This window comes from Carica papaya, chromosome 5 (genome assembly GCF_054855325.1).
Source record: "Carica papaya isolate Zhongbai chromosome 5, ASM5485532v1, whole genome shotgun sequence".
Classification (NCBI taxonomy): domain Eukaryota; kingdom Viridiplantae; phylum Streptophyta; class Magnoliopsida; order Brassicales; family Caricaceae; genus Carica; species Carica papaya.
This window is the reverse complement of record NC_142313.1, coordinates 12,520,765-12,592,853: the sequence shown is the minus strand read 5'-3', so window position 1 is coordinate 12,592,853 and position 72,089 is coordinate 12,520,765. Positions and strand designations below refer to the sequence as shown.

Here is a 72,089-nt window from a genome sequence, read left to right as displayed (position 1 = left end):
CTAATCCTCGAGATTGCGGATGTGGTGACTAAGAGTTAGAGTGGGAAGAAAGTAGATATTGTTATCCGCATAAATTAGTGTGGGCAATCACTAGATGAGTGGGGTGTTTCACAAGCAAGTAATTTCAACTTAAGGATGAGCAAACTGTATAACAAAATCATGACTACCAGGAAGTAGGGGTCTAGCAAGGAACAGGAACAACTACCAAACCTTATTAGGGAGTATGCACAGTTCTTTGAGTAGGAGGATGCATTCTGAAAATAAAAAGCTAAAAAATTTTGGCTTCAGAATGAGGATAGGAATTCTAAGTACTTCCATAGATATACTAACATTCGTAAACGTAAAAAAAAAATCACTTAACCGCCCTAAAGAATGGGGGTGATGTATTCGTGAATAGGAGCCCTTGCACGACCATATTTTATATTACTTTTTTAAGCTCTTCAAGGTGTTTGATAGGGACTGTAAGGTGGTACTCTAGAATGTGTCAAATAGGGTGACAAAAACATCCAACAATGCATTTGTAACTCCCCTCAGCCTGGATGAGATTAAGTTGGTGGTATTATAAATATACTTGGACAAGGTGTAAAGACCCAGAACTTAAAATGAAATAAAATCATAAATTAAATGTGAAAGTAAAATAATAGATTTTAGGGTTTATATTCATTACACAATAATTTAGAATGCCTAATAGAGCTACGGGAATGTCCCTTCTAAAAAAATAAACAAAAATCAAAGAAATAAATAAAAGACAAATAACTGAGCATTCTAGGACGACCTTCACTGGAGTTTGAAGGGAGTCCGGGTGGTGAACTATTCACATCTCTCTTGTTGATCGGGATCTGGATCTTGATACTCTTAATCTGAAACAGTTACTGAAAGGGTGAGCTCTACTAGTCTAGGAAGAATATCACACTACTCATCGATACATAAACTGAAGGTTGGTAAAAATCATAAAAACAACCAATGGAGCTCTTGATTTAAGTAAATTCATTTATCATAAGGAAAACTATTTATTGCATATATTTACCATTGCGAGATTTTTAAAATCGACCTATAGAGACAATAACTCAAATAACATTATAATATCATATTCAAGTGAGCAAGAACAACAACTTTCTATTTTTATTTATCTACTGGTATTCATGGGGGTCCATAGGGATGTCCCACTACGCATGAACCAATAACCAAAATTGTCAACCAACCACCCCGTCTAATATGAGCACCAAAAATATCATCTCTCAATATCTCATCCGGTATGAGGATGAATTAGATTGTCCTCATACCCCGTCCAGTATGAGCGCTAAAAATATCATTCCTCGATAACCCGTCTGGTATGAGGCAACGTTCATGGTAGGGTTCCCTATGTACCCGATCCGTCCATCATCTCTCAAGATATCCAGTAAGACAACTATTTATTAATTCACATAACCAAACAATTTTTTATTTGCATATTAATTTTCAATTTCATAAATTAATTGTAAATCACGCAGGACAATAAAAAAATATACATCAAGAAAGCACAACTGAATCATTTAATAATTTCAGTATATTCTCATATATTTAAAGCTGTAAAAGTAAACAATCAGTTACATAGGATAAATAAATAAATAACTAACTTGTTACATCTCCATTAGTAACCTGTAATTATTCTCAAAATTTTCTAAATTACACAAAATATTATATTAGCGATTATTAAGCTTCAATTCCATAACAGATAATAAGGTGATGGATTCTTACCCGAATCCGTATCCGAAATACTGAACTTTTTACTGTGCTTGCTGGCGGTCTCCGAGTTTTCTAAGTTTTTATGCAAAGATTAAAACATATTTCACGTCCCTAAAAATACCTTACGAATCCAAAATCAGTAAAAAAAGTCATTTTTGGCCAATTTCAGGGTTCCAGCATGGCGACACCGCTGTACTCCACCGCCCGCAATGGTGGTTTGCCTCAGCCTAGCCATTTTCGGCTGGTTTCGACCAGTTTTATACATGTTCCTGCGAAAAAACACGTTAGAGGAACTCGGTTGGTCGAAAAAACCAAAAAGCGAAAACCTATCGGCGGTGGAGTTTTTCTTCGGTCAACCTATAGAAAATAGAACGGTGAACACAACAGTAAAAAAATCATACGAAACGGAGAATGGAAAGGGGCCCATCAAAGGAGGTTGTAAGTTTTGCCCGTCGCGGCGGTGTTGGGTTTTGCTCGCGGTTTCTGGCTCTCCCGCTATTCGTTTTGCTCTAATTTGGCCATGGGGGTGCTCAGAATCAAATTCCGAGCGGATAGGAGAATTTTTACTTTTTTTGACAGTCGGAGGTAGCTCTAATGCAGCGACGGTCAGCGATTGGCTCTCTTCTTCGGTGACTGATTCTTCTTCTCCGATGGGAGGCTGGTGACTAGGGTTTGGGTTCAGTATGATGCAAAATATTTATACTCGTCTTGTGTTAATCTGGACTGTTCATCGCGTTTGATCTCGACCATCCGATCGCATTTAAAGAAGAAATGAATCTGAACCGTTTATCACGATTTAATCTCGACCTTCCAATCACATTTAAAGAGGGAACGAATTTGAACCGTTCATCGCATTTGATCGCGACCGTCCGATCACGCCTGAGAAGGGAACAGATCCAGACCATCCACACGTGCGGGAGCGCTTTTGGTTCGTCCGATCGCGGGGCACACAGATCACCAGCATGGCCTCCTGCGTGGCACCGAGTCAGCGTGCCTTGTCACGTGGCGCGCTCCGATTCGTCGAGACTACTGATTGGGCAGTCCTACGTAGTAAAGTTTTTTTTAATTGCATTCTGACCCCCAATTTCTAATTTTTCTTTTAAAAATATTATCCGAACCCAAACTTTCAACGCTTTTTTTCAAAATTATTTTTAATTTCATCATCAACCTATTTTTTTTCCATAATTCTACATTAAATTAAAATTTATTAATTTTAAAAATAGATTATTATATATTTTTAAAATGTTAAAATTAATTTCGGGCTAAATTTTGGGTCCAGGTATTACACAAGGCACTGGGGCTCGATAGCATGAACCTAGCCTTCTTCCAAAAGTTATGGGGTATTGTAGTACGAGATGTAATTAGTTGCTACCAAGATTGTTTTATGCAAGGTAGCTTACCTGATCGTGTTAATGATACGATGATCATGTTAATTTCGAAAAAAAAATTATGAATCTCTAAAGGACCTGAGATCGATATCTTTATGCAGTGTATTATACAAAATATTATTAAAGGTATTGGTCAACCAATTGTAGAAAATCCTGCCAAGCATTATCATCAAGACCCAATCTGCATTCGTGCCTAGTCCACTGATGATAAATAATGTACTGCTTGCTTTCAAGATCATACACAAAATAAAAATGACGAGTAAAAGAGAGGGGTGATATGGAAATGAAGGTCGACATAAGTAAAGCATACGACCGAATTCGTTGGGAATTCTTAGATTTTATTCTCATCCAATTGGGCTTCGACAGCAGATGGGTGCACCTGATGATGGCTTGTGTGTTCTCTGTTAAGGACATGGTGAATGTCAACGGTAAGAAAATCGGCCCCATCACTCCACAATGTGGACTTAATTCATATACTTGAATTTAAATAATTTTTCACATGCAGCAAAAGTACATTGCAGAATTTAATTAGACGAGAAAATTTTCTTCCCACAAGATTTACTTGTTAATTATGAGATTTTTTAAAATAAAAAATTAGATTAAATAGCCTAGTATAAATTTTGAAAGTGATGATTATCATAAATTAATTCTTTAAAGTTCTGACTATTCCAATATAAAATGAATTATATAAGTAGATTCCAGTAAATCTAATTTTATGATATTAATTCATAATAATTAATATGTTATTTTTTTTATAAGATATTGTTGATTCAAATGGAATTATATTTTTATTAAAAAAAATTATTTATATAGTTATATGATAATTAATGTACATATGTCAATTACTTATGAATATAAAAAAAAATTAAAAAAAAATTATGATGCTAGAAACAAACAATAAAAAATAATAAGTTTATAGCAAAAAATTAAAAAAAAAAAAAAAAAGAAATAGAGAGAGATAAAGGAACTGTTTAACATGCCATACAAAATCACAAAAATTATATGCAATTAAGGTTTACTGATGCCACGTGGCATTTTTATAAAAGTACCTCATTGGAAGGCGCTTGATGTTTGACATGCATTGTCGGCTATCATAGGCTGTGCGTGCAACGTGGCAATTCAAGACTGTGCCACGTATTCGCAAGCACATGACATTCGCACATGGATTTATTCATCTTTCCATAATTTATTTGGAATTTCCTCAAACTCTTTTTTTTTTTTTTGACAAAATACAATTTATAGTTTTTAAAATAAATCTTTATATTAATTTTGTGTCTATTTTAAATTCCTACTTTTAATTTGTTTTTTAAAGTAAATTGTCACTATAAACATTTGTTTAAAGTCCACTAAATTTATGCATATATGGCTAGTGATGTTATCACGTTTTACATAATCAATTATAAAATATTAATGCCTCAAGGTTTCTATATAATAAATTATTGTATTAAATTTTATTTAAATAAAATATATTTGTTTGAAATTACACACATAACTGTCAACATGATCGATCAAGTGGTATTTGTGTATAATAGATATTTTTAAATTTTTAATACATATTTTTTTGAGAGTTAAAACCTCTTCTCCAAAAATTATTATTTAAAAAAATAAAAAAACATTAATATATATTGACTTAAAAAAAATTTTATCCATATAAAAAAACAAATATAAAGAGATAAGTAGCAAAGTAGAACATAAATTTATGTTTAAGCCATCCCAATTACAAGTAGATAGAGAATGTTTTAAGTACTAAAAATAATGGGTAGAGATTGAGTAGAAAGAGTTGAAGGCGTCAATATGCATGACATTGATGCTTCGTCAACATGGACGAAGCATGCGAAGATGATCACTATGAGAAAATTAGTTACTATTAACAATAGTTTATATTTTCGTTATTAAATCTCTCTTTTTTTATTTATTTTTATTAAGAGAAATTTATATTAAAAAATAAATTTAAGATTTAAGATATTTATATTTATAATGATTTATTAAAAAATAATTTAGAAAAACTTTAATATTTTAATAATTAATTAATTTTTATTTACTATTTTATTTATATATTATATATATCTTTCTTTTTTGTTTCCGTTCGTCAAACTTTAAAAAATAATAATAATTTAAACAACAATCTAGGAAGTCGTTTTTCTCATTGTATTAATTAAAATCATGTCTTCTCACTTTTTTTTTTTTTTTCAAAAAAAGAGAAATTATTATTACGTTTACTTTTTTTTTAAAGAAAGAAATGAATTATTTTTGTATATTTGTCTTATAGGTTTTGATAAATGATGCAAGTCAATTGCTTGGCACCGACAATGCAAGACGCGGTTGCTTTTTTTTTCGCACCCCCATTAATTTTTTCATGAATTTTATTTTATTCTTCTTTCTTTTCTTTTCTCTTACACTATAAATATTAAAAAAATATTTATATATTCTCTCATAATTTATTCTCAATGGATTCCATATTTTTTATATATAAAAAAAAAAAAGTGGTTTATTCTAAATTGATATTTTCTTTTAAAATAAAATTATTCGAAATGGAGTTGACTAAATTAAGTTAGGCAACATATGTGTTTGATACTTTAAGAAGATATGGTGATCAATTTGATTAAAGAACGGCAAAACGAGTATTATCTTTTCCTCCTCCACGATCTTTACATATTACGCAATGTCAAAAGGCAAAGATTTAAATTATTTTATATTTATTATTATTATTCAATTGAGCATAAACAAAAAAATAGTTCTCTAAATTGAGAAATTCACTCCTTTAGGGAAAATTATCTTGGTAGGTCTACTTTCATTTTAAATTTTTGTTTTCAACATCAAAAAATCATGTCACTTCATTCATAAAGAGATTCTAAAAAAAATTTGAAAAATCCTTAGAATGGGTGAGAGAGCACTTTATTCATTTTGTAAAAATTTGAAACCTTAAAAAAAATAAATTTATAATTTAAATGTAGAAACGATTAATAGAGTTAATGTTTACATTCCTTACACAATAATTTAAAATGTTCAATAGAGATAATATGAGAATGTCTCTAGTAAAAGACAAATGGTAATTAAGAAATAAAAAGAAAAAAATAAATAAATAAGTATTATAGGACAACCTTCACTAACACTTGAAGGGAATCTAAGTGAACTACTCATAATTCTTTTACTGATTGAGATTTAGATTTTGGTCTTTTTGATATAAAATAGTTAATGAAATGGTGAGCTATACTAACCCAACAAGAATATCACACTAATCACATATACAAAAAACTGAAGATTGATAAAAATCATAAAATAATTAATGGAGACCTTAATTTGAGTAAATTTATTCAATACAAAGAAAATCGTTTACTCTGTACTTACCATAATGAGTTTTCTAAAAATAATCTATGAAGACTCATATTCATACTACCTTTTATTTTCATATATAAGAAAACAAGAGATGATAACTTTCTTTTCTTACCTGTTTACTAGTATCCCTGAGGGTCCATAGGGATGTCCCCCTACTCATAAATCTAATATTCAATTTAAACAATTAATTGGTCGTTCTCATATCCCGTCCGGTAATGGACGCCAAATATTCTATTGCCTCGATACCCTGTCTGGTATGAGGGTGAATCATATCTTCCAAACCTTCCCGATAAGGGATTTCATAGTTTTGTTCGGCTGAGATAATGTTCATGGTAGGATTCCCCATATACCAAGGCAATTTGCCATTTTCTTGGGTACCCAATAAGTCTTTCACATAAAGATTCTCATCAACAAAACAACCAACCACGTACACCAATATCTCATATTATATTTACAGATCAATTAAACTATATTCATGCTGACGATATATAACCGAATAAACCAGATAAATTGATAAGAATATATAAAATATAATTTAAGAACATGTACCATATAATAACGAACAAATAGAGTAGTACGGAAAATAAACAGAAAATTGGGACAATCGTGAACTAACTGGTTTTGGCTTCACTAGTGACCTGTAATTATTTTTAGGGTTTTTTAATTTTTTTATAAAAATACAAAATTATATATCATTGATCCTCAATTTACCATATCGGAGAATAGGGTGAGATATTCTTACCCAGTTCAATGTTTCGAGACGTCGCGCTGTCTACTACGTCTCCCAATGGGTACTGAGTTTCCTGAATTTTTCCTGTAAAAATTCAAAACACTCGTCACATACCTAAAAATACATAAAAAATTCAAAATCAGTGTCCAAAACTCTTTCTGGCCAATTTTGCTGGTTCGGAACAGCTGCGGCGCCGTGCTCCGATGCCAGCATCGCTGCCCACGGTGGTGGTTCACCTCACCTAGCCGATTTTGACCAATTTTGACTGATTTTACATGTATTCATGTATAAAAACACATTAGAGGGCCTCGGTTGGTTGGAAAATAAAAAAAAATCAAACCTACCAGCATGGGGGACCTTTGGGTGCTCCGGCTCTGCCGGTCCTCCTTTGCGGCTAAAATTATTTCTTCGGTTAACCAGCACAAAAAAAAAAACGATGAACACAATGACCGAAAAATTGCATAAAATGGGAAGCGGAAAGGGGTTTATCGAAGGAATTTTTGAGTTTTGGCCGTGACAGCTTCGTCGGGCTTTGCCCATGGTTTCTGGCTCATCCGTCGTCTCTCTTATTTCGATTTGACCATAGAGATGCTCGAACTGAATTTCGAGCAAGTAAGAGAAATTTTTACCTTTTTTAACGACCGACGGTGGCTCTGGTCTGGTGGCGGTTGACTTTTTTATCCGGCGCCTGGTTCTTCTTTTCTGGCGGTGGCTAGCGACTAGTGTTTGGGTTCCCATGCGATGCGAAGTATTCATCGTTATTGATCTCATTTGTCTGATCGGGACTAAAGAGAAAATTAATCTAAACCGTTTATCCCGATTGATCTCATCGGTCCGATCGCACCTAAAAAGGGAACGAATCTGAGCTGTCCATGCGCGCGGGATCGATCTTAAATCGTCTGATACTAGGCACGCGGATCGCCAGCGTGGCCTCCTGTGTGGCACTGATGTCAGCGTGTCTTGCCACGCGACGTGCTCTGATTCGTTGAGACTACTGACTCGGCTGTCCTGCGTGGCCAATTTTTTTTTTTGTACATTGACCACTTGTTTCCAATTTTTTTTTTTAAAAAAAAACACCTCTCGACCTCAAATTTTTACTCATTTTTTTCCAAAAATATTTTTGATTAAATCACCAACCTATTTTTTTCAATAATTTAACAAATTTAAATTAAATTAGTTTATAAATAATATTTTATTTATTTTTAAAATACCAAAATTGTTTATGAGCCAATTTTTGGTTCTGGATATTACAACTCTCCCCCCCTTAAGAAGAAATTTGGTCTTTCAAATTTGTTACCCTCTCACTTAGTCAAACAGTTGGAGATACTAGGCTCTAAAGTTCGATTCTAGCTCTCATGTAGCCTCTTTCTGTATGTAATTCTGCAATAGAACCTTAACGAAGAAAATTTTTCTGTTGTGGACTACTCTGCTTTTTCGATTTACAATGCCCATTAGTACTTTCTTATAGGATAAATCCTCTTAAAATGAAGGGGGCTTGTGGGGCAGTATGTGTGGAGGATCCAGGTTGTATTTACATAGCGTGGATATGTGGAATACATTATGAACCCTAGATAGCTCTGAAGATAGTGCTAGTCTATAAGCGGTCGTACCAATCCAGTCTAAGATCTCAAATGGCATGATGAACCGGATATTTAATTTTTTCTTCTTACCAAACCTACTGATCTCCTTGAAATGAGTAACTTTAAGAAACACTCGATCACATTTTTCAAATTCTAAATCCTTCATTCAGGTGTCTGTATTACTTTTATGCCTGCTCTGAGCTATTTGGATATTTTTCCTGATCTTAATTATCTCGGCTGTAGTCTCCTCTATAAGATTTGGGCCGAATAATTTTCTATCACCCACCTCTTCCCAACAGATCGATGATCTACATGGGTGATCATATAATGCCTCATATGGAGCCATGCCGATACTTGCTTGGTAGCTGTTATTATAGGTGAACTCTATCAAAGGTAGATGATCATCGCAATTGACCCTCGAAATCTATAACACAAGCTCGGAGCATATCCTCCAGTGTGCGAATCGTCCTCTTTGATTGTCCATCTGTTTGAGAGTGAAATGCAGTACTAATAGACAATTTCATTCTCATGGTTTGTTGAAAACTAGATCAAAACTGAGAAGTCAACCTGGGGTCTCTGTCGGATACTACTGACACTGAAACTCTATGTAACCTGTCTATATCCTGAATGTACATTCTTACTAACTTGTCTAAAGGACCGGTCATTTTGATAGCCAATAAGTGAAACGGTCGATAATTACCCAAATGACATCATGTTCTGAGTGTACCTTAGGCAACTTTGTCACAAAATCTATTGTGATATGTTTCCATTTCCACTCTGGGATCGGTAATGGTTGAAGTAGCCCGTTTGGACGTTAGTACTCTGTCTTAACCTATTGACATACTAGACACTTAGAAACAAAGTTGGCTATCTCTCTTTTCATCGCACTCTACCAAAACTGGTGTCACATGCTTAGATACATTTTAATACTTTCGGTATGCATGATGAACCTTGAGCTATGAGTCTCTGTCATGATGTTATTTTTCAATTCACTGTCACTTGGAACACACATCCTGTCCTGAAATCTTAACAACCTATCAGCCGAGACTCAGAATTCTGAATTTACTCCCTGTTTTACATCCTTCCTAAGAGTCGCTAGGGTGGAATTGATGGATTGAGCTTCTTTTTATTCTCTGAATCAAGTCGGGTTAGACAGTTAGGTGGACCAAACATGCAGCTCTCTTTAAGTTTTGAAGTTATATATGTTGTGTGGCTCCTATTACCCTACATTCAGAAACTATTATGTGAGCTAACGTACTTGTACTTTTTCTACTGAGCGCGTCGGCTACCACATTGCCCTTACTCGGCTGATACAAAATATTACAATTGTAGTCCTTAAGAAGCTTCATCCAACACCTTTGATACATGTTGAGATCCTTCTGAGTGAATATGTGCTTCAAGCTTTTATGGTCAGTATAAATCTCAAAAGTCTCCCCATACAGGTAGTAACGTCAGGACTTCAAGGCGTGAATAATGGCAGCAAGTTTTAAGTGAATACTACCCATGCAGTAGTCAACCGCTTTTTGAGTTCTGTAAATCTCCTTTCGCAGTTCTCGTTCCATTCAAACTTAATGTTCTTCTTTGTGAGCCGGGTCAAAGGAGCGGGTAGGCTAGAAAATTCTTCTACAAACCTGCAGTAATAACCTACCATTTTTAAAAAGTTACAAATCTCCTTGACCGAGGTCAATTTTTGCCAACCAAGCACTGCTTTAACTTTTTTAGGGTTCAATGATACTTCATCCCTTGATATGATGTATCCTAAGAAGGTATTTTGCTCGAGTCATAACCCACACTTGCTCAATTTGACATACAATTTCTTCTCCCTAAGAAACTCTAAAACTTGAGTCAGGTGGTGAGGGTATTCTTATCTGCTCTTTAAATAGATCAAGATATCATTGATAAATACAATGATGAACTGATCTAGAAATTTTTTGAAAACTCTGTTTATCAAGTCCATAAAAATGGCTGGTGCATTGGTTAGTCAAAATGGCATGATTAGGAACTCATAATGTCTGTACCTAGTTCTGAATGCTGTCTTAAGAATGTCATCTGCCTTGATTTTTACCTGATGATAACCCGAACTTAAGTCGATTTTGGAGAAGATTTGGGCACTCTGTAACTTGTCAAAAATACCATCAATTCTGGAAAGGGGGTACTTATTCTTGATCGTGGCCCTATTCAATCCCCTATAGTCAATACATAATTTTAACGTTCTATCCCCTTTCCTTACAAATATGACTCCAACACCCTAAGGAGATACACTATGTTAGATGAACCCACTGTCCTGCAATTCATTGATCTATTTTCTCAGTTCTTCCATCTCAACACGGCTTATGCGGTAAGGGACAACTGAAATAGGTTGTGTGTCAGGCTAAAGATCGAAGGTGAACTCAACTTTTCTGTTTACTGGTAGTCTGAGTAGTTCATTAAAAAATACACTCGAAAAGTCTCATACTACTGTGATATCTTGAATGCAAACTTCTTTCTTAGGTTTGCCTAATGTAGAGAAGAAAATCGAGTTAAAGTATTATGTAATAAGGAAATTGCTATGAGGAAATAACATTTAAAATTTTCATTAACTTGTAAATGGCTCTTCGTTAGGAGGGTTGAATACAAGTTTCTTATGAAAACAATCTACGGTAGCGTGGTACACCACTAACTAGTTCATTCCTAGAATTATATCAAAGTCCTCCGTGTCAATTTCTATCAAGTCCACACTCAATTTTCTATGTGCTATATTTATGATACAAGCTTTGTATATAACCTCCCTTAGTAGTATCCTACTTCCAGGAGTAAACACGAATAACACATAATCAAGTTTTTTTAGTAATACATTTAAGTTTTGTGTAAAAGTATGTGAGACAAACAAATGTGAAGTACCAGTATCAATTAAAACATTTGCAAGGTGATTACAAATAGTGTACGTACCCTGTATCACGTTCGCGTTAGCTTCAGCATCCTACTGAGTGAGGTTATAAACTCTACCCTAGATAAGAGGTTTGACCTGATTCCAATTTTGTGGGTACTCTCTCGCTTAATGTTGGACACTCCCACATATGCGGCATGTATTATTGAGCCGATAGTAGGGTCGGTCTTCATGCTCCTTACCACAGTGCTAGTAAGTCCTACCACGTCTTGTTACCAGAACTTGAGGAGGAGCTTGAGTCACTGGTCTAGGTCTCTTGTTCTGCTGGACTGGTGCAATGGGTGCTAGTATGCGGTGTGAAACCGGGGGTCTAGAATTCTCCACTACTAGAGGAAAAATGTGAAGGTTTCTTTCCACTAACTGTGTTTTAACTAGAACGGCTGAATAGGTACTGAGCTCAAATATGTACAGCTGCTGTATGATATCAGAACATATGCCCCATTCGAACTTCTTTGCCTTCCTACCTTCATCTATCATGCTTTTAGGGGAATACCAGTCCTACTCCAGAAACCTTCGGACATACTCCGACATAGTCATATCACTCTAGACTAGGTGTGCAAACTTTATTTTCTTCAAATGTCGGAGGTGCTCTAGGAGATACTCTGTATTGACGGCCATCAGGAACTGTTCCTAAGTGACTGAAACGGGCAAGGTATCTTGCTTGAGCTGCCACCAGCGACTTGCCTCTCCCATAAGCATGTAGGTGACAAGTACAACTTTCTGTTCGAGAACCACCCCAAGAGTCGCGAAACCCTTCTCTGTCTTAACTAACCAATACTCTACCTCTTCAAAAGAGGATGCCCCTGTAAAAGTAGATGAGTTTAGTCTTTTGTACATTTCAATGTAGTCTAGGTTCATTGTGGGTGGAATTGAATTCTATAGAAGAGGAACTGAATTGTGCTGGGGATGGACCAGGTAGCCCTGTGGTGATGCTGGATGATACGATTGAAGCACTGGATTAAATTGTGGCGGTACCGCATGATGCGGTGGGCACTGGATTATATTATGGTGGTACTGGATGATTCGGTGGAGGCACCAGATTCTACTGGTGCTAGATGGTACGGTGGAGGAGCAGGGTTGTACCGGGTGGCTCTGAATCTTCCCGCTGCAAGGGTGGCTTAAACTGTGGCAGTGGGGGAGGGTCAGGCAGCTCCATCCTTTCTTCCCAGGCCTACTGGGCAGAGATGAGTCTTTTTAGTATCTCAAAGAGTCGATCAACATCCTCTTGAAGTGAACCATCCCGAGTTGCTTGATTTAATGGCCTTCTTCTCCTCATATTCTTGTACTTGCATTGCACAAAGAAGGGTTGAGCGATAATTTATTTTTTTGGTGTTTTTTAAGTCTGTGTAAAGAATGGTTCCGAGGAACGTAACTCTGATACTAACTATAAAGATCTAGAACCTTAAAAGAAATGAATTTATAATTTAAATGCGAAAGCAATTAATAGAGTTAGGGTTTACATTCCTTACACAATAATTTAGAATGCCCAATAAGGTTACGAAAATGTCTCTACTAAAAAACAAACAGTAATTAAGAAAATAAAAAGAAGAGCGAATAAATAAGCCTCCTAGGACAATCTTCATTAGTACTTGAAGCAAGTTTGAGTGGTGAACTACTCATAACTCTCTTGCTAATCGAGATCTCGATCTTGATTTTCTTGATCTGAAATAGTTAATGAAAACATTGAGTTATACTAGTGTAGTAAGAATATCACATTAATCACAGATACGGAAAACTGAAGATTGGTAAAAATTATAAAATAATTAATAGAGCCCTTAATTTAAGTAAATTCATTCAATACAAAGAAAATCGTTTATTCTGTACTTACCGTAACAAGTTTTTCAAAAACAAACTATGAAGATTCATATTCATACCACTTTTTATTTTCATACATAAGAGAATAAGAGACGATAACTTTCTTTTCTTACCTGTTTACTGGTACCCCTGGGGGTCCATAGAGATTCCTCCTACTCGTGAATCTAATATTCAATTTAAACAATTAACCGGCCGTTCCTATACCCTGTTCGGTAATGGGTGCCAAATATTCTATTGCCTCGATACCCTGTTCGGTATGAGGGTGAACCATATCTTCTAAATATTCCCGGTAAGGGACCTTCTAGCCCCATTCGACTGAGGTAACATTCACGGTAGGGTTCCCTATGTACCAAGCACGTCTGCCATTTTCCTAGGTACCCAATAAGTCTTTCACGTAAAGATTCTCATCAACAAAACAACTAACTACGCACACTAATAACTCATATTACATTTACAAATCAATTAAATTATATTTATACTGATGGTATATAACCGAATAAATTAGATAAATTGATAAAGTTATAGAAAATATAATTTAAGAAGATGCACCATATAATAATGAGCAAATAGGGCAGTACAGAAAAATAAATAAGAAATTGGGATAATTGTGAACTAACTGGTTTCGACTTCACTAATGACCTGTAATTATTTTTAGGATTCTCTAATTTTTCATAAAAATATGAAATTATACATCGTTTAGCTTCAATTTATTGTAACGAAGAATAAGGTGAGGGATCCTTACCCGGATCGGTGTTTCAAGATGTCGCATTGTCTACTACGCCTCCAAACAGGTATTGGGTTTTCTGAATTTTTTTATGAAAATTCAAAACACTCGTTCCATACTTAAAAATGCCCCAAAAATTCAAAAGTAGTGTTCAAAACTCTTTTCGGCCAATTTTGAGGTTCCGACATGGCGGCGGCACCATGTTCCAGCGTCGACTCTGTCGCCCATGATGACTATTCACCTCGACATGGCCGGTTTTGACCAGTTTTGCACGTATCTCTACAGAAAAACACATTATGGGTTCTCGGTTGGCCCAAAAATTATAAAAACTAAACCTACCAGCGAGGGAACCTCCGGGTACGGCGGCTCCACCGGTCTTCCTTCGTGGTTGAGATTCTTTCTTTGACTAATATGCACAGAAAAGAATAATGAACACAATGACAAAAAATTTGCGTGAAATGGAAGTGAGAAGGGGCTCATCAGAGGGATTTTTGGGTTTTGGTCGCAACGGCTCCATCAGGCTTTGCTCGCAGTTTCAGCTCAACTGCCATCGCTCTTGCTCCGATTTGGCCACATGGATGCTCGGAATCGAATTCTGAGTGGGTAGGAGAAAGTCTACCTTTTTTAGCAGCCGACAGTGGCTCTAGTGCGGTGGTGGTCGGCAGTCGGCCTCCTTCGGTGCCTAATTCTTCTTCTCTGGTAGGGGCTGGCGGTTATGTTTGAGTTCCTATGCGATGCGAAGTATTTATACCCATCTCGCGTCAATTTGAATCGCTCATCGCGATTGATCTCATCCGTCCGATCGGGTCTAAGGAGGGAACGAATCCGAACCGTCCACTCACGCAGGATCAATCCTGAGCTGTCCGATCGCTGGGCACGCGAATCGCCCGCGTGGCATCGACGTTAGCGTATTTTGCCATGCGGCGTGCTCTGATGAGTCGGGGCTACTGACTGGACCATCATATGTGGCCGATTTATTTTTTGCACTTTGACCATCTGTTTTTAATTTTTTTAAAAAAAAAATACCACCCGAACTCAAATTTTTACATTTTTTTTTCTAAAATTATTTTCGATTACATCTCTAATCTATTTGTTTTAATAATTTAATAAAATTAAATTAAATTAATTTATAAATAATATTTTATTTATTTTTAAATTGTAAAAATTGATCTCGGACTAATTTTCGTACCCGGTATTACACTTTTTGTAAAGATATCTCGTAGATAAAGTAGAATTGTTAAAAACTATTTAAATATTTTTATTTTAATAAAAAATATCAAATTACCTAAATTTAAGATTGATTAAAGTAAGAATATTGTGTTTAAGTATTTGAATAAAGTTAATATTATTCTTTTTATTGTTCACTTGCGATACTATTTAGGAATTTCTCTAATTTATTATAGAACTATCTAAAATATTTATCAAGTGATAGTTCAGTGAATATAAAAAAAGAAAAAAAAAACTTTCTGGTTGGCAAATCCATTATTTATTCATAGCAAAAAGAAAAATAAAATAAAACATATTTCCGTTAAGATTATTACCTTTAAAATATATTCTTATATTATGCAGACTACCATTCTAATTATTTATTTATCACTAATCATATTGTTCGGCTCAATAGAAATTATTTGAAATATTTTTATTAAATAGAATAAAATTTTTCATATCAAGAAAACGGATGGCTTTGAAATTAGCAATATAAAAGAGATTAACATGGAGCTGGGTTAAAGATTGATTAAAGAATTCACAAGCATATTGACTGGTATCTTAGAAGCTAAATACTTTATGAATTGCACAATATCTTTGATACCACCTTTCCCCATGTTTTAGATTTTCAAAATTGGAGAGGCTTTTTCAATCATGATTAACTTCTTAAGACATAAATCCAACATAGAGTTTTTTTTTTTATTAGGGACATGATCAACAATTTGTTATATACCAAAGTAGCACGTATTCATGTTCAAAAAGTAAATTATAGAGAAAGGACTCCCTTCATATGATTAGTCCATACTTAGCATGAGTCTAATGAAGTGATTAGCGAATGACGGCAATATAAAGTCGTACAGTGAGAGACTGACAGCCCACAGGACAGACCCCAGCTAGCTGTATCGTGGAGAAAAAAATAATATGACTGACCTGTCACCGTCGTTTATTATTATTTTTTATTTTTAATTCAATTATCACAGACCACAAACACAATCCCAAACCAGAGAAGTATCAATCATTTCAACTTCTCTCTTTCGTTTGTATAAATACACTCTTTTCAACCAGATGGAAAACAAACAAAAAACCTATTCATTCATCTCCTTCCCCAAGATCACAACCAGGCCTTGTTTCCAATTCTCCACAACCTTCCTCCTCTTCACTCTCTCTGCACCTCCCCTCTCTTCCTCCCTCTCAAGATTCACTTCGTCGTCTTCATCCTCAACAAGAACTACTACTACTACCTTCGACGCTGAAATGGTATTTGGATCCTTTACCCGATTCCTTCTTTAATATAGACGTGTATGTATGTGGGTATCTTTGCTTTGTTCTTTTGTTCGCAAGGTGATTGAAGGGATTGAGTTTAAAACAGGTGATGGGATCCAGTAATTCTGATTTGGCAAATCTTAACTCAAGCGGAGCGATGGGAGAGCCTTCTATATCTTGCACTACTTTCAATATCTTAGCTCCTATTTACAAGCGACTGGATCAACAGGTGATTTACCTTTGGTTTCATCCCGAAGGTTGTCGTTATCTTTTTCTTTTTTTTAGAAAAAAAAAAAAAAATTAAATGGGCATGGCTTTAAGTTGTTAATTTCGCATCGGTAAATGGAACAGAAGAATCAAAACACTCGTGAAAGTGATTTCAGGGCATTCTGGTTTTCGAGGAACCAGAGGATTTTGGATTGGTTGCTTTACGAGAGATCGTCTATTATCTGTCTCCAGGTGGTCTTTGTGTATCCTTATCTTCTTTTCCCATTTAATCTACTTTTGTTTGTTTTTCCTTGAGTCAATTTGACTTTTTAGTAGATCATAAACTATATAAAACAATTTGACTTTCGATTTGTGAACGTTGCTGACTTAGTTCCGGTTTTATCTTATGATGTCTATTTCCAATAATAGGAGTTTTGGGTTGGCAATGAAGAACTGGTTCATATGTACCAGGAGAGGCTTGGTGATGCAGGCTACATCACCTTCAAGCTTGCAAGAACCAATAACCGGGGAGATGGTAAGTCTTCTTGACGTGATTTCTGATACTTACTGGACTTGGTTAGCAACATATACTTCACGCAAATTTTGACCCAATTGATTTGATTGACACTTGGCACTTTTCACATCTATCCTTTGGAAATAAAACGCACCAATTCCTGGGTTTATAACGAAACGTCTATACGTTTCTGATTTCTTAAAATAATACTTGTACAAGGACTTTCTGATTGGTTCTTCTGGTGGCTATAAATAGACGGAAGAAATTAAAAATACAAATGCAATTTCACAACTTTTGGGGGTTGAATTAGTTGTTATGCAACTTTCAGTCATTTTCAGTAGTCATATATAAGTGCAGCCTACTGCTTCTGACATGTCTAATGATCAATTATTGGGTGAAAGGGAAGATTATTTCCCTGTAGTCATATAACTCAGTTCTAATATTCTGGTATTCTTCTTTATGCTACTGCTTAGCTATTTCTAACAGTTATCACTATCTTACTTGAGGACTTGTATCACGTATTTCCTTCAGGTCTCCTAACTGCAGTAAGGAAGGACTACTTCGAAGTCCTAAATCATCGCGAGCTGCTCTTTAATGATTTTGGAGACCGTGTTGCTCAGCTGTTGCACGTCCAATCAGCTGTTCCCCTTTCTATGAACGGGAAAGACAATATTCAACAAGAGATCCTTATAGTGAATACCCATTTATTGTTTCCTCATGACTCAAGTTTATCTATTGTAAGATTGCATCAGGTAAATAATACCTCCTTTAGATTTTCATCTCGTAAACAATACCTCCTTTAGATTATCGTTGAGTACACCTTTCAAGCGACTCCATGATTTGTTTCCCTGGGCCAAGCCAGTGGTCATTGCTTACCTGTTGCATCCAAATTCTTCTCACAGGTTTATGAAATTCTAAAATATGTGGAAACATATCAGAAAGATAATAAACTCAACAACATGCCCATTATACTCTGTGGGTGAGTATTCTATCTTGCCTTTTCTGAATTTGATGGTCTCCATCACATCCTTACTATTGCATTTTATTCTTACATGTTATTCTCTCTACAGTGACTGGAATGGAAGCAAGCGTGGGCATGTTTACAAATTCCTTAGGTCCCAGGGATTTGTATCATCCTATGATATCGCTCATCAGTATACTGATAGTGATGCTGATGCTCATAAGGTTAGTGTCTTCCAGGTCCACTTGTGGTGTCTGTATGGAGCAAACCTATTAATGTTTAGATGCTGGTTGCTTATGACATGTTTGTTGTCCACTTTCTTCTGTCTTGTACAGTGGGTTAGCCACCGAAATCATAGGGGGAACATCTGTGGTGTTGATTTTATATGGCTTCGCAACCCTAGTAAGTCAAGAAAACCACTCAAGACAAGTTGGGCTGAAGCAGTTTTTGGTATAATAAAGGTGAGTTCATCAATTTCTGCATTAAATCACTTTAATTTTGCGACATGTTTAAGTGTCTCAAGAGACAATTTCAAACTCCTAGCTTATGTCATTTAATATTGAAAAGGTACAATACAAATAAATATGCACCGACTCTCTGGATCATACCAATTAATATTTGCAACATGAACTCTAAGAAACTCAAGTTACCAGATGGTTTAAGCTTGAGAAACAACATAGGTACCAGGAAGAACCTGTTAATGTTTTCAATTGTAGGGGAGGATGTAAAATTTATTATTCGACAAGCCCCAGTGCATGTTATGATTCTTGCCATAATGCATTTTGCATGCTAATTTTCTCTGAGCCATCCTTAGTTATAATTTCTGTGAGTGTGTGCTCTTTATTCTGGTGACAGGGCCGCATATGTGTGTCCAGATTTTTGCAATAAAAAATTTGAATCTTTTTTTTAAATAATATAAAAAACTTGAATATTTTGTAATTCAACTTATATCAAATGCATGTTTAGCATCTGTCTGCTCTTAGTAAATTCTTAAGATAGAAAGCATAATTTACTACCGACAACTAGTTGTCATCGGTGACGCAACACGTGCATGTAGATGTTAATGATTGTCGTGTAAGTAACATGTCAACAACTGAATGACAGATATTTGGACCGTTTTTTTTGTTTCTGATGGAAATGGCAAATTACTGATTTAGGTTCTACATCAAAATTGAGGTTGATAAAAATCGAGTTTGATTAAAAATAGGAATTAGAATAGAATACAAATAGAATAAAAATCTGAATGAAAATATTATTCTAATTTCTAGTCAATTTTATATCCTATTCAAATAAAGTGTTTTTATAGTTCTTTTCTCGACATATAAGAATACAAACATGTAGTTGTGGAATTGATATATAAGTGAAGTTAATTCAATTATGTGTCATTTGTGTAAATTATGATTAACTTTTATGTATCAAATAACTATAATGTAAGAATTGAATGAAAAATAGAAGAACAAAATGCAATTAAATACTTATCTATTCCTTAGTTTTTTTTCCTTTTTGTTCACAAGTTTGCAGATTAGGCATGATGTAAAAAAGCATCATTTTAGTTCTGGAAGAACTATGTGCTGAATGTATTTGTTAATTTTTTCTTGATGATGATCCTAAAGTGATGCTTGAATTTTTTTTTCTTGGTTCCAGTATCAACTTCGAAAAGCTTCCTCGGCAGAAAGTGATGCCTTTCAATTTCTTAGGGCTGACAACCATGCCAATGTTATAACTTACTCAGATTTCTGTGAAGCACTTCAGCAGGTACTGTCTATTTGCTTTTCTAGCCCATATAGAATGGTTGTGATGGAACTATGCCAACTGTGTTTTTAACTTTTGCAGGTAAATCTAACTGGCCTTTCTTATGGATTAAGTTTCCAAGAGATAAAGGATCTCTGGACTCAAGCCGACACTGATGGAAATGGTGTTCTTGACTATGAAGAATTTAAGGTTTGCTACATCCCTAATTCATGAAACTTTCCCTTCCCCATTTCTCGTGTCCATGTTTTCTTTGCTTTGCTATGTTATTTGGTCATGCCAGTCAAGAATGTGATCGGTCTTGTACTGTAGTCTTACACGATACATGGTAATACTATCAAGAAGAGGCTTTTTCCATTAAAAAAAAAAGGAGCTTTTTGAACTCTCGCAAAGGTTTTAACAACTTCCCTTTAACTTGACCTAGGTATAGATTGTAATATCATCAAGAAGAGGCTTTTTCCCTTTTAAGAAAAAAAAGGGGGCTTTTTGAACTCTTGAAAGTGTTTTAACAACTTCCCCACTCCAGACTATTTTTTAGAAAATCCTTCAATGCTCCATCTCTTCCCTACTAATCCACCCTAAGAGACAACTGAAGCCCTTGACTGTTTCATTATAGACCTCTGATCGGTAAACATGACAAAAAGATTACTAAGTTTTGATATTCCTGCAGAGGATTTGGAACTCCACATGCTCAGAGCAAACAGAGGAAAATTATGATGAAAGTGTAGATGAGTATAAACAGAGCACAGAAGAAGCCATTGGTTTCAGGGTGAAAAGTGCAGTTCTCTTGCCCCATGAAGTGGAGAGAGGAATGTGGCCTGAGAACTATACGCTTTCAGATCATGCCCGACTTACTGTGGAATTTTCGCCAGTGAGGATGCAGTGTTCTTCATGAAGACATGACTAGCCCCAAAAAGTGTTGGTACATAAATCGAAGGGGAACTAAATTTTGCAAAAAGCTGTTTGAAATCTTGCTGTATAGATCATAAAAGTCTGATTTTGGGTTGCGTCACCTGCAGTTGTGTTGGGCTGATAGATAGTAGTATATAGGGGCATGTTTTGTAGCCATTACACTTAATGGTAGGCACTTTTTTTGCAGGCAAAGGTAACATTGTATATCTGGTGTTCAGTTGTAAAGTGAAATGCTAATGGAGAACAGAGCCCTATAAATTCACATAAAAATGTAAGCCGTGTTGTGTTATATTCTCTTTTCTAACGAGAATAAACACTTTGTAAAACCAATATTTATAACCCAACAAACAATTTAAGATGATCTTTTTAGTATTGAAGTTGACAAAGTAATATTAAGATATATAATCATACATTGAAATTACTGTTTATTGTAACTGCAGTGAGTTAATTTTTATTAATTTAAGTGTAAACAAATTCTCAATTTAGATGAAGTCGTAACAGAGAATTTAGCCCTGTAAGAGATTTTTCAATAAAGTAGGGTGAGGAAGACTAACCAATGATTTTTTTTCTGTATTTGCTATTCCCCTTTTCTTAAAAGTAGAAAAGGTAAATTAGAATGAAAGAAAAATGGTACACTCAAATGTCAATCTTTGTTTCAGAAATACATACATACATACATATATATATATATATATATATGCACGTATATGTATAAATTGACCTCAGGCTTATTTAGTTGAAAGAAGTGAAGTAAACAAGCATTTGCTAAATATGGAAACACATCTTTAAATTATAACGAGATAGAATTGAGCAATTTACATAAGTAAGAGTTGGCAGAGGTTAATTAAAATTTTAACCCAAAAAAACACAGTTTAGTTAATAAAATTAGAATTTCCTATTTTATTTTACTCTACAGTAAAACATTTTGTTTCTTTCTATTTGATTTTTAGTTAATTTTATATTTTTAATCTTTTTATTAGTTTAATAAGTTAAGATTAAAATTCAAATTTAAATGGAAACAAGAAAGTGAAGCATTGAAATCTTTTAATTTTTTTTTTAACAAAAAATTTATATATTTTATTTATTAATTAAATAATACTTTTTAACTCATATTTTTATAAAAAAATAAAAGTATAAGTTATATAGGAAATAAATATTTAGTATGGAATCTCTCAAATTATGGAATTCAGTTTAAATTTTAACTTTAGAATTAAAATATATATATATATATACATGTATTTGATCATACTTTATAGAAATCTGAAATGTGACAAGCCCAGTAGAAGAAAAGAAAATATAGAAAATCACAGAGTTTATAGGAAAAAATACAAAAATGAAGAACAAAAAAAGAAAATGTAAAGCGTCGCGGGAACGCAGTCCAGGGCCATGTAATTTGCCGACGCGGTTTTGCTGGTGGTAGGATCCACTTGTATCCATGAGACAAAAAAATGTCCGTACACCATGAAAATTCCATTTCCAACCTCCATTATCATTCTGTTTTTACCTTCTTGACTAAGAGAGAGGGGGAGAGAGAGAGAGAGAGAGACTCAAGTCAATCTTTTTAGTCTTCACTAAAAGTTCCATTCTCTTTTTTCTGCCTCTGCAATCATAATACAGTCCGCCACTGCCTTGTTATATTTCTTGCTTTTAGATTTAATCTTTCCCAATTCCTTCCGTTTCTGTTTGTTCTTACGAGACTGATCAGTGATGGGGGAGCAAGAGATAGTTGGATACCGATTCTCTCCAAGCGATGCTGAACTGGTAGGTCACTATCTGATGAACAAGATAAAGGGCAATGAGTCCAAGGTTTTCCCAGTTGTCGAGGTTGATCTTTGCAAGAACGAGCCTTGGGATTTGCCTAGTAAGTATTTAACTATATACCCACTAACACATTCCCTTTGGATTTCACGGGAAGTAAGTGTCTATCTATTCTACTTTTCTTTTTTTTTTTTTTTCTGGGCAGATAATTTTTAGAACGATTTCTTACAAAACCAAAAATGGATTGTGAATGCAGAAATAACAGAGCGACTGGGAATAAGGTCAAAGAGTCAAGTGTGGTATTTCTTTTGCGCCCGAGTTTCCAAGTATAACAACAGTAAACGCGCCAACAGAACCACCGCCGCCGGTTACTGGAAAGCTACCGGCAAGGATCGTAACGTCAATGACCCAGATACCAACCGGGAAATTGGTGCAAAGAAGACTTTGGTCTTCTACAGGGGCCGTGTCCCTAATGGTGTCAGGACCCCCTGGGTGATTCACGAGTATCGCCTTTCAGATCCTAAGCAGGTTTACTATTTGCTATTCAATTTTCTTATGGATTTCTTTTTTCAGTTGGGACAAGCCTTGAGGTGATTGTTTCTTTGGAATTGTTTAAGATTATATCATAATCTACAAGGTCATCCTTATTGTTTAAGATGGAATAGTGCATCTATGTATATGCAATGGGCCTTCTTTTCTTTTTTTGGAAAGAAAAACTATTTGTCTTTCTAAGCAGTGAAATATAGATGAGATATGCATGTGCCTAAGTAATTTCAGTTCAGGGCTTGTTTACACTTTCTTCATGAGAGATTTGATAGTAGTTATATAGGTAGGTTACAGCATGTATATTTCATGCTGTGAATCATGTTAATGGTTTGTGATAGTCTATCCTATAAGCTCTAGTTCATTTGTCTTTCAATTTGTGTAGGATGCTTATGTTATATGTAAAATGAAGAAAAAGGGAAGTGAAAAGACAGTGGATTCATATGGTGATCGAGGGGAACCAAGTCGACCTCCTGTTTCTGATAATGAAAATTATGCACCCAGAAATACAATTTTAGAGGTGAACCAACATGCCTGCTCGATAGGTTTTTCTTATTGACATTTCATATGACCTGTGAGAAGCATATCTGGCACTGATACTGGTGATCTTTAATTTCTCTAGGAGATTCTTCAATCTCAAGTAAATGCAGATGACTACTTGGCATCACTCAATGACCATGATGTTTTAGATCATGACTGGCACGTTAAATTGCCGGATGAGGGGATCTCGCTAAATGACTTAGATTGTTCCATTGACTTGAGCATTGATCAGAATGGGCCACAACAGCAATTTTATTTTCCTGATGAAGAAGAAGAGTTGGATCCGGAGTTCGTGAATGCATTGTTTGCTGATGAAGACGAATCTCCTCATGGAGAAACTGTCCACACGTTTCGTCATGGCTACAGCCAACCAATGTCTGTTACAGGAGTTTATTTTGAGAATAGCAGTGACACAGATACTGAAATTCTCCATGGAAGGGTAAAACATACTCTAGTAACTGCTGCTGAGAATATTCCAATAGCTTGTAGAGTAATTCTGTAGTAGAATATCATTGTATAGATTGTAATAATGTTGTCTCTTGCATTATTATAACCGTTGTAATTATATTCTACTATAGGTGTAGGAAGTTCTTTAGGGGAATATTTGAGCTTTTATTGGTGTCTTGTCTGGGTCAAAACTCATGCTTTGGTCCACTACAGACAATCTACTTTCTGGGAATAGCTTACAGCTTCCTGAACCTTCCTGTTTGGAAGACTTAAAAACTAACAAGTCTGTCTAATATCTTCATCTTAACAGAGTGGCAGAATTCTGGAAGCAACTGGCTCATCAGTTGGCTCTTCAAGTTCAAATCAACACAAGCAGATGCATGTAGAAGATGTTTTCCATGGTGATGAGATCTTGAAAAGAGACTCTCTTTCTGAGCTGTTGCATACAGATACACCCGCCAGTGTAGAACCTTTTGTCACTACCAACACTTGTAAAGCTCAATATCGATCAGTCCGTGGCTTTTTGACACAGGAAAGTCCCAAAAGATTCCAGCTGCGGGAACATGAGCCTGCACTCAAAAATCAGGTGGGATAAAAGTTGTAAAACATACAAAATTAACACTATTGAAGTCTACTAGACATACAGGTTAACTCCTTAACGATTCTGTTCACAGGCCAAAGAGGTCTCAAAGCAAGTTACTTCTGTTGATCTGAGAAAGAAGAAAATTTCCATGAAGAATTCTGAAAAGCAGCAAAAAATAGTTAAGGTTTCTGATGGCCAAAACCAAACAATTGCAAAGGGTATGTCTTCTGGACCAGTTAGCAATGATAGGAAGGGTCCTTTCATTTTCTTTGAGAAAAGTCAGTCAAGACATGAACCAAGTCCCCCATCGTTGTATTTTGGTAATGTACTTCTAGGCTTATTTTTATTTATAATTGTTGTTAGAGAAGTAGTATATTGTCATTGAACGATGAAAGTTTCTGTTAGGCATGTGGTTTATCACAACAAGACACCAACGAAGGGGCAAGACGAGAGCCGAACATTGAGAGCCATGTGTATATTTTGCCTGCAACTTAGTGGTAGTGAGATTGAGATATAAATGTGTTGAAGTTTGTCGGTAATGCAAAGTACATAATTACTTAAATGTTCTCTTAGCTAGTTCAATTTGGTTGATGACAAACATGAAATTAGACAAGAGTCCAATTAGGTGTGTAAAACGATTACTCTCTCAACCTTCAGGATAACTCAACAATGGCAGTTTAAATTGAGATATAAATATGACAGAGAACTTTTTGTTAATGTGAAATTTATATTTGTTCTTGCTTAAGTGTTTTATAGCTCTTCATGATAGACATGAAATTGAATAATAATCCAGTTTTAGGTACATTTTTAAGCTGTATAGTGTCTGTAAATTGTTTTAAAGTTATTCTAAATCAAGAGTTTTAAAAAATAAATCAGATTGGAGTGACAGAGCTACCAGTCCATAACGCAGTATGTCTCATATATATATATATATATATATATATATATGTATACTGTTATATTGTGTTCTACCTCGTATATTTTTCTACGTATAGTTCTTGTCTTTTGGTGTCGGCCCATTGGGTCTAATTCCATGTCCTGCTAATGATGTTTTCCAACATCTTCTATTCTTACAAATTTTGCATTTTTTGTCCACAATAATAAACTATTGAGTAAATTTCAGTTTTAATTTAAAATCTTATGGTTTTCTTTTTGACAATTTTTTTACTTGATGATTCTATTTTTTTTTTATCAACTCCTCCAATAGATACAGTATTTAATTTTCTTTCATTTTTCTAAGTAACGAATTTAACTAATATGTAACTCACAAGATAATAAGTTACCCAAAAATTATAATTCTAGATTAAAGTATGAAGAATTTAGATATAAGAAAAATAGAATAGAGAGAATTTGAGTTTTGAAATGGGAATTTGGATTAATAAGGGGGAATTCTTGGGCCAGAATTTGCACCAAAATCTTGATAGAAATGGGATTGTAATAAAAACTAAAGTAACCTCAACGGCAACCAAAAGAAAAAATGGGATTATAATAAGTTGGAGAGTTGACAAGAGAAAGTTCAGTCGTCACAAATTTAGCAGGTAAATTACCATGCCATGACAGTAACTAGGTTTTACAACATTGGCTGCTCCAGCTCTGACTGATGAACACATTTGCAATTTGGTATGTACGTAAAACTTTGACTGCCCAAGAACTGTCACTGCAGCTCAAAACTCACATAACATAAACATCAGAATGATTTCTATGCAAAAAAAATTAGGTATCAATAGATTTCAGTAACTTGACGACATTAAACTCTGGTGCCTGAGTGATCAAAAACTTTATAGCATGAGCACTGAAGCAGACCCCTAAGCATATATTCATGGCTAACTCTGTCATCACTGGTTCACATGGAAAAAAAAAAAAAAAAAAAAAATGAGAGAAAGAAGCTCATTAGGGAGTATGAGAAAAAAGCATCGTAGTTTAAATTGCTGGTTTAGCATTGAATCAGCCATGTTGGTTATTGGCTGCATAATTATCAACTACCTTTTAGTGCCACTGCATTTGATGATAGGACAAATAAGTCAACTATAAAAATTACAGACGTTGGAAATTCCCACACCTGCAAGATAGGTAAGGTACTTCAGATTATGTATGCTTCTCTGCTTCATGTTAATGATATAGACTATCAAAGAAGATAACAAGAATGAAGAAAACATACCATCATGGCGATTAGAAAGATCTTGAAGTAACTTGATATTAAGATTCCTAGCACGAGGTCCCTGAACCTGTAAAATCCCAAAAGACATGACTCAAAGTAAGCTCAATTGTTAGACTATGGGTTCAAGCCACATGCAAAGAATGTTAGACATGGAAAATCAACGGTGGGATCATTTTCAAGAACTGATTATGGCTGCAAATGTCTTAACTTATCCAACTTGTTATTAAAAGACTTTTGGACAAATCTCCAGAATCATTTCTCAGCCGCCCCCATTCTTCTTTTCAAATACAATCAACTATACAAAGAACAAGTTTAGTGGGGAGAACATTTTACATCATAAATAATAGTTTACTGTGCAAAATTTCACGCACTCTACGTCATGCCATAACAATTTATTTAGGTTACACTTTCACTAAACTGGAACACATAGTATGTTGCTTTTTTTTTCCCACTTGTGCTGAGACTAGAGGGCAACTGTATGGTATGAATATGGATCTAGTGTCTAATGTGATAATTTCTACAGTCGAAGATATGAGGATTTTGTCAACAGAAGTCCAAAAGTTGGGTTGAGCTACTTAGATTTTTTTTTGAAATAAAAGAAGATAGTGTTATTAACAAAAGTACCAAGTAAGTACACCCATATACAAAGTGGTTACAAATCTATCAAAATATCAAAAACAGCTCCAACATCCTCGTGCCCTTTAATATCATGACCCAAAAGCATAAAGGCAAAAGAGTAAATCCAATTATCTCTAATAACATTAAACTCTTTCTCAATACCCTCAAAAGCTCTCAAGTTTTTTTCTTTCCACACCACCAAAAATATAGAAAGTGGAATTAGCTCAACAATTTGTTCTTTATACACACCCCATCCCAATCCCACAATTCCTCCCTCACACTCCCAGCCACTACCCAATTTAACCCCAAGAGATTGTAGACCATAGACCAAATGTTATAGGCAGCAGGGCACCATAGCAGGATGTGGTTACAAAACTCCTCTTTCTTGCACAAAAAACATCTATTAATCAGAATGTCCCCCCTCCTTCTGAGCATAAAATAATAAAACTAATATAAGCTCACTGAGAGCTAAGATGATGTCAAAGACAGAACAAAATACAATAATTACCATGAAAAAGGTAGCAATTTTACATTAGTAACAAAGATGAAGAAAAAATTTGATATTAATTAACAATATATATTTTATTAAGTATTTATCATACAATTTCAAATTTTAGATATCCAAAATCCAAAATTACCATGTAGAATACATGTTCTTTTCAACTTCTAACCTAAGAGTCTCTATCATTGTTTTTGCATTATCTTATACCATAATCTCTAATTCTAGATTAAGTTTCTGACGTAGAAATCCAGTGTCGGACACAGATTCCACAACCACATCAGTGGCCTATTGTCTGACATAGACAAAGGACTAAATCTAGAGGATGCGCAATGTACCTCTCATTTATAAATCAATTTTAGGCTATTCTAGCCCTCAAATGCTTGAAAGCAGACAAGATAATTCAATCCAAAAACTAAAGCAAATTTTAACCTGGAAACTCCATTGGATTTCTTTAGCAAAATCCTCATTGCAAGAACAAGAATGCAAAAAAATATAAAGTTTCCAAAAAAGACATCCATCAAAACCTGTTACAAGTACATTGCAAAAACCCATCTGTTAGATATCATATAAATCCAAATCCATCAAACTCCAAAAGCAAGAATTTATTTTCTTTGAGTTATATGTACAAACCTTTCTACATGCTGAAACAAAGAAAAAAAATCCCACAGATGAACATGATTCTTCCTCGCTTCTCAAAAGCAGACTTCTGTCTTAGATAGCTAAGGCACTTTGTTGAGTAGTTTTCATTGGATAGTAAAACTATGATTGAACTATCCGAACTTTTAAACATGAATATCATTGCAACATAAATGGATACAAGAATCCAGAAGTAGGAAACCAGCTATTGATTTCCACAATAATTGCTGCAAAGTTGTCAATCACCAATCCTGTGTCAGATTCAGCAAGTATGCCAAAGGCATCTATTTTCATGGATCACCAAGTTCATCACAGCAATTAAATTATAATTTAACTTCAAATACCCAAGAAAAACACTGAATTGCATTTTCTGTGGAAGATAGGATCTAACAATAATATTAAAGCATTCTAGACAGATTCATAAATCATAACCCACATGGGTTGGCATTTCAAACATGCCAAACTTCTTATACCCATTAGCCATTGCATAGAGATCTAAATGAAATAAGGGTGCATGTTAGACTTAATAACAAAACCTGCAATTATTCATCAAAACTAATTTCTCTACTATATATATTTTTTTAAATAAATTTCTCCATTATATTTTCACCCTGGAAAATTTAATTAGAAAAGAAAAAAGGAAAAAAGTCTTTTTTTTTTGTGTAAAGTTACCTTCGAAGTTTCTTGATTGAGTACATTGTAAAGTAAATGCCTATAAGCTTTTGGCTTGTGCAGAATCAAGTCAATCAAGAGAATCTGCAAAACATTTTACCAGAAATAATAAATATTACCAAAAAAACAGTTCATAAAATAAAGATGTAATAACTACAACGAAAGTAATAACTTCATAGCAACAAGGGGCATTGAAAATAGAGGAAATGAAGAAAAAGATTTGGGTAGAAACCATCAGTTCACATTCAATATACTCGTCTGCAACTGCTTTGCAATTTTCCTATCAAACAGAGGAAAAATTTCTTTTTGTTATAAATCAACTAAGTTAAAAACAAGAAGAAATTAAATGAAAATTCTCAGAGAAAAAAAAAGCACACACACTTACACATTTCATAAGTCTAATGTTTCCAGGGGAGTATTGCACGAAGAGGGTGTTGACCCGAAACCCGCACTCCACACACCTGCAGACCATTTTCTCTAAAAACTTTCCTCACTTTTCAACTAGAGAACCCCAGAAGTGAAGTCAGTCACAACTGATACTCAGTTATGCATTACTGGCAAACTCTTGCAAAATGGTTGCCAAATCCAGTTTGTCCTTATCGAAACTGAAATTAAGATAAAACCATAATTATTGGTTAAGTTTTCAAATTTTACTGAAATTCCTTATTCATATGTCCTACGCCCTTCATTCACATGCAAATTACCAAAATATGGAATAGGTTACACGATCTGTGTAAATATGATGTAAGAGGATAGTTAGCTAGGTTCTCTACAAGCTCATGCTATTAAAGGGGAATGAACCATTTCATAAATGAGCATGTATTGATGAATAAAATCAGAACAATTTCATCTCTGTTCCTCGGCTCTCTCTCTCTCTCTACCCTCTGGTTCTTCTCTACCCATCTCTGTGCTTCTCTTCTTTCTGTATTTCCCCGTCAGATCTCTATGACACAATATTGTTTCTCTTATATGTCGAATTCATCTTCAAACCCTACTCTGGATTGTCAAAGGCTCTTAATACCATACATGTTTTCTGCAATTAAGCTTCTATCTCTAGTAAGAACTTTCATTTTGATAGATACCCATTTGGGATTTCCATTGTATAGCTTGAGGACAAGATGATAGTAAGCTTAGTTACAACCTAGGGCTGTAGAAGGAGAATGAACCATCTTGCAAATGTGTCTGCTGATGAATGAAATCAACCCATAACTTCTCTCTATTTCCCTCTCTCTATCATAATTCTTCTCTGCTTCTCTGTTTTTCCCCATAACATTACACCATTTTTGTGACTCATCATGCTAGTATACTTAAAGAGGCTGATTGATGGGGCAAATGCAAAACTTTCAAAGTAGTACTGGAATTTGGAAATGGAATGCTTTATATATATAAACCAACCTATGTGAAATTACGAACAGAAAATCTGAGGAACTATGAACAAGAAACATGCACATTCATGTACACTTCAAAGTTCTAATTTTTTTAATTAGAAGTAAACTCATTGTGTCTTCAATTTACATTTGAAACAGATTCTAGCTAGGAAAATTGCATTGACAATATTGATCATCAGTGAAGACATAAAATCCAGTTGGGAACTTACTAGCTATGCTGCTATGGAGTATGTACACCCCATAAAAGCGTAGGTGGCGCTAGTTGGCAGTAAAATGGAGAAAGCTCTCGCAAGCAGGGACGCCGGGTAGCGACGGAGAGTCGCCGCAAGCGGCACGGCGGCGTCGGCAGGAGAGTGGAAGTATGGTGAGGGATTTTGGAAAACTTGAAACGACAAATAAAAATGGAGTGGCTGTATCTTAATAGATCTTAAAATTCTTAAATTTAATTTTTTAAGAATTGTAAATAAGTTTCTTAAATTTTAAAGTTAAAGAGATGCGTTAAGAGAAATAATTTTTTAAACTTCCATCTTTTTTAAAATAATTAAAATCGATTTTAAATATATAATTTAAAATAAATAAACTTCGTCTTTTAAATTGTATATGGAATAATTTAAATAAAAAATTTTAAAATTTTAATATATGCTCAAATTTTAGAAATAAAAAGAAAGTATGTAAAATTTATAATTTTATAAATTTATATAAAGTTTAGGAAATGTTTCTAAATGTTTTTTTTTTTTTTGAAATTTCTTAAATGATTCAAATTGACATAATTAAAGTTTAAATAAATTAAAATTTATATGTTGCAATTAAAATTCTAATGATTATTTAACTAAAAATTTGACCAAAATTTAATTAAAAATAAAAGTAATTATCGAACTAAATAATTTATTTTATTTAAAAATGATGCAATGAAAGATAAAAATTTTGCAAAATGTATAAAATAAACTTTTATACAAGAACTAAAAGTGTCTAATTAAAGGTTATATTATAGTAACAGTTTAACTAAAACTTGTATAATTAAAAATTATATTAATTATTTATAAAAATTTTACTAGAAATACTAAAAAATCTATGCTTTGTAATCGTGATTCTTGAACTAAAATGAAAAATAAAATTACTAAAGTAAACTAAAGATTCTATTAAAATTAAAATATTTAAATAAAATTTTACTAGATCGTAAATTATAAAATTAATTATCTAATTGAAAATTTCCTTGTAAGAAAAAATTATAATTGACGATAACTAGCTTCATGATTATTAATAAATGAAAACTTTTGTTTTAGGCTTTTCAAATCCTAATTAGATAACTATTATATTAATTAATTTGACTAATGAAAACTTTTATTTATATATATGTAGTTATATATGTAGACAGCATTTATAAAAATATGTAGAATTCGATCCCAATATTTATAGAATAACTAAAACATAAATATTAAATAGGTTTGTAAAAAAAACAAATTACTAAAACCACAAATTATATAGTTTAATATAAAAATTAAGATGAATGGTAAAAAACTTTGACTATAATTTCCACATTTTTAACTATATATATAACAATAAAGTACATACAAATTCTTAAACCGGAAAATTAAAAAAAAAAAAAACGTGTTCAGATAGGAAAGTGAATTTAAAATTTACCTTTTCTCTATTTTTTATTTATTCTTCGGACACATATAAAACCTCCAAACTAACGGAGCCGTGAATCATAACTGAGTTCTGATTTTCTGATTTCTTGCATACTCACATATATCTATATATATATATATATATATATATACATGTGGGTGTGTAGGGGGATATTGGAGAGAAAAGCAAAATGAGGGACTGAGTTGCATTAAATGCATATATATACGTATAGAGACAAGAACAACGTGGTCCATGCAAAATCCGGCTCAGCTTACTGTGTGGCACGCCTTTCCTGTACTCTGGTTTTCTTATAAATATAAAAAAATTTGTGGGAAGAAGAATTAAGAAGAGGAAGAAGAAGCAGACGATGAAGGAGAAGAATGAAAAGAATATATATATACATATATATATATATATATATAAACAAAGACCTAACAATGAAAAAGAAGACTGATCTCTTTAATTCTCTCTTTTTTGTACCTTTTACCATCCACATGTAGTTTCTTTATCATCATCAATTATGCCTATTAACCCTAGTCATCCCCTATATTTCTCTTTTATATACATATATATAACATACGTACACGATATATATATATATATATATCTATATGTGTATTACTTTCTTTTTCTTTTTAGGTTGCAGGAGAGAATCCAGTGGTGAATCTACTCAATCAATTAATTCTCTATTATCAATAATTTCAGCATGTTGCCATTCTCGTTCAATAATAAACATCTATGGACTGTCCCTTTTAACTTTGATATTCCACCCTCTAAACAACATTATTATTTAAATTAGTATGTTTAATAAACACACACAATTAACTTCACCTATCACCATATTATATAACTTCCAAAACCCTAATTACTTTATGCCTTTTAGAATAATATTACTTTTTTTTTTTTTTTTTTTTTGGTTTTCCATTATTAATTTGTTTATCGACTTTTACTTTCATTAATTATATATATATATATATGCAATATTTCAGATTATTTTAGAGGAAATAAATCATACTTTGAAGGTAATCATATTAATCAGCAGCAGCTAATACCTAAATTTCATCAATAACTCAAACAAAACAAAAAAATAAAAAAAAAAATGTACAAAGAAAAATGGAGAAGAAAATCATCATATATATAATCCTCCTGTATGTATAATGTCATCAAGAAGAATTGGTATTGGAGATAAAATTTGATTAGTTTTGGGAGGCAATTTCTAATTCTACATACAATGTTGATATTAAAATTAAAGTAATTAGTCTACATAATTTATTAAAATTTTTGTTCAAATACTCTATGATGATTTTAGAATAAATTATTTATCTTTCTATTTTGTGCTATTCTAAATAATTTAGTGAAAATAAAATCCAAACAAAACAAAACAAAATCTTATAAATATGTTTAATTTTTTTGGTAGAAATTAAATAAAACTCAACTCGAGTAATCAAACTCTATTAAATACCAACAATACCATTCGGAATTGGAGTACTTGTTACGTAATTTACTTATTGTGTTATTATTTTTTTACTATTTTATGATTTATATTATTGTCAGGTAACGTTGTATTTTAACTATTATTAAGAGTATTTTAGTACATTTGTGCTATTACTTTTTTACTATTTTACCGTTTTTGAAATGTCATTTGCTGGCTTAGAAATTTATATAAGATAATAAGTTTATTTTTTTATACGATTTTCTTCTTTAAACTTTTAGAAATAATGTAATTTTTCATTAGAGAAACTGCCAAACAAATCATTTTTGGGGTAAATTTAATGTATAGAAGCCATTATATTCTCTTTTTATGTGCGAAGAAAAAATACATTTTGTTACTTATTTCTTATACTTAAACTATGTAAAAGAAAAAAAAAAAAAAAAAAAAAAGAATTGCTGCTATTACTTCAGCTCGTTCTGACTGAAAAAGGGCCGTAAGAAACAGCTTCTATCTCTTCTCCAAACAATCAGATAGTATATGTATATGTATGTACATACAAATTCGAACTAATGAACCATAAATCACCCTGGTTGAAGTACATATCAATCATACAAATTAGCCAAAAATAATTACTTAAATTTATCATCATGATTAATAGAAACCTCAAAGAATTACAGCTTTCATTTGTTTATGTACTTATATACATGTGTGAGGGGGTGGCACCGGCAAAACTATATATATATATATATATATATATGTAACACTAACTCACTTCTTAAAAAAAATCTCAAAACATGAAATAATAACTCGATCTTGCGAATCTATATGTGTATACATATATTTATCAAGATTGATATTAATTGAAAAAAAAAAAAAAACAAAGAAAAGTAGTTATGTGTTGATTTTCGGTTTAATTTCTAATTAGATTATTCTCATCCTGGTTCCTTGAATTTCTAATTAAGTTATAGGCGTTAGTACTGTATAGAAGTTGAAATCAATCAACCAGGTACCCTATCATTTCTATTTCTTACTGGCTAAGTAAATGAGAGTTTATGCAGATATATACATATGCATTGGAATATATGTGTGCGTGAATATAAACTGGTAATAGTAATTAGTGAAAACCGTATATACATATATGTGTGTCTTTGACCAGAGTAATTATTATGAAATCCATATAAAGCTGAAAACTTCAATGGGAAAAAAAAAAAAAAAAAAAGAGAAGCTATTAACAGCCAGCTGGGTCAATTTTTATACGTTGTGTCAAACAATATTGGTCATATATGTGTACATATATATGCATAATATACATGTAGAAAGAAAATACAAAAGATAGGTCATGCGTACTCCTTGAAAGTGATTATTGTAAACATAATAAATTTATCAACTTGCTATGTATGTAGAGAGCATTGACAGACACGTTTCTTGTGCTCGAGAGTAGATGCATGTACGACCCTCTTTGAAACCATATAACAGTATTAGTTCTTGCTTTAAATTATTAATATATATATATATGTATACACATACATATATCTATGTCTATTACTACAAATATATAATGAAGTAGCAGCTATAACTAACCTAGCTATCTTTATTCATTTTGTGAAGATTACATTTATGGTTGATTACACACTATATATACATACTATATATATATGTTTGTGGGCGTATGTGTAAACTGCTTGGAAATGCATGCAGTATTTTTTAATTATTACAAGAACAGAAAAAGCATATTCGTGAAGATTTTAGAATTTACATTTCCAAAACTTTGCTACTCGTACGGTCAAGAACATGTCATCCCATTCCCCAATAAGCATCACAATGCAGCACTTAGAACTGATCAAATATTGAAGCCTAATCTAAGCATAATATATATATATATATATATATATATGCTTGATTTATACATATATGACCAATCAAGCTTTTGGTTATATAAAGATAAGTGAAACTGCCAAGCAACTATTAATTAGATCCATCATTTAAATCTATAGGGACAAAAATGAAACTGCAACTGCTATTCTTATGATTAGACATGAGAAATCAGTTTTCCCCCTAATTACCCATATAAATTAATCGTAATTAAAAGGCTAACCCCTTATATATGATATTTTAATTAATCTTTTACAATTAATTAAGATATAGATGAATAAGATGCGGATAAAAATGTTCATATATGATATGCATGTAATCTTACATGCCTATAATTTGCTATTATGAGCTATTCATGGCTTATGAGCTGGAATTGATTGTAAGCAGTTGCAAAACTAGTGACTGTACACCTTATGAGATGGCCTAAAGAGTTATAGAGAAATTAAGATCTAAAAAATATTACTTGCATTTGTGATCTTATACAGTATAGATTATATATAAGTTATGGAGCTTAATTACCTTATTAAGGAAAGTGTTCAGCCAGTTTTCTTCAAAACTACGCAAGGGATTAACTGTAAATAATGGTTATGCTGATGAAAACATTTCTCAAGAGTCACAAAGAGATCCGTAGAAGGTGGAGATATATAGGAGAATTGGATGAACACTCCCATGAAAGGAAAAACATACACTGTGTGTATATTATATACATATCAGATAGGAACTGACGATGTATGTATATACCCTTCTGTGTAGTGAAGAAAAATCACATACAAGGACTTGCAAGTGAGAAATATAACTGAGTCTTTGGAGATATATATATTAGTCTCATCGTACCTGAGTTGGGAACTGGAACCTCCTATCCTTTCTTTGACACAAAAGGGGCTTTTTGGTGTGTTGCAATCCAGACAAGAAAGCAGCTGTAAAGAGGCATGAATTTACCAAGAAAGATAATTAAAATAAATAAAATGGGAAGAGGAAATTACATGATAGTAATAAATTCAGCAGCAATGTGAAAAAAGATCTTACCTTTTACAGACCCTTCAACTTTCTGCCCATCACCTGCCGCAACCCTGCTCAACTAAGAAGCAGCAAGAACAATAACCTAACAAGGTAATAGAAACAAAATAGACAGAAAAAAACCATAACCAGCTTGCTAGGCAACAATGCTGTCAGTGGAAAAGAGAGAGAGAGAGAGAGAGAGAGAGAGAGAGAGAGAGAGAGGGAGAGAGAGAGAGAGTACAAATGAAGTCGGTAAAAGACCAATTACAAGGCATATAGTATATATAGTGAGCAAAAAAGCCAGGGCCTAATACAGGAAACTTTGAATTAATTGACATGATTGAGAATAACATATAATGCTGATATAATATCTGTATATGTATTATACACAATTGAAGGATTTTCAGCTTCATATTGTGGTGGCACCCTCTCTTTCTTCTGCAGCTCTTTTACAGATCCCAAACCCCAACTAACAATGTACTATTAAGGTTATTTTTTTCTTTTATAATAAAAAAAAGGAATTATGCAAAATAAGAGAGTAGAACTGATGGAATACTAAAACTTATCTTCCAATTATATATCTTTGATAGCCACCCATATGGCAATTAGATGTCAAGCAACAAAAAGAGATTCATTCTACCGTTTGAGTAACGAAATCTCCTGTTGTTTCCCAGTTGGTTGCATTATATATATATATATGTGTATGCGATCATAGCTCCAAATCAAAGGACAAGGAAGATTTGCCTTTGTCTGAGTAGTCGGTGGAAAATGGAGCACTACCAGTAGGGGGCAACCTGAATTGGGGAGAAGGGAGAGAGGAGGAAGGTGTGTGAGAAGAAAGAGCTGAACCCAGTGAGCCACGTGGCATGGTAATTGAGGATTGGTCATCTTCTTGGGGGCACTCCATGTTCACACCAAACAGCCTCAGCCTCTTACCTGCTGTCTTTGATCCATGAACAACAGGCACGGAATCAAACACCATATGCGGCAGTCCCGCAATTTGATGTGGCTCCGATGGCCTTATGTTGCCATAGCCAACAATTTGCTGCTGCTGCTGCTGCTGCTGGTACTGACTTTGATCATGCTGATGATGATGGTGGTGGTGGTGGTGGTGGTGATATGGATAAATCCCATAATTCAAGCGCTGCAAATGGTCGTAGTTTGGGCGTAAAGGCAGATGAGATTGAGGAGTCATGGAGTAGAGTCTGCCCCACCGGAATATCTGAGGAAAGGAGAGCGGATTCTGAAATTGATTATGTGCGAGCGATGTGGGATCTGCCGCATCAGGTCGACGCCTCCAGTCAATGTACAAACGATCCTTGCCTAACTCCCCAACCCCGCGTTGAAACGACACGATGTCGCCCGCATCGAGCTTCTTCTCCTTGACAAAACGACTCCAACCTTTGGTCATCACGTAGCTCTGGCTACTGTTCCAATAAGAGTAGCGGAAACGCCATGGCTTCCCGTTGCGGTCCTCGAAATTTAACAGCAGACCCTTCTCGTTTGATGAAGCATCAAGAGGGAAATACTTCTCGGCATGTTGCTTGGGTATTACCAAGCGGTTAAGTTTTCCCACATCGCTTGGTGTCACAACTTTATCGAACATGTGTTCTTTCTCAATAGCATGATGAATATCGGTAGAAGTACCTGCGCCGCCGCTAGCTCCGGCACTTTCTTCGTGGCTTGCAAGTGATAAGTCCATGAGGAGTGTGTTTATTGAGGAAACCGAAGGTTCCCTTTAGATGGGTTTTTGTAATTTTGTTGAGAAGATATTCAAATTGATTATCAGAATCAAAGGTGCCAAACCATGGGACGTATTGCTGATCATCAGAAACAAAAGGTTCGTACTCAATTAGAGGTGTGTATATATAGCAGATGATGAAGAGTAGGAAGTTAAAAGAAAGAAAGAAAGAGAGAAAGAGAAAGAAAACTTACTCGTTTCTCTTATCATCACTTCCTCCTCTTCTTCTTCTTCATTATTACAATACCCTTTCCCTTCTTGCACAAAGTTCATGATGACCCACCTTTAAATTTACCTTGTTTACCACACACACACACACTTGATATTATGATTGAAATGAAAACCAACCACAGAATAAATGATTCAAAAAGTGAGAAAATATAATAAAGAAAAGTTGGGTTTTGCCTCACCTTTGTAAATATATACTGGGTTGGCTATGATTTTGCTGCCGTGAATCAGATCTTGGATTGCGACAAAAGGGAATTCTCACAGTAAAATAAACAGGCAGGTTCGGTGCCTTCTTCTTTGACCAGAAGAAAAAGAGAATGAGAAACCACTTAAAACCCTACTAAGACAAAGCGAGAAAGGATAATATTCTCCTTTTTGTAGCTTGCAGCTGGGTCATGATATAAGAGCCATCTCCCCCTAATTAAGTGAAACCAGAGAGTTGTCTTTTTTTTTTTTTTTTTTTTTTTTGAGGCTCTTAAAGATACTGTAAAGAAGAAGAAGGAGAAGAAGAAGAAGTAGAAGATGAAGAAGAAGAAGAAGAAGAAGAAGGTATATGAGAGAGAAGAGGAATGGTAATGGTAGTAGGAGTAGTAGTACGTAGGGGCCCATGAATGATCTGGTTCGGGTCATGTGAGCTTGTCCTTTTCATCATTTTTGGGTTATCTGTATATCTTGTGCGCTAAGACCCAAAATGGCCAGTTTGGCAAAATCAATTCAGCTTGTGATCAAATTGCCTCCAACTCTAGTTCTTCATATTTTTACTTCGTTTCAATGCAAATTTAAAATTTAAAAAATAACGTATATATCTGAGTGTTTGATATATATCTCTTCTTATAAAGAAGTATGGGTTTAAATGTGAATTTTTGTAAAGAATTTATTTGATAATTGGGTGTGTCTTTAAAATTGTTAAATTAAAATTATAGAGAGAGAGAAATAGTTAGGCTGAGATTATTGACTTCGGTGTCGCACTGATTGTGTTGTGTGCCGCTGGTGCTGGTCCAATGAGCCAGAAAAGTAATAGGGCGGAATTGGAACAGACCAAACCTGCCAATCCCTCATATATATATATATATATGTATATATATCATCTACCTTCACATAATTATTATATGTTCCCCTTAAATGACCCAAACCCACCATTTATATACTTCAAATCTTCCAATTTTCAACCTACCCTTTCTGGGAATTTTAGCTCCCTACATAACGCCATCTCTCTTAATTTCAACTCTCAAACATTGAGCTCTCCTTTTCATTAAATAAAACACTTGTCTAATTATATCTCAATTATGAAAAGCCAAAATAATTCTTTTTTTTTAATATTGATTGCTACCGATATCAGTAGTACAATAATAACCCTCTTTTTTATTTTTTGGGAAAATAATAATACCCCCCCCCCCCCCCCTTCTCTTTAAATTGCCAAGAAAATACCCTATTTCTTAAAAAAGGCTAAAAACAAAGCAATGATAAAGTTGAAACACTTCAAATAGCATGGTTAATATTAAATATTATTTTAAATTACAGAATTTATTAAAATTTTTATCTATAAAAATAATTAAATTTAAGAAATATACAAAATTATACTCTAAATTATAATATATATATATATATATATATGATCTACATTTCTTCCTTTCTTTTTTGGTTTCAAACTTTTATAATATTCATGAAAGCAACAAATTAAGAATATAGGAAAGTGGAAAACACATGCAATGAAACAACATGGAAATTGGAAAAGTCTACTAATTTTCCCATACACTCGCATATATATAGCTTGCACTTTCCACCGAATCTAGAATTCTGAGCATTTATATATACGTACATACAATGTATATATATACACACACACACACACACAAACAGATAGATACATATCTGATCTACTCTGGAATCATAAATACATAAACTAAATCACCCACCACTAATCAAATAGACGGGCTGATGTGATTTTAGATCATAGTCATTGAGCTCATATTGAAACTGATGTGATTTGGTAAAAGTATTTCCTATGCACTGTGATTTACTTTTACAATTATTCGTATTATTCTGATCATAAATCAAAATTAATTATACAATTTACTTGTAGTTTATTTTGAGTCCATCCCCTTTGTCCTTCATATTCTGGAAACAGGTGCGAGACCAATTTCCATTAATTATAACCCTCGAACTTCACCAAAAATAAGGATTTGCTTTTTGTACTATTTATTTTTATTTAAATTACTTCATATTTTAATTTTACATTAAATTAGTTCTTCCACTTTTAGAAATTTTTTTATAATTAATTTACATGATATTTGACATAATATATAAAAAAAAAAAAATGTGAACTTCCGTCTCCTCTCAATGCAACACCGTCCTTTTGCTAGGGTTTCTCTTGGTTTCCTTTTTTGATGGGTACTTGTATTATTTTAGACTCAGGAGACGATGCTTTCCCATTTTGTACTCGCCTCTTCATGGCTCAACCTTAGTAAGAGGAGCATAAAAATCAATAGCTAATATGAAGACAAGCATGGAATGTAACTGTTTGAGGGGCTCTCTAAGGTCGAACACTTATTCCTACTCCCTTACTAGGACTCTAAATGGGGAAGCATAGAGCCATACGAGCAGCATGTGAGCGAGTGGGTTCAGGCCAAGGCGCACAATATCAAAATACAGCTTCTACTTTCTCTTACTACCATTCAGCCCAAGCTGAAGTGAATTGAAAATAGTAGAAGAAGAAGGGACATGTTTTTCGGAATTTAGTCATAATTGTAGATTTTTTATTTTTATTTTTATTTATAAATAAGTTAAGAACGGTCCAAATTAAAATAATTATCATATTAATAAAAAAAATATTATGTATAAATAAATTTAACACGTAAATTTAGGTTGATGGTGTAAATTTCTATTAATAAAAAATATAAAAATTGTTTTAACTCAAAATTAAGATATAAAATAATTTAATAAAAATAAAGACGGTAAACATCAAATCATTATTTAGCGATTAAACTTCTTACTAATATGATACGTATAAGCACAAAGACATATAGAGGGGGTGTGGCATTCTTGAAGGGTACAGGGACAGGTGACTTAATGGAGAGAGAAAATTGTTTTAACTTCCAAGTTGGTACGATATTGAACTAAATCATAATTAAATTAGTATTTATGTTGAGAAATTGTTCAATCACTACAAAGAAGCATCCAAATTAATGGGTTATGGGGATTCATTAAATTTGCATGCATACTTGTATATTAGTATAAGTAAAATTAACTTTTTTTTTTTTTTTTTTTATCTGAATTTAATTGTGTATCTTTATTTAAAAATTATTTTTGTTATATTATAATTAATACGTGTATATTTTTTCATTAATAAATATGTGAATTTATTTTATTTTTTTAAAAAAAATATATATATATGTAAAATTAAACCGGAATTCATTAATTGCAAATTGACTTGACTTCATACGTGTGATAATTTTATTATAACCTCAACGTATGTTGTAAATCTGTACAAATTCACTCAAAGGCAACACATGCATACGGTAGATCAGAAAAAAACCCACGAAATAATCAATTTCACACACAATTAAATTCTTATTCGTACAGATTGATTTTATTTTTTTTGAAATAGGAGGTTTGTGTAGATTAATGAATTAATCAATTAGGTAGTTTAGTAACTGGCAAGGTAGGGAAGTGGGTGGATGTGCGTATTGATTTAATTAAGTGGTCCAATTTTATTTTATTTTTCAAAGTACTGACCATAACCTTTCCAGCACATATGCCATCTATGTATTCATGTGCGGATGGTAACTATAAAATTAAATTCAGGATAAATTATGGTTATAACCCTAGTGAAAGAAATTATTAATATTAATAATAATAATAATAATAGAATCCCAGTATAATTACATACATAGAGATACCCCTTTATTTTACAACTAATTATAAAGTGAAGACTAGATGTAATTTAATTTGAACTTTATGCAAACTGCAGTGTCTTTGATTTTTTCATTAGGGTTTCTCCCTCAGAGCAATCTTTATTTTTTTTGGACAAAGAGTATTTGATTTTTTTTTTTTTTTTTTTTTTTAAATTTCTTTATGAACTCTCCAATCTGGTATATTTTCCAATTGATTTACTTGCCTTTTTGGATTAATTTTTCCTATCCTGCTACTAGCTTTTTCTTCTGGCTTTTGTTTCAGTGCCTCTAGGTTTTCAGGACATCGATAAGTTTTTTTTCATATATCTATGTAAGGCCTTGAAAGTGGCTAGCAATAATCTAACTTAAGGTACAACAAGTATACGTTTAATTTAACAAGTCCCGCAATTACAATTTTTGAGGTACCCAAGCAAAGCACCATAGAGACTTCTAAGCAACTTGAGTATTTTTTGGTTCGATACTCAAGTTGCATGCCAAAAGAGTTTTCAATTCTTTGATAGTGATGAAAAGCATGGAAATTTTGTGGAAGCCCAATTAGAAGTTTTTAAGGAAAGTGTGGACGTGCAATCTATTTTTGTTCATGTTCTCTAATGAGCATGACCTACAATGGGCGATGCTACGGTAATTCGTGCAACTAAGTCAAATAACTTTAGGTTAGTAATACAGAACTCAAAATCAACTAATATAATAAAAAAAAAAAAAAAAAAAAACTTTAACATACAATTTAACAAAACAACTTAATTCCTAAACAAATCATCTATGTTTAACCTACAATCAACTTATAATTGAGAACTAAGGTAATTGTAAACAAAAAATAAGAACTGATAAGACGTCACAAGATTATATCTCGATAAGTAGAACCTATTCTTTACTTAATAAGATAGTTGAAGAAACCTCCTCAAAGAGCACTCACAATAGCTAAAAGGTAAAGCTTGAAAATACTTTAAATTTATTAATTTGAATTGATTGATTACAATCAATGTCATGACCTTTTCATGGGAAAACATTAAGAGAATTAAAATATATATCAAATGGAACAATCTTGAAATCTATTAAATCTTTTTAAGAAAATAATAAAATAAGGACTTGTAAATTCAAATTAATTAAGACTCTTCACTTTTGGATAATTGTTGAATTCTTCAAGGATTGTGACGGCTTTGTCTTGAAGAATTATTCTTGGATTTAGACTCCATTATTTTACTAATTTTTAGTGTTGTAGATAACTTAAGATGCAACCAAGTTGAGGTAGACAATAACTCCTTTCCTTTGAGAAAATAAAGGACAATCGAGCATGAGGAAAAAATTGAGGAGAAAATCTATGAGAAAGTTAACGAGAAAATCTAGAAAAAAAATCTAGGAGATAAGTGATCTTAAAGAAAACGTGCCCGTTAGAGTCTGTACTTGTTGAATTGGATGCAAACACTCATTCAAGATGAGATTTAGAAAGAGATAAACCGGTTAGGATTCTTGAAAGATAAATCTTGTGAGTCCTTTTTGGATAAGGACACCTTATAAACGATTTGCATGAAGAGAATAAGAACGGAGAAAAATTTCCCATGTGAGAGAATTTTCTTCTCGTGTGGGACTCTCTTACATGCATGTATCTTAGCCATGTACCTTCCACGTAAGCTCCCATATCACTATGTGTAACGCCCTGTTTTTTTTTTTCCTTAACGGCGCAGTCTAAAATAATTTCATGACCAAATACGAAAGTTTCGTTCCAAATCAATCACACACATAGAAACCTTACCACAATCTATTATTCAAAATCAAGATAAACTTGCAACCCTACATATTCATCACAGTGAAATACAATCTCATATACTTTCAGCAAACACATTATCTATACTACTACTAATTTTTACATACTCTATTATGCCCATAAAAAGAATTCCTGCTCTGTTGTGCTATACACTAGGCTCGGAAACCAGCAACTCTGATCTCGGCTCTATCCCTACTTCATCTGTGAATGATAAAGAGTGAATACATATAACTCAATACAGTAAAAATTAAGTTACAAGTATCATATGTAACAACAGGAAACCCAGTATTTCTATATATACTCTATCTATACAACATAAGCCATACCTTAATACCACCCTGGGACTAAATAGGACTAACTTACCCCAGTAATTTAGTTATTATGCATATCAAGTGTGACCGTCTTCCAACGTCACCCCAACCGTACAAATATTCTCACCCGTCATCAATATCGGCGACCAACAATCAACTTCCTATCTCTCGACCCCTAACAGGCCACACACACACACAGATACAATTCTCTCCCGTCACCAATATCGGCGACGCAACCCTTTGCCTGTCGGGGTCTCCCGACCATCACCACTATCGGCGATCAACTTACTCTTTCTAGGTAGCGACAACCAATATCGGCGTCCCCCCAATGCTACCAACTCAAGAACAATATCATCCCATTGTCGCTTCACTATATTGTCCTGAAGCTCTGCTATACCTTTAACGTGTACACCGAACCTACACGCGTCTCCCCATAGGACACACACTAAAATTTAACACACACACACTAGAAATGTTCCCTCGCTAATTACTAAAGTTACAGCAACTATACCAACCTATATAAACTCACACCCGCACACCACACAACTACGTTAACCCACCTCTATCCCGATACCTCACACCCACGCCCTACAGGCCTCCCTTTCCTTCTCCCTAATTTCCAACATATACACACTCCACCCTTCCATGCCTACCTCTACCCACACCACACTGCACTTATTCTCTTACACGAATCTCCTCACGCACCGAACTCCTCCTTCTCCCTCCTCCCGCGGCCTACTCTAAGTATCCCATTCACAATCACGAACTCTCCTCTCTCTCGCGGACCTCACTCACACACTGCATTCCTTCTTCTCTCTCCTCCTGTGACCTACTCTAAGTATCTCGGCTCACAATCACACAATCACGAACTCTCATCTCTCTCACAGACCACTCACACACCGCATTCCTCCTTCTCTCTCCTCCCCTGGCCTCCTCCATGCACCCTGCTCATACTCACATAAAATCTCCTCACTCTCACGGATCTCACTCACTCACCGAACTTCTCGTTCACTCTCTCCTCCCACGGCCTCCTCCATGTACTTCCACTTATCTTACACAGAATCTCCTTACTCTTTCGCGGACCTCTCTCACTCACCGACTTCTTCACTCTCTCTCTTCCTACAGCCTCCTCGGTGAACATCCTTCACTCCTCCATGATTTCACCTACCATCCACACCTGCCTGTTCCCTGCATCGTAGTTTTATGCTCTATATCCCAAACATAACCTAGATTTCTCAACTTAAAGTCACAAATCCAAAGCCACACCATACCTATACGAGAACTTAAAGTTTACCATATCTCCCATCTCCATCTTCCTTCCTCCCGTGGCTCGCACCGTCATAGTTCTCTTTCTTTCTCTCTCTCTTCTCGTTTCTCTCCACTCCAACTCCTCTCTCTCTCTCTCTCGAACTTTCTCTTCCCCCCCCCTCGATCTCTCATCTCTGTTTTCCTTTTTTTTCTTTCCTCTTAACTTTCTTCTTCTTTTTTTTTTCTTTCCCTTCTCCTATTTATACCCCACCTGCCTCTTATCCTGCCCGTCCATCTCACCTCATCCCAACCATTCACTCCCTCTTCTTCAAATGACATCGTTTCCTCCTCCACTTCTCCAAACAATGCTGTTTCCTCCACCTCTTCACCAAACAACACTGTTCCCTCCAAACGACACCATTTCCTCCTCCTCTTCTCCAAATGACATCGTTTCATCCGCTTTTTTTGCAAAAGGTACCGTTTCACCTCTATAATCATCACTATATACACATATATACATACATATAAATATTTTTTTCTTTTTTTTTTATATCCAGTTACTACACTATGATCTCCCATATGGAATATTCCATGTAAATTTACTTTATGTCTTGGTTATGGGACCTCATGTAACTTAGTGTAAATTGCACTTCCTTTGCTCGTATTAGTAAGCAAATAATTTATTTACGGATGAGAATTTATATAGATGTAAGGATGTTGATAACTTGTGGTACAATGGTGTTAGTGAAGAGACGAGTTCTCTAGGTGCCTTTTAAGTATGAAAAGCTACCAAGTTTCTATTTTCATTATGGTTGTGTGGGCCACTTGATGAGATATTGTTGATGCATAAGGAAGGGGGAAAAAAGTCCATAGCGAGATTGTAATATCTTAAATCATTAAGGGTTGAAATGATGGGTTGAATAAGTGCAATAAAGAGAAAAGGTCGAGGAGATAACAAAGGCATTAGATCTGATAATCGAAATAAATAGTGGAAGATTAAATAACAGAATAACTACACAGGTAGAGCAAAAAATAGGACTCATTCATGAGGTGGCAAAAAATTAAATGAGGTCACTCTCTCTCAAACCATTATAGTTTTACAAGGTAAGGGCTTGTGGAGTAGGTAATCGTTTAAGGAGAAACAACAAGTGAGATTGAGAAAATGAAGAGCCTGATTTATATGATGGGCTTAAAAGGTTATTTTTTTGGAATTGTTAAAAGCTTAGGAGCTAATTCAAACACTAACCTTAGTGTTCCCATGTGATTAAAAGGCATCCAAATTCTCTCAGCTTAGGAAATGTGGCTTTTGTATCTTCGATAATGTAACATCATACACCTGAAGTGAATAAAAGGCATGTTGGGACCATAAAAAAAGAGGAATATAACATGGAACTAATGTATCTAGTCTTGATCAAAGAAGTCTGGAAACATAAAAAAAAATGGAGATAGATATTAATGTGGCAATACACGAAAACCTCACATATAGAGAGATCATGGTGAATGTTAGAGTTTAAGTGTTCATGTCTTTACCCTTCACTCACATGTATGAAAGAATAGAGAGTTGGTTCTAGAGCAAAAGTAAAAATTGAATACAGGGAAATAAGTAGGGTTCAGATGACACTGTGATTATGGTATTTATAATTAAAATGTATGTGACATGAAATACCAGTACCAGGCTCCTTGCTGCTCAAGATGTGAGTAACTTAAAAGTCAAGGGTAATGCTGATAAAAAATCTCAAAGGTGGAATGAATTTTTCCTCTAACCCATTGACTAACTCGTTCATTCACTTCTATAGCGACCAAGCAATAGTAACAATGATAAATCCCATTGTAATCACGTGAGAAATAGCCTTCTTATGAAGGTTCTGGCAATCCACCTGCCAAATAAAATAGAAAAAAAAACACATCAAAATCTTTATATCAATAAGCTCAAGGAGTATATGTTTGAATGTTAAACAATCACATAAGGCATTGATCTAAAATTTTGATAGCATGGACTTCGATCATCCTAGGTGAGTGGTAGTGTTTTGTTTCCTTATCTGAAAGGAGACTAACCATATAAAATGTTTAATTCTCTTAGGAATGGGAAGGGATCAAATGGTTTTTCTAACGTTATTTTGTTTATGATCTTCCTCATTACCCAACCACTTGTAAGCTATTTCCAAAGTCATTTTCTTTTTACTATACTAGTCCAATTGGCTCTCATCTGGGGTCACTATATTCCTAGAAAAACTTATTATGAGAAATATTATGACAAACTCTATAGGGGAAGAGGCCATAATCTCCACCTTTTTTAAATTGCCATCTGAGTTCACATATGAATCCAAGATCCTCTTAATTTGCTCAATAACTACCTGGGTCTGTCATATCCATTAAAGGATGGTCTTCTACCCTAATATCTTTATAAAACTAATTGTATGATTATCATCCACCTTCTACTTAATGCATAGTCTAATGAGTTGAATATATTTAAAAAGGTTTCACTAGGTCTAATAAATATGTTGAGGTTAAGTGATCATGTTAAAGGTATTTATATTAGTAAAATACTTCATTTTAAGGATTTCAGCCCACAAGTTCTTCCTTTTAATAATAAATTATCTAAACAAATTTTATGAAAAAGCCTTATTTAGAGCAACCATATCACAAATTCTTACTCCACCCATACTCTGGGTAGAGTACACGATATTCCACTTAATAATATACACCTTATATTTGTCAATTCTTCGCAACCAGATCAAGTCTCTAGTGAGTTTATTAAGTCACTTCTGAAACCACAGTCTGTATAGAGTAGGTCAAAATATTATAAATAAGAGATTGTGTTAATATGTATTTCTCTACCATAAAAAGGTGACGATTTGCTTGCGTGTATGTTCCTTCCTATTGGTCCGAGGTCTACAACATAATTAAATTTTTTTGTAATTAAGGTTAACTAAATTTTACAATTAAAATTATACAAAACACAATGGTTGTTACCAAAAACCCACCCCCTACTGATGAACGTTCTAAATTCCTGGGAGACTATGTGATGATGGTTGGGTTTCTTTGTTTCTTTACTATAATATAGTGGCTATAATCAAGATTCATATATTTAATTTTTGGTGCAACACAATGATGATGCTAATATTAATTCGGTAATATGATTTGCAACACTGCATGTGGAAATAAATTTTAAACTCAATTAATCCCTAATTTAAGTTGTAATTCATGTTTTTAATTAAGAATAATTAGTTAATACAAAAACTAAAACTTACGAAAATTATATAAAAATCAAAACTTGCCCCTAATTATCTAATTTATTGATTTAGGGACCAAATTAAATATGTAAATATCCAAAGTCCATCCAAAGCCTTGATTGCATTCTAGTACATTGTAAATTAAATTAATTATAAATATAATTTTTTAATTTTTTAATTTTAATTTACTGTAAAAATGAAAAAAATGTGATGGAAGATGAAATTAAAAATAATTTTGAAAAAAAGGGGTGAAAATTTAGATTTTGGGAGTATTTTTTAAAAAAAAATCAGAAATTTGGGGTCAAAATATAATTTTAAAAAGTTTTACCACGTAAGATGTCCGGTTAGTAGCCCCGACGAACCAAGACACGCTGCGTGGCAACAGACGCTGATGCAGTGCCATGCGGGAGGCCACACGGGCGATCCGCATACCCACGATCCAACGACCCAAATCTGTTCCCGTGCGCACGGACGGTTTGGATGTGTTTTCACCCCAAACGCGATCGGACGATCTGATCTAAACGCGATCAGACGGTCCAAATTAGATCACGATGAATAGTCCATATTAGATTGCAATGAACGGCCTAGATTAGATCACGATGAACGGCCTACATTCACTCTCTATTTAATCGCAATCAGATAGTCCAGATCAAACACGATGGACGGCCCAAATTAAATAAAAATGGATATAAATAACCCCATTCACACCAAACCCTAACCCTAGCCGCCAACCACCCTCAATAGAGAAGAAGACCCAGCCACTAGGAAGGAGAGCCGTCGCCACGCTGAAGCTACTTCCAACTGCCAAAAAAGATAAAAATTTCTCATTTTGCTAGGAATTCAATTTTAAACACCCTCATCACCAAATCAGAGCAAAAGGACCGGTTTATTGATCGAAAACTGCGTGCAAAATCCGGCGCCGACGCTGCGGGAAATTTCACAAAATGCCTCTGATGAGGCCCTTTCCGATTCCTGTTTAGCGTAATTTTTTGACCACTATGATCACCGTTTCCTTCTCTATAGGTTGACCGGAGCAAAACACTCAGTCGCAACGTGAGTCGGACGAGCCGCTGCATCGAAAGCCCCGCCGTCAGTGAGTTTCAATTTTTTTGACCAACCAAGGCCCCTTAACATGTTTTCTCGTAGGGATTGATGCAAAATTGACCGAATTAAGCTGAAAATGGCCAAAAATAGTTTACCCAAGGTGGTCCATCGTTGCCGGTGCACGGATAAGCCGTCGTGCTGGAATTTCAGAATTGGCCAAAATTGGACTCTGAGGCTGATTTTGGATTTTTTTGGGACATTTATAGGTACTTATAGTGCATTTTAATTTTCGAAGAAAAATTCAGGGAACCCGAAGACCACCAGTAGGCACAGTCAACAGTTTAGCCTTTCGGATATCAAATTGAGTAAGAATCCATCACCCTATCCTCTGTTATGGAATTGAAATTTAATTTTAAATAAGATGGTATTTTGTAAAACTTAAAAAAATATCTATAATTAATTGCGGGTTACTAATGGAGTCACAACCGAAAATTATTCTCCGTTAATTTCTGTTAATTTATTTTGCAGTTTAAATGCATGATAGTATCTGATTTATCGATTTTATAGTTTGAATGCATGTATTCCTGCCTTACATGACTATTGTTAAATTAAAAAATCAAGATATGATTGCATTCCCTGAGCTACACTAGCTCATACCGGACGAGATATTGAGACTTGGTAATTTGGCGCTCATACAGGATGGGGTATGGAGACTGTCCGTTTTATCCTCATACCGGACGGGGTATTGAGGTTTAGTGATTTGTTGCTCATACTGGACGGGGTATTAGGACGGCCCTTTAATTGAGAATGTTGAAGGAAAAGGCTCATGCGTAGCAGGGATATTTCTATAAACTCTCATGGATACCAGTAGGCCGATAAAAGAAAAGGTTATTGTTTGATTTATTGAACATAGATTTATAATGTGTGTCTGTTACCAATTGCATATGGAATCATGATAATTGCTATATTATTGTGTCTATAGGTTGCTTTTATAAATCTCACTATGGTAAGTGGATGGTAAATGATTTTATTATTAATAAATGTATTTGTTTAATTAAGTGCTCTATTAGTTGTTTTGATTTTCTACAAATCTTCATTTTTGCATCGATGAGTAGCGTGATATTCTTACTGAACTAGTGTAGCTCATTCCTTATTTAACCATTTCAGATCAAGAAGATCAGGATTCAAAACCCGATCCATAAGAGGATTGCGAGTAGCATACCAGTTTTATTTATTTTCTATTTATTTTCTTATTTTTTTCGTATTTTCTTCAAAATGTTAATTCCTGTAACACTATTTAGGACGTTAAGTTTATGTATGAGGAATGTAAATCTTATTTATTTATTTCGCTTCTGCACTTATGTTATAATTTATTTATTTGGACATTTTGGGGTCATTACATACATAACGATAAATAATTCGTGGAAATATCTTGCAAAATAAATCCTTAAGGTTCAATAACAAATTACATTCCTTGCATACTTATTTAGAAGTATTCAATATCCGTGAAGTGTACCTAAAACTCAAAAAAAAAACTTCCATAAAGGAAATTAAATAACCTTAAGTACTGTTTGAAGTAAAATAAACTGAAAGGAAACAATCTTCTAGCAAGTCTCTTATTGTTCGGAAGCGAGATCTTGAATATATTGATCTGAAAAGATTAAATGATAAATTAGGTGAGTTATGCTAGCTCCGTAAGAATACAAGAACTAACAACGTAATAGCTCACCCAAAGCATTGTAGAAAATGAGAAAATAACTTATTGATCATTTATTTCATTGAAAATCTTTTTTGTTTTTCTTTTTTTAAAAAAAACTAAAAACAATTTGTCATGATTTCATGCCCTATTTCCCTTAACTCTAAACTGCTAACTTAGAGTTTCCATCATCTCATGTTCATTATGAATCACAACTAGTATCGAAATAAATCAAACTCATGTTCAACCACACCCATTCAGTTTATGAATGCATCAAACTCATTTTAAGGACACGTCTCATTATCAATAGTAATGCTAACAAATCATAGCTCAATCCACGTCTAGGTACAACATACTTACCAAAACAATCACATTCTTTCGTAGCAGAATTAAGTTATTCATTCTTACATTTCATCACACAATACCCTTCATACTAATGTCATTAGTGATCCATAGGGATCTCTGCTACATGTGGATACTCCAAATGATTTTGTACAAAATATCATGCATCCTCACCCCTCAACATAGGTGAGCGCCATAAACATCGGTCGTTCTCATATGTCAACCTATATGAGCCCTATAACATCGGTCATCCTCACCCTTCAACATAGTATGAATGCCATAAATGTTCGTCGTATCCACAGTAGGGTTCACCCTACATAACCATCGTTTTCACCAATTCGCATACATTTGTATTATCAAATTCATTTCCTTTAGAATACTTTATTATGCATGCATATTTCCATACAGCCCATACATATTACGTGCATCTATCGCTTCCTAATACCCAATGGGCTATGTTAACATCCCACACATGCACATACACATGAATATATACCACACGTTTATGATCATATCAAACAAGCATTCTTATATGCAAATAATTGTCTAGTCACTTTCTTGCCATTATTAATTTTCATGTGTTAAATAATGAACTAATTACCCACATATATACAAATACATATTCATACGTAGTAAGATAATATGTAGTATTATATATATATATATATTGATGTGTGTACTTACTGTTGATATATACACCTATTCACACATCTTGTACACAAAATTACAGTAAGTTAATACACACTTACCGACCTATGCACATACCTTATTCACTCAAACAACTATGAATGGTTAAAGTTTAAATATCCCTCTCTGATTAATCACAATCGTTCGATCGAGTCCACATTGTGTGATGGAGGTCATCTCATCGTGAATCATTAAGGGTATTTCTATCATTCACCTCGTGTGTGTCCTTAGCGATTCGATTAGCCCACCCTTCAAATATGGGTCACCCAACAAGTGGGCCGTCAGATTGCGTGGTGATTAAATCAGGATCATTCATTTGGGTTTAGGCGGGAACATGTTGAGGGTCATTCAATTGCGCAAGCAATGACATGGACTGTCCAATCCCAAGGCATGTGGATGGCCAAAATGCACCCTATGCATTAGACCCCCCTACTAGTATGGGTGCCACGTAGCGTGGCCCGATTGGCTAGTGTGCCACGTGGGTTATCCACGTGGCTTATTTCTCATAATTTGCATAGTGGCCCCTATTTGCTTAAAATCCTTTCAAACAAGTCTGTTTTAATTGTAGAATAACCCCAATCTCGTAATTTCATTTTCAAAAGGGTCAAAATTTACCCATTTTGATTATTTTGTATTTTGGCAAATTTAAATCTTTAATTTGAACCGATTCATGTAATTTGAAAATATAAAATACATTAAAATAAACACTTAATCTTTATATAAAAATGAAATTAAATTCTTTTAAAATTATGGATATTATAGAATAAATATAAATTAATTTAGGGCCCTTTCTAATTTTAACGATTGATTCAGGGGCTTAAATGAAAAGAAAATTTAATTTTATAGCCAATGTGCAATTTTCGGAACACGTACCACACCAGCAAGTGATGTGGTCGTGAACCAATCACAGGGAGCCGCATAGTGTCTAGTCTGCACACTTGGTCAGCCACGGGGGCACCCACGATAAGCATATCAGACGACCCTGTGCCTTTTAAGCAAATCTAATGGTGAGATTGCTGCCAATCAGATCCAACATTGCATAGGCGTGCAAAGGAGAATGATGGTGATCCAACGACTCACAGACAAGATGCCGATCAAATGGCCTGCATGCGTTCCAAAGATATCCAACAGTCATGCGCACTGACAGTCTAAATTTGAGGGATCACGATCTAATGGCTGAAAGTGTGCAACGAAAAAATTATATTTTTGCTAGTAATAAGGTCGCATCTAATGGACAGCTCGTAGCCATACGTGTCATAATCGTGCAGTCTAGATTCATTGCTGAAACATATTTAAACTGATCCCTACCCCCAATCAGCAAAAGGTGTTGGAAGAAGAAGAGAAAGATGAGAGAGAAAAGAAAACTAAGAGAGAGAGAGAGGGTTGGGAACCACCATTCGTGGTGGAAAGAAGAGAGAAAATAGATGAAAAAAGGGGGGATCATGCCGAAAAGAGAGGAACTGTGAAAGAGGAGGCGATATGCGACCACTTGAGGCCGAAAATCATGGAAATCCGATGGGTTTTTGGGCGACCCGACCTCCTTCGGCGTGATTAAACTGAGACCTTCATGAGTGATTTTTTAGAGTTTTTTCTTCTCATTTTAATCAAGTAAAATTATCTAGAGATAGGTTGCATCTAATGGAGAACTTTAAAATCCAAATTAAACTAAAACTGAGCTTTGTATGCAGGAAAAATCACATGAAAAATCACATGAAAGTCACAGGTTTGTCATTAACGTGATAAGAAATTTTTCTTTGTAGGTTTTTTCCTCAACTTTGGGGATGTTTTCGAAGCTTGATATGTTTCTTATACACTCCAAAATTATAAGTATAATTAATAGGTAACCTGAAAATTTTATAGCATCGGTTTTTAACGAATTTTTTCAACTGTGGATAGATTTATAAACATGGGAAGAGCTGTTCGTGAATTAGTCATAAAAAGTAGTTCTGAACCGCAGTTGAAATCGCCAGGAAAGGTCCATAATTAGTTTATTTAGGTGGTTTTTCATTTAAATTAATTTCCATTTACTTGATTTAATGTATGATTGCATGATTGCTAAAATTTCTATGTTAGGAATGTAAATTGTGTTGGAAAAATTTGGGAATATAAAAGAATTTAGATGGAAAGAAAGAAAGAAAAGTTGTAGGTGAAAATTATTGAACTAGACTATTGGAAGTAAAATCAGAAATAAAATGCATTAAATTATAAGTAAGACAACAAAAAAATATAAATAATAATAAAATAATAATTAATATATATAGTTAAACATGCAAATAAAAAATTGAAATTTATAACTATAATAATATAAAATAATGATAATAATAATAATAATAGAGAATAGTAAAAATAATAATAATAAATTCACAAATAATTATCAAAAACCAAATAAAAGAAAATTAACATTAACAATTTAGTCTGTTTATAGCCTTATTAAAAATAGGAAGACTTGATTAAAAGGAGAAAAGGGTAGTGATGGGTAGAAATTCAAATTTGTAAAATAAAAGAAAATAGAATATCAATCTTAACTAGAAGGAAGAAAAAGAAAACAATAAAATGATTGAAAGAAGCGAAAACTTATAGATAACTCATTTAAGATTGATATAACTGAAATTAGCAATGTGGTGAATCATATCCTTGGGTGGATGAAAGTCCTTCCAAATGTGGTTGGGAAGTGTGTTTTGTTTTGGGTCATCTGACGATGGATTGTTGTGATCAATTTACATGTTTTATTTATGTCTTCCCTTGTGATAGTGGAAATCTTGATCCCACAATAGTATCAATTGGATAATGGATGTATTCATCTAATATCACATAAAAACTCCAAAATTTTAATAAATCGAAACAAATAAATAGAGTTAAGGTAAATCTAGAATCAAGGATACCATTGAGGGGTTACAAATATCTCGATTTAGCCATGAATTTGAGAAATTCTAGCTGTGAATATGACGGATAAAATATGTCTTAAGTGAAAACTAAGGGATAAAATGAATTTATGGAGATTTTTTAGGGATAAGATGAATCTATGGGGATTTTGAGGGAAAATGAGGGGGATTGTGAGGGATAAAACGTGACCTAGGGGGATTTTGGGGCATATATTAGACTTATTTCAATGGATAAACTTAAACTTAGGGATATTATGAGGGATAGATGGAAGTTAGGGGGATAATGAGGGATAAATTAGAAGCACTGAATCTCTATACACTTCATAATTTTCAAAAAAAAAAAAGAAAAAAAAGTTTTACATTTATAATTTGATTGTTTGTCTGTATGCCGTATGCATATAGTGTTATTTATTTCTTATACTTACTGAGTGCGTAGAAAGTTCATTTCATTCAATTTTATCAATTTTCAGATCAAGATGATCCAGTTTTGGATAAGAAGGATCCAACCCCTTAATCGGATAAAAAAAAAAACTATATAAGCACATGTGACGAAAATTTATATTTTATAACAGAAAAAGTATTTATTTTGTTTTAACTCTATCTTACTAACCTAATGTATTGTAAATAGTGTTACAATATGGTGAAGGGATAGGTGGTGTATGTTTTGAATCTATAAATGCTTTGTTTATTGTATTTTCATTACTTAATTGGTGATTTGACAACTATAATCCCTCCAAGAGAGAGCAATGAATTCACACTATTTACTGTATCTTGATTATCATAATTTTAATTTGGATTTATAATAAAGTTATATCAATTTAGTTATGGTATAAAAAATTAATTTTATAAACGTAATAATCTTATACATTATCTAAATGTATCTATTATATTATATAATATATATATATATATCTTAATCAGCAAATAAAAGGTTTTTAATCGCTGCTATCTCTATGTAAACAAATTAAATTAAGTTTTATTATTTTTAGAAAAAAAAAACTATAAAATTAAAAAGATATATATTTGATTTTATATATGATTAACGAGAAATGGCTATTTGTCTTTAGCAATTAATTATTCTATTATTAAATACTTTGAACATAACATTTTATATTATCTTGAAAGTATAATTTATAATTTAAAATTGTTTTTACCTTAGTAAGACTTAATCTATACTCTTCAAGAAATTATTATTATTTATGTTTTAACTGTTAAATATTATTTATTTTTTTTAATAAAATTACAATATTATCTTCAAACTAATAGCACTTAGTATAATTAGGTCAAAAATTCAGAGACCTCTTGTAAATTATACTAGTAAAAATGTCTTCAAGAAAATGAAAATGTTTTAAACATTTAGAATATGTTTGAGATCAATATTGGACTATTTTTTTTGACTTTCCATTTAAAATCATGCAAGAATGAAATAATAATAATTTTTTGAGGAATTCAAATTTTATTCATTCCAGTGGAGTTAAAACTTTTGGTCTCTCATAATTAAAAAATAAACCAAACAAATGAAACAAGGAAATAATATATATTCGCAAAAATTCTCATAAAAAATTTGAGAAACTACGTAACTATGTGCAATTGTTTTTTATCAAGTATGTAAATGTCTTGACAAAAAGTAAAAATTATAATTTATTCAAAAACTATGTTGACATATTTACGATTACTTTAAAAAGAATGTTGATATATTTATGAAATTAATCCAATACTGTTGATGCTTCACTTGAGATTCCCTAATAAATTTTGATTAAGGATGCATATCGACTGAACTAAACTAAAACTGAATAGAAATAATTTTTCAAATCGAACATTAAATTGATATAACTTTGGTTGACACCGGACTAGACTGAAAATTTTCTGTTCAATATGATCTTAAATAGAAGTATATCTTATAAAAAGTATTATTTATATATTTTAATATTTTAATTTTAAAAATAAAAAAACATATATATATTATTTATATATTAATGTTTTAACATTTAAATTGCATAATATATACAAGACAGATATATATTATTTATATATTTTAGTTTTAACATTAAGAAAATAATCAATCCATATTGGACTAGAAAGAAATTTTCAATATGAAAATTTTTTAAGCATGGTCTAGATCGAACTTACTAGTCTGTGTAACGACCCCGAAAATTCCAAAAGTGATAAATTATAAATTTAGTGCGGAAGCGAAATAATAAATTAGGATTTACATTTCTTACACAATAACTAAAAGTACCAAATAACTAAAGAAATAAATTAAAAGTAAACAAACTGAACGTCATACTCGCAACCCTCTTGTGGATCGGACTCTGGATCCCGATCCTCTTGATCTAAAATGGTTAATTGAAAGAGTGAGTTATACTAACCCAGTAAGAATTTCACGCTACTCACCGACACAGAAATGGAGCTTCTTGATTTAAGTAAATTTGTTTGTCATAAATAAAATCATTTACCACATACTTACCGTAGCGATATTACCAAAAACAACCTATAGAGTCAACAATATAACACATATCATAATTTCATATACGATCAGTCGGAACAACAACATTCCTTTTTATCAGTTTACTGGTATCCATGGGGGTCCATAGGGATGTCCCCACTACGCGTGAACCCTCTTTTTTACATTTTAAAATTAACAAGCCGTCACCATATCTAGTCCAATATGAGTGCCAAAAGATACAATCTCTTAATACCACGTCCGGTATGAGGCTAAAACAAGCCATCCCCATACCCTATCTGGTATGAGGCAATGTTCACAGTAGGGTTCCCTATGTACCCGGTCCATCCACCATCTTCCAAGATATCCAGTAAAGCTGTCATTTCATTCATTCACTTAATCAAACAATTTCCCTTTTTCTTTTAATTTCCAGTTTCCCAATTCAACATAGTCGCACAAAACAAGCAAAACATGCATCAAAGAAATACAATTGCATCATCATACCAATTTCAGTGTATTATCATGCACTCAAAAATTATAAAATCAGGCAATCAGTTAAACATAACAAACAATAGTAAATAACCGGTTCCGGCTCCATTAGTAACTTGTAATTAATTATGAATGTTTTCTAATTTTCACAAAATGTCATATTATTTAAAATTAAACTTCAATTCCATAACAAGGAATAAGGTGACGGATTCTTACTCAAATTGATGTCTGAAATGCTAAACTTTTGACTGCGTCTATTGATAGTCCCCGGGTTCCTTGAATTTTTCTTCAGAAATTAAAACGCGCTTCAAGTATATAGAAATATATCAAAAAATCCAAAATCAGCATTAGGAACCTTTTTGGCCAATTTTCAGATTCTGGCATGGCAGCACCGCTGTGCTCTGGCAACGGCACTGCCGTCTGCGGCAACAATTTGCCTCGGGTTGGCTGTTTTCGATTGTTTTTGACCAAATTCGGCCGGTTTTGTATCAATCCCTACAAGAAAACATGTTAAAAAACCTCGGTTGGTCGAAAAAAGTCAAAAAACTAAAACTTACCGGCAGTGGGGTTCTCCAGTGCGGCAGCTCCGCCGGCTCACCTCGCGGTTGGGTATTTTTGTAACACCCAAATAAAAAAATAAAAATTTTATTTATTTATTTTTATTTATTATTTATTTATTTGATTTTTTATTTAACTTAATTTAATTTAATTCAATGAAAATATAAATAATAAAAATAATAAAATTTGGTAAAAATATTATTTGGACTTAATTGAAATTGATTTTGGAAAAAATGGGTGAAATTTTGGATTCTGTGAGAGTTTTTGAAAAGAAAATCGAAAATCGGGGGGTCAAAACGCAATTTAGAAAAGTTGTGCCACGTCAGCACCACGTCAGCAGCCACGTCAGCGGCCCGGTCAGCAGCCACGACCAACCAGAACGCACCGCGTGGCAAGGCAACACTGACCAGGGAACGGGCCACGTGGGCGATCCGCGTGCGCGCGATCGGACGGCCCGGATCCGTTCCCCCGCACACGGACGGCCCAGATCAAACGTGCGCACGGACGTCCCAGATCCAAGCGCACGGAAGGCCCAGATTCAATCAGGCACGGACGGCCCAGATTGCATCACGATTGGATGGTCCAGATTCAATCTTGATGGACGGTCAAGATTAAAAGGCAAAGGGTATAAATACCCCCACCCACACCTGACCAAAGAAACCCTAGCCACCAGTGCTCGCCGGAGAAGAAGAACCAGACGCCGGAGGAGCCGGCCACCGCCACCCGCCGCCGCACCGGGGAAGTTTCCGACCGTCGATCAAGGTAATTTTTCTCCCCCTTGCTCGTTTTTCGACGTTGAGTCCGCCTATGGCCAAACCGGAGCCAAACATCAAAACGCGACTCACGCCGGAGGAGCTGCCGCACCCGAGAGCACTGCCGCCGGTAAGTTTTAGTTTTTCGTGATTTTTTGGCCCACCGAGGGCCCTAGAGTTGTCCTATCACAGGGACCAATACAAGCGTAGCCGAATTCGGCCGAAAACGGCCAACCCGGGGCGAATCGCCGCCGCAAACGGCGGCGCCGTCGCCGGAGCACAGCGGAGCCGCCGTGCTGGAATTGCGATATTGGCCGAAAGGGGCCCTAGGTCTAATTTGGGATTTTTTGGGACACATGCAGGTACCAGTAGTGTGTTTCAGTTCCCCAGAAAAAATTCAGAAAAAATTAGGGACAGCCTGTAGGCGCACTGTAGAGCCGTATTCAGACCCCGAAACAAGTAAGGACCCCTCACCCTATTTCCTATCCCGGTATTAAAGCTAAATAAATAATTAAACTGTACTGTGTGACTTTATAGATGTATAATTGATTTAGGTTGCCAATGGAGCCCGAGTCTGATACTGTGTATGTCTATTATTGTTTGATTTAATTTCCAGTATTAAATGCAGTATGATGGTTGATGTAATTATATTATGGTCCCGTATGCATGAATCATGGTTTCCTTATTATGGTCGGTATTATGCTTAACCCGATACTGTGTTGTCTTGTTTGGTGTCCATTACTGGTTTACATGTTGTGTGTGTTTGGTTGATTGAAATCAATAAAAATATCAAAAAGGTTATGTGAATTGATAGTGAATAATGTGGACAGCTTGACTAGATATCCTGGGAGATGGTGGACGGACCGGGTCCGTAGGGAACCCTATTGGGAACGTGGTCTCTCATACCGGACGGGGTATGAGAACGGCCCGTTTCACCCTCATACTAGACGGGGTATTGAGGTTCATGGTTTTGGTGCCCATACCGGACGGGGTATGGGGACGGCTCTGGAATCAGGTTATAAATGTTAAGGGTTCACGGGTAGCGGGACCCCTATGGATCCCCATGGATACTAGTAGGCTAGTAAATGAGGAAAATATGTTATTCAATGATTGAAATGCAAATGCGTTGTAAGTATTATGTTATACAGTTCATATGATTTCATGATGATGATAATGTCATTGCTTTCATATGTTGTTTTATGGATCTCATCAAGGAAAGTGTACAGTAAAGGTTTTTATGTTAATAAACGAGTTTATTATAAATTATGCTCCATTAATCTTTTTGTATTTTCTACCCACCTTTACTTCCGTGGCGGTGAGATAGTGTGATGTCTTTACTGGGCTGGTGTAACTCATTCCTTATTTAACTATTTCAGATCAGGAAGACGTTGTTCCCGAGCCCGTTCCGCAGGAAGACGGCGAAGGGGACCCCTAAAGACTCCGTAGTTATATTTATAGTTCTTATTTTTGAGTATCTCTTTTAGTTAGTTTGTTCTTTTACATTTTGAGCACGTTTTTGGTTTTAGTGTAAGGGATGTTAATCAAAATTTTTATTACGCTTCCGCATTTGACATTTTTAATACACATATTTCATTCTAAATTTCCGAGGCCGTTACAGTTTTACTTCGATCAACCTGTAGAGAAGGAAACGCTGATTACAATGGTGGAAAAATTATACAGAACGGGAATCGAAAAAGGTTTCATCAGAGGCAATTTTTACATTTTTCTACGGTGGTGCCACCGGACTTTGCCTGTAGTTTCTGACCAATCCGTCAGTTTTTTTGCTTCGATTTGGCCATGGGGGTGTTTAAAATTGAATTTCTAGCAAAAGAAAAAAATTTTGCTTCTTTTTGCAGTCGGAAGTGGCTCCGGTACGGCGTCGGCGGTCGACTTCCTTCCCGGCGGCTGGGTCTTCTTCTCCCACCGGGAGGGGGGGAGGGTTTGGCGGCTAGGGTTAGGGTTTGGTGTGAAGAGGATTATTTATATCCGTCCCTTTCTGAGATAGACCATCTGATCACGATTAAATAAGAAGTGAATATGGACTGTTTATCGTGATCTGATCTGGACCGTCTTATCGCGTTTAAATAAGAAGTAGATCTGGACCATTCATCGCATTTAAATCTGACCATCTGATCGCATATGGGGAGAGAACGGATCTGGGCCATCCGTGCACGTGGGAGCGAATCTGGACTGTTCGATCATGAGCACGCGGATCGCTAACGAGGCCTCCTGTGTGGCACCGCGTCAGTGTAGCTTGTCATGCGACGCACTCCAGTTCGTTGGGGCTGCTGACTGTACGTTCTATGTGGTGTACTTTTTTTAAATTTTTTTTTTACCCTCAGTTTTCGATTTTTCTTTCAAAAACATCTCCATAACCCAAATTTTTACCATTTTTTCCCAAAATTATTTTCAATTTCATACTTCATTTAATTTTCTTCATTTTTACCTTAAATAAAAATTAAAAAAATTTTGAAAGTTATTTTTATTAATTAATTTTAACTACAATTAAAATTAATTAGGGCATTACAGTCTGATTCAATTTTCTAGTCCATATAAGATAATGTTCACTCCTAATCATGATCCACTTGTTCTATTTTGTTAAAGATAATATGTAAATGTTCTATTAAATGGGTGTATATCTCAAAAGTCTTTACATTATTCAAATGTGTTTAAATCTTTATACTAAGTCTTTTATGGAAAAAGAATTTGTACTTTCATAAATTATTATCAATAATGATATGTCTAATACTGTTAAACAAATATTTAAATTGATAATAATATGATACCTAAACATCAAATTCTAAAAGCATACGTACTTCAGAAGCTCATGTCCTAGTTACAATAATTGAAATTGGTTCATGTAGTATTTTGTACTGAAATGAAACATGTACTTTCAATTTTTTTTAAAAATAAACCCTTATCACAAACGATTGATGTTTACACGGACAACAATGTAATCACTTGGAAATCAAATTCTAAATTAGCATTTAAAGTGGGAGATAAGTGTATGCTACATTGACCAATATAATTATACACACACACACACATATGTTTTATACAAATTTTACATATATATATATTTATATTAGTTAAATTATAAGTTAAGTATAAATAATAGTACAAAAATATTTATATATACGTACACATTACCCTTAAAAAATTTTGACCACCATCATCTCAACCTCCTCTCATTTATCCAATGGCCATGACCCTTCGAGGAAGCCAAGTTGGATAAGCCTTTGTATATGTAGTGTTTTTTTTTTCCTTTTTATATCATTGATGATGACATTTATAAGCTTTTATCAAGCAAGCATATTTACAAGTGTTAAAAATTAAAAAAATGAGAAAAAAAATTAAAAATGACAAATAATGCAAAAATTAGGGGAGAATCAAAAAGTAGGAAAATGACTGGTGATATCAAACCGTGGTTCAATCTTTTGTTTTTCTTGTGATACACTAGTTGTTTGAGTGGTTCATCCTTGTATCATCCAATAGTAAAGGAAACAAACATGTACTTGGTTTCTTCTACCTCATATCATTCATTTAGTTGTTGTAACTTGTAGAGATTAAGACGTCTAGTGTATGTTAAACTCAACTTATCAAAAAGTGTAGTATTAGCAATATTGATACAACTACTTCAATCAATCATTAGACTATATATATTCTTGTTCAAAAACAATGAGTATAGAAGTTGTTTTTCTTATCTTCCCTTTGATTGACTGGTCTTTCCTCTAATACATCACAAGAATCAACCTCTTCCACTTGGATTCGAATTTTTGCTCTTGATGAATTATGAGTTCTTTGCCTTACTTCCACAAGATTAGTTCTAAAATCTCTCGTTGTTCTATTAAGGTTTGTAAGCTCTCTTTGGATAGCTTCCATATAGAACTTCATATCAAACTAACATTTTTTGCATTATCTTGAGATATCATAAAACCTACAAGAAAAGGTTATAAAGAAAATAATTCTACCTAACACTCCATCACATGTTTCACTCTCGTGTTTCACTCAAAGTTGGTTTTTGTCCTCTTCTGGAGCTCACACTATTAAGCTTTTATCTCTCAATCTCCTTCCCTCAAGTTGAATACCATAACTGAATTCTCTCGAATCAATGTAATCAAACTTTATTTTATGAGACTTAAAGAAATCATAGGGAAAGAAAATTATAAAGTAATTCCGAAAATAAAATATTTTAAACACACAAATTAAGGGGTGCACGTTTGTGTTTAATACTAAATAACTAGGATGCAATTAGTTACTTAGTAATATAACAACAAAAACATAATAAAAAAAATTAAGAGTACGAGAAATACAATATGGATAAGTTGTAACACCCAAAAAAAAATTATTTTTTTTATTTTTTTTATTTAATTTATTTTAAATTGTATTAGAATTTTAGTTTAATTTTGTATATATTTAATTTATAAGATTTTAATTTAATTTAATTTAATGAAAATAAAAATAATAATAATGATAAAATATGGTAAAATTATTTTTGGATTTAATTGAAATTGATTTTGGGAAAAAGGGGTGAAAATTTGGATTCTGGGGGTGTTTTTGAAAAGAAAATCAGAAACCGGGGGTCAAAACGCAATTTAAAAAAATTGAGCCACGTCAGCAGCCCCGGCCAACTAGGACACGCCGCGTGGCAAGGAATGCTGACGCGGGACGGGGCCACGTGGGCGATCAACGTGCACGCGATCAGACGGCCCAGATCCGTTCCCGCACGCACGGACGGTACAGATCAAATGTGCACACGAACGGCCCAGATCTCACGCGTACAGACAACCCAGATTCAATCAGGCACGGATGGCCCAGATTGCATCGCAATGAACGGTCCATATTTAATCCCAAATAAATCGCGATCGGATGGTACAAATTAAATCTTGATGGATGGTTGAGATTAAAAGGAAAACGGTATAAATAACCTCACCCACACCCAACCACAAAACCCTAGCCACCAGTGCCTCGCCGGAGAAGAAGAACCAGACGCCGGAGGAGCCGATCGCCGCCACCCGCCGCCGCACCGGAAAATTTTCTGACCGCCAAACGAGGTAAATTTTTTCCTTTTGGCTCGTTTTTCGATGTTGAATCCGCCTATGGCCAAATCGAAGCCAAGCCACCAGCTAATCAGCCGGAAAATACAGCCGAAGTCCAGCGGCGTCGCCGCGACTTCCCTCTGTTTTTGCCTCCGATGAGGCCCTTCCCGGTCTCTGTTCGATGCAATTTTTATACCACTGTTATCACCGTCCTTTTCTCTACAGGTTGATCGGAGCAAAACATCAAAACGCGACTCATACCGGAGAAGCCGTCGCACCCGAGAGCACCGCCGCCGGTAAGTCTCGATTTTTTGTGATTTTTTGGCCCACCGAGGGCCTTAGGGTTATTTTATCGTAGGGACCTATGCAAGTTTGGCCGAATTCGGCCGAAAACGGCCAACCCGAGGCGGATCGCCGCCGCCGTGCTGGAATTTCAACATTGATCGAAAGGGGGCCCTAGGTCTGATTTGGGATTTTTTGGGACACGTGCAGGTACCGGTAGTGCATTTCAGTTTTTCGGTAAAAATCTAGAAAATTGAGGGACAACCCGTAGACGCACTGTAGAACCGATTTCAGACCCCGAAACAAGTAAGAATCTCTCACCCTACCTCTTATCACGGCATTAAAGTTTAATAAATAATTAAACAATATTTTGTGACTTTATAGATATGTATAATTGATTGAGGTTGCCAATGGAGCCTGAATCTTATACATTGTTGGTCAGTTATTGTTTGATCCATTTTTCAGTATTAAATGCAGTATGATATTTAATGTATTTATTTTATGGTCTTGTATACATGAATCATGGTTTCTTTTATTATGGTTTGTATTATGGTGAACTCGATAGTGTGTTGTCTTATTTGGTGTCAATTACTGGTTTACATGTTATGTATGATTGAATGATTGAGACTAAGGAAAATGGCAAAAAGGTTAAGTGAATTGATAAATGGATAATGTGGACAGTCTGACTAGATATCCTGGGAGATAGTGGACGGACCGGGTCTGTAGGGAACCCTACCGGGAACGTGGTCTCTCATACCGGACGGGATATTGAGGTTTATGATTTTGGCGCCCATACCGAACGGGGTATGGGGACGGCCATGGAATCATGTTATTAATGTTAATGGTTCACGTGTAGCGGGGACCCCCTATGGATCTCCATGGATACTAGTAGGCTGGTAAAAGAGGAAATTTATTGTCTGATTATTGAAGTATAAAAGTATGACATGTGTTCTGTTACAAAGTCGATATGATTTTATGATGGTTATAATGTTATTGTTTTCATATGTTATTTCATGAATCTCACCGAGGTAAGTGGACAGTAAAGGTTTTTATGTTAATAAATGAGTTTGTTATAAATTATGCTCCATTGGTTGTTTTTGTTTTCTACCGACCTTTACTTCTGTGGCAGTGAGATAGTGTGATGTCTTTACTGGGCTAATGTAGCTCATTCCTTACTTAACTATTTCATATCAGGAAGACGGGGTTTCCGAGCCCGCTTCGCAGGAAGACGGCGAGTTAGACGCCTAAAGACTTTATAGTTCTATTTATAGTTTTTATTTCGAGTATCTCTTTTAATTAGCTTATTCTGTCATATTTTGAGTACATTTTTGGTTATTGTGTAAGGGATGTTAATCAAAATTTTTATTACGCTTCTGCATTTAAGATTTTTAATACATACATCTTCATTTAAATTTCGGGGCCGATACATAAGTTGTTATAGATTCGACTTAACTCCTAATGAGATACCGAAGATGCATCTTAAATAATAAAACTAATTAAAGTTATGCTCTATTATGTTGATTTAGTTTAATGCTAAGGTGATGTGTATGAACGGATGCACGTTGACTTGAGTATGAAAAGAATGAGAAAACGCACCTTGATATGATGGACTTGGCACTTGCAACAATAAGATAATGAGTTAGATTGATCAATTAAAGAGTTTGCAATTGAGCAAACAAATAAAGATAACTCAAGCGAATGAGTTGAGAATTAGTTTTGCTTCTTTTCTTTTTTTTTTTATGAAATTGACTTGATCATTTGAATCAATCAAAGATAAGAACTTTAAGTTAACATAAACAATAGTAGCATAAAAAATGGATTAACAATTTAATGTTGGTGTTAACCACTTAAGCAAAAATATGTAAGAAGAAAATATACAAAATAATAAGATTTATCTCGAGGCTAAGCTCTGATACTAAGTTGATATGGAATATAGAAGCAATAATATAATCTAAACCCACATATATACAACTAGAGAAACTTATTCTCTAAATAAACTCTTCCTACTTAACTCACAATCAACTTATTATTGGAATAAAAATAATTGGGAAAAGATTAAGAATTGATTGAAATATTACAAGAGTTATCTTGATAAGTAAAATTTGGAAGAAAACCTTCCCAAAGAGCACTCTAATCAATATCTATCTAAACTGAAAAAGCTTTGTTATTTTATTGATTGAAACTTGAATGATTACAACTGAATGCATAAGACCTATTTATAAATATAGGATATGATAATTTTGTAAGAATATTTTATGTAGAAGATAGTTTTCGGTCAAATTCGGTCAATTTTACATCAATTCCTGTGATCACACATGTTAAAGGGCCTCAGTGGGCCCAAAAAATACGAAAAACTGAAACTCACCGGTGGCGGGGCTCTCTGATGCGGTGGCTCCTCTAGTTCACGTTCTGGTTGGGTGTTTGTCTTCAGTCAACCTGTAAAAAAGAAAACAGTAATCACAATGGTGGAAAAATTATACGAAATGGGAATCAGGAGGACCTCATTGGAGACAGTTTATTAAATTTTCTGCGGCGGCGGCGCCGAGCTTCGTCAGTATTTTTTGGCCAATTATCCAGTTCTTTCACTCCGATTTGGTCATGTGTGGGTTTAAAATTGAATTTCGTGTAAAAAAATGTTTTTTTTACCTTTTTTGGCTCTCGGAAAGGGTTCCGGTGCGGTGGCGGTCGGCTTCCCAGCGGCTGGATTGTCTTCTCCGGCGAGGGATTCTGGCGGCTAAGGTTTGGATTTTGGTGCGGATGGGGTTATTTATACCCATATGCTTTTGATCTGAGTCATCCATTACTTTTGATCTAGACCATCCGATCGTGATTAAATAGGGAGTGAATCTGTACCATTCATCGCGATCTAATCTGGGCTGTCCGTGTGTGATTCACTCTGGGTTGTCCATGCGTGCGGGAGCGGACCTCAACTGTTCGATCGCGCGCACGCAAATCGCCCATATGGCTCTTCCCGCGTCAGCGCCTTTGCCACTTGGTGCGTCCTGGTTGGTTGGGGCTGCTGAGTAGGCGTCTAACGTGGCGCAATTTTTTTAAATATTGTTTTAACCCCCTGTTTCTGATTTTTCTTTCAAAAATATCCCTAAAACTAAAAATTTCATCCATTTTTTCCAAAATTATTTTCAATTTAATCCTTTATTAATTTACTCAATTTTTTCTATTAAATTAAAATAAAACAAAATATAATAAAATAAATTAAATAATTAAAAAATTATATTTATTAATAAAAAAATAAGAAGAAAATTTTAGGAGGGTGTTACAGAAAATGCCATGCATCGTTGTCAAGATCAATGTGCATCGCCACATACAGCATACCAACAGCAAATCTGGTTGTCGCACTTCTTTTTTTCTTCCCTCTTTTTTTTTTCTTACTTTCCTTTTTTCCTTTTATTTTTTTCTATTTTTTTTTCTTTTCGTTCGCTTTTTCTATCTTTTCTTTTCTTTCTCTTTCTTTTTTTTTTATCTTTTCTTTCTCTTTTGTTTTTCTTTTCTTTCTCTTTTTTTTTTCTTTTATTTCTTTTTTTTTTTCTTTTTTTTTTCCTTTTTTTCTTTTTTTTTCTTTTTTTCTTTCTTTTTTTTCTTTCTTTTTTTTCTTTACTTTCTTCTTCGTCTTCTTTCTTCATCTTCTTCTCTCTCTCTCTTTCTCTTCCTTTCTCTACCCAACCATGATTCTTCTCTTTTTTTTTTCTCTTTTTTCTTGCAGTCGTGTGTCTCTACGTCATACAATTCACGTAACCCTCCTCCTCTTTCTTTCTTTTTCAGTTGCGGCGTCACACAAAGCAGCTATACCCACTTCCTCTCTATGTTTTCCTCGTCGTTCCCTCTTTCAGCTGTGACCTTCCTCTCTCACTCCTCACTCCTCCCTCTCTCTTCAAGCCGCTCGACCCTTTTTCTTTTCTCTTTTTTTTTTTTGCTTTCTTTCTTTTTCTGTTACTTAATTACATATTTATAAATACATACTATGGATACATATATATATTATATATATGGCCACGTGTTTTCTTCTTCTACTTCTAGAGTACACTCTGGGTCTTTCTTTTCTTTATTCATTTATTTCTTTTTTTACTTTTTTTGTTTAATTATATATATATATATATATATTCCACATGTTTTGTTTTGTTTTTCTTTTTTCTTCTCCTAGAGGCGTGTGCCTCTTGGCTATCCTCCCTTTTTTATTTTCTATTTTCTTTTAATTTATAATTAGTTGTATATATGTTATTATAGTTTTTTCCTTTTCTTTTGTACCCAGCTAGGCACCACCTGATATTTGAGTAGAGAAATATTTTCGTTTAGTCTAAATCAAGGAGGGAAGAGTGTGTGTGTGTGGTTGAAGTTCAGCAGGTATGGTGAACCTGTACATGGATAGAGTTTGAAACCTAGTCAAACGTGGATAGGTATTTGTGAGCTTGGGTCACCTAACAAACGTAACTATTGTGGTCAATGTAAGATTATCTGTCATATCCATGCGATAGAGGGATCTTTTTTTCTCTCCTCGACATAAGTGGAATTGTGTGATGAAATCTTAGATGTGATATTCGAGTGGATGTGATATATTCAAGTATAAAAATATTACGAAGAAAGAATGTGAATAATAAAGAAAGAATGATTTGAATTTAGGTACAAGATTTTAAAAATAATATATAGAAATAAGAGTAGAACATAATAACGAAAATTAAAATAAATTTTCGTTAATCTTTGTTGTGTATTTTGATTGTAATACTTTGTTTGATATTTTCTTGATTATAAATATTATTATATTTTATATATTATATAAATATATATACGTAAGTCTCCGTTATAGAATCTTTTTTCTTACTGAACTCATGAAGCTCACCCCAATTCACCCCTACCCAAGTTAAAGGAGATGAGAAACAAGTCAAGATCAATAGAATAAGACAAAGAAAATTTTATTAGTTTTTATTTTAATATTATAAATTAATTTAGATATCTTAATTAATTATAAACAAATAATTATCTTATCACACGGGATGTATATTAAAGTGTAGGGCCGCTTCATATTTATATTTTCTTTTTTTTTCTTTTATACCCAGCTAGGCCACCAACTAGGTATTACATTGGGTGTCCTTTTATTTTGACTTTAACTCTTATAAGCAGATAAGAAAAAAATAAAACATTAAGTTAGTGGGTCATCTACTTAATTACTGGAATTAACATTTTTTCACTTAACTCACTAAACCAATTATGAAAACTATAATAATATATGAACATTTGTATATATATTTATAATAATATAAGAACATTTGTATATAAAAAAATATACTTACTGATAAATAAATTTTATACGTGATCCTAATAAAATCAGCCAATAAACCCAAAATTATTATACCATAATACTAAAATAACTTAAATTATAAATGTGAATCATAGCGATCGCATAACTTCAATGTCATATTTCCTTCTATGTACCACACATCAATAAAATTTACTAAATCAGTCCATAATGCCAAAACAGTCTCTATAATTTGTCTTGTCAAGATATTCCCTATTGATTAAATACTAAATTATGCACTTATGAATAAAAAACAAGAAATAATATACATAAACTTTAATGCGCAAAATATCAATTATCCAACCACTAAAACATCTGCCTTCATATAATGAATTACTCAAAAGACCTAACCTTATAATATGTTCTGCATATATCTTTAGAGGTAGTCTTTTAATTAATGGATCAACAATCATAAGTATGGTACTAATATTTTCAATTGGCACTTATTATTTCTAAACTCTTTCTCTAAAAACTAAATACTTTTAAGTCAACGTATTTGGATCAACTAGAATATTTGTCATTCTTAGAGAAAAATAAAGTTGCAGTATTATAGAAAAATATTCTTACTGGCTTGGTAATAGATTCAATAACACTAAGCCCTAAAATAAAATTTTGCAACCACAAAACATGACTTGAGGTTTCAAAATAATCTATAAACTTAGCTTCCATTGTGGATGAGACAGTAATGAACTGTTTTACACTCTTCTATGAAATTCTCACATTTTCTAACATAAATACAAAACCTAAAGTAGAATTTAAGCTATCATGACAACCACCATAATCCAAGTTTGAATATCTAGTCACCTCTAACTGTTATGATCTTTTATATATTAGCATATAATCTTTTGTCCTTTGAAGATACCTCACAACGTTATTTGCAGCTTTCCAATGTTCAATTCTTGTATCATTTTGATATCTTCCCAACATATCAATAGCATAACTGATATCTGGTCTAGTACAAGTTTGAGCGTACATCAAACTTCCCATAACAGATGCATAAATAATTTTCTTTATTTGTTCTCTTTCTAAGTCATTCTTTGGGCACTAAGTTTTACTTAATTTGTCACCCTTCATAATGGGTGCAATACTGACTGAACATAACTATATATTGAATCTCTTTAAAAGTCAGTTAATGTATCTTTCCTTAGATAAACTTAACAATCTTCGAGATTGATTTTTGAAGATTTATATTCCAATAACATAGGTTATCTCACCCATATCAACCATCTAAAAGTTTTTAGAGAGATATTTTATGGTTTCATATAACAAATCAAGATTATTAGTAGCTAACAAAATATCGTCCACATATGTTATTAG

The 72,089-nt window shown here is 33.9% G+C and overlaps 4 protein-coding genes across 7 annotated transcripts; 2 read left to right on the top strand and 2 right to left on the bottom strand.

The window, feature by feature from the left end:
* The first annotated feature begins 16,441 nt into the window (after positions 1-16,441).
* Positions 16,442-21,413, top strand: LOC110814156 (Calcium-binding endonuclease/exonuclease/phosphatase family). 2 transcript variants are annotated; one of them, XM_088219453.1, is made up of 11 exons: positions 16,442-16,687; positions 16,800-16,922; positions 17,045-17,152; positions 17,330-17,435; positions 17,946-18,166; positions 18,317-18,393; positions 18,485-18,599; positions 18,711-18,836; positions 20,020-20,130; positions 20,209-20,316; positions 20,795-21,413. In XM_088219453.1, the coding sequence occupies exons 1-11, from the start codon at positions 16,496-16,498 to the stop codon at positions 21,017-21,019; spliced, it is 1,512 nt and encodes a 503-aa protein (XP_088075579.1). In that variant the 5' UTR covers positions 16,442-16,495; the 3' UTR covers positions 21,020-21,413. The 2 variants fall into 2 exon arrangements, with proteins under 2 accessions (XP_088075579.1, XP_088075580.1); XM_088219454.1 differs by lacking the exon at positions 16,442-16,687 and having other exon boundaries at positions 16,859-16,922; positions 17,077-17,152.
* A 977-nt stretch (positions 21,414-22,390) lies between these two features.
* Positions 22,391-25,631, top strand: LOC110814132 (NAC domain-containing protein 69-like). The gene is made up of 7 exons (XM_088219455.1): positions 22,391-22,897; positions 23,051-23,322; positions 23,723-23,857; positions 23,960-24,316; positions 24,635-24,910; positions 24,999-25,232; positions 25,313-25,631. Exons 1-7 carry the CDS (start codon positions 22,744-22,746, stop codon positions 25,400-25,402), a joined length of 1,518 nt encoding a protein of 505 aa, XP_088075581.1. The 5' UTR covers positions 22,391-22,743; the 3' UTR covers positions 25,403-25,631.
* A 737-nt stretch (positions 25,632-26,368) lies between these two features.
* LOC110814133 (protein ARV 2-like) lies at positions 26,369-31,319 on the bottom strand. Of its 2 annotated transcripts, XM_022041498.2 has the most exons (10): positions 31,091-31,317; positions 29,879-30,098; positions 29,726-29,773; positions 29,494-29,577; positions 29,003-29,048; positions 28,816-28,895; positions 28,615-28,709; positions 27,066-27,132; positions 26,891-26,966; positions 26,369-26,745 (listed from the first exon to the last, which is right to left on the bottom strand). In XM_022041498.2, exons 2-10 carry the CDS (start codon positions 29,963-29,965, stop codon positions 26,621-26,623), a joined length of 708 nt encoding a protein of 235 aa, XP_021897190.1. In that variant the 5' UTR covers positions 29,966-30,098; positions 31,091-31,317; the 3' UTR covers positions 26,369-26,620. The 2 variants fall into 2 exon arrangements, with proteins under 2 accessions (XP_021897190.1, XP_021897191.1); XM_022041499.2 differs by lacking the exon at positions 29,726-29,773 and having other exon boundaries at positions 31,091-31,319.
* A 5,738-nt stretch (positions 31,320-37,057) lies between these two features.
* On the bottom strand, positions 37,058-39,508 carry LOC110814195 (B3 domain-containing transcription factor NGA1). 2 transcript variants are annotated; one of them, XM_088220096.1, is made up of 3 exons: positions 38,965-39,508; positions 38,749-38,872; positions 37,058-38,633 (listed from the first exon to the last, which is right to left on the bottom strand). In XM_088220096.1, exon 3 carries the CDS (start codon positions 38,513-38,515, stop codon positions 37,523-37,525), a length of 993 nt encoding a protein of 330 aa, XP_088076222.1. In that variant the 5' UTR covers positions 38,516-38,633; positions 38,749-38,872; positions 38,965-39,508; the 3' UTR covers positions 37,058-37,522. The 2 variants fall into 2 exon arrangements, with proteins under 2 accessions (XP_088076222.1, XP_021897273.1); XM_022041581.2 differs by having other exon boundaries at positions 38,749-38,849.
* Between the last annotated feature and the right edge of the window lie 32,581 nt (positions 39,509-72,089).

What these genes read in the sequence shown, in the direction of transcription:
- LOC110814156 (XM_088219453.1), top strand. Translation starts at nt 16,496, where the DNA reads ATGGAAAACAAACAAAAAACCTATTCATTCATCTCCTTCCCCAAGATC. An exon ending in CAGTTTTTGGTATAATAAAG is followed by an intron (nt 18,837 to 20,019) that starts GTGAGTTCATCA and finishes TCTTGGTTCCAG; the next exon opens with TATCAACTTCGAAAAGCTTC. An exon ending in TTGACTATGAAGAATTTAAG is followed by an intron (nt 20,317 to 20,794) that starts GTTTGCTACATC and finishes ATATTCCTGCAG; the next exon opens with AGGATTTGGAACTCCACATG.
- LOC110814133 (XM_022041498.2), bottom strand. Translation starts at nt 29,965, where the DNA reads ATGGTCTGCAGGTGTGTGGAGTGCGGGTTTCGGGTCAACACCCTCTTC. An exon ending in TCAATCAAGAAACTTCGAAG is followed by an intron (nt 29,049 to 29,493) that starts GTAACTTTACAC and finishes ACAACTTTGCAG; the next exon opens with CAATTATTGTGGAAATCAAT. An exon ending in TTGTTTCAGCATGTAGAAAG is followed by an intron (nt 28,710 to 28,815) that starts GTTTGTACATAT and finishes TACTTGTAACAG; the next exon opens with GTTTTGATGGATGTCTTTTT.
- LOC110814195 (XM_088220096.1), bottom strand. Translation starts at nt 38,515, where the DNA reads ATGGACTTATCACTTGCAAGCCACGAAGAAAGTGCCGGAGCTAGCGGC.
- LOC110814132 (XM_088219455.1), top strand. Translation starts at nt 22,744, where the DNA reads ATGGGGGAGCAAGAGATAGTTGGATACCGATTCTCTCCAAGCGATGCT. An exon ending in CGAGCCTTGGGATTTGCCTA is followed by an intron (nt 22,898 to 23,050) that starts GTAAGTATTTAA and finishes TTGTGAATGCAG; the next exon opens with AAATAACAGAGCGACTGGGA. An exon ending in AGCCTGCACTCAAAAATCAG is followed by an intron (nt 24,911 to 24,998) that starts GTGGGATAAAAG and finishes TTCTGTTCACAG; the next exon opens with GCCAAAGAGGTCTCAAAGCA.